This window comes from Megalobrama amblycephala, linkage group LG3 (genome assembly GCF_018812025.1).
Source record: "Megalobrama amblycephala isolate DHTTF-2021 linkage group LG3, ASM1881202v1, whole genome shotgun sequence".
Classification (NCBI taxonomy): domain Eukaryota; kingdom Metazoa; phylum Chordata; class Actinopteri; order Cypriniformes; family Xenocyprididae; genus Megalobrama; species Megalobrama amblycephala.
Genome location: NC_063046.1, coordinates 21209923 through 21282011, shown reverse-complemented (window position 1 = coordinate 21282011; position 72089 = coordinate 21209923). Strand labels below are relative to the sequence as shown.

General features: G+C 37.7%; 1 protein-coding gene and 1 long non-coding RNA gene across 3 annotated transcripts; one reads left to right on the top strand and one right to left on the bottom strand.

Annotated features, from left to right (window-relative positions):
* Window positions 1-36001: 36001 nt before the first annotated feature.
* LOC125264837 lies at window positions 36002-58870 on the bottom strand. Of its 2 annotated transcripts, XR_007184133.1 has the most exons (6): window positions 58611-58870; window positions 56920-57019; window positions 53557-53686; window positions 39197-39343; window positions 36468-37239; window positions 36002-36339 (listed from the first exon to the last, which is right to left on the bottom strand). It is a non-coding gene; the product is annotated as an uncharacterized LOC125264837 (long non-coding RNA). The 2 variants fall into 2 exon arrangements; XR_007184132.1 differs by lacking the exon at window positions 58611-58870 and having other exon boundaries at window positions 56920-58599.
* A 174-nt stretch (window positions 58871-59044) lies between these two features.
* Window positions 59045-62340, top strand: irx5a (iroquois homeobox 5a). The gene is made up of 3 exons (XM_048184623.1): window positions 59045-59595; window positions 60587-60992; window positions 61529-62340. The coding sequence occupies exons 1-3, from the start codon at window positions 59353-59355 to the stop codon at window positions 62218-62220; spliced, it is 1341 nt and encodes a 446-aa protein (XP_048040580.1). The 5' UTR covers window positions 59045-59352; the 3' UTR covers window positions 62221-62340.
* Window positions 62341-72089: the final 9749 nt, after the last annotated feature.

Genomic DNA, 72089 nt, shown 5'->3' with positions numbered 1-72089 from the left:
AAAAAGTTGTTACTGTCACTTTTGATAAATTTATTGCATACTTCAAAATCAGTGGCAAGCAGTGGTGTTCTGAAATGAAGAGGCAAAGTCCTCAGTTTTTTTTTTTTATGTTATTTTATATATATATATATATATATATATATATATATATATATATATATATATATAATATATATATGTGTGTGTGTGTGTGTGTGTGTGTGTGTGTGTGTGTGTGTGTGTGTGCATGTGTGTGTAAATATATATTTAAATATATATATATAATTTGATTAGATGTAACAAAGAGGTGTGATATCTAAGAGGCTGAGTTGTTTACTTACCGTTAATGCCATAATTGGTATTGTTCATTCAGACCGATTGCGAACGTGCACGAAAACATTTATTGCACAAACCGATCATATACAATCATAGTGTGATGGAGGCATTGCCTCCTCTCACGTGACATTATCCCATACATCTCAGTTACGCCCCACCAAACCCGCCACAAGCTTTAGGGTGTCTGTTAAAACTCAATGGGCTCAGGGGAGGCACAAGAGACTCCCGCTGTCGCTTTACTTGCGGGTGTCGCTGTTGGACAGTGTTACTTTAGAAAAACAAGTAATTTATACATTTTTAATGTCACATTTTGTCATATTTGCGTTGTTTTATTTTTGTAATATGGATCTAATATTTCGAGGAGGAAATTCATAATTATGAATTACTGCTTCATTAATTTAATTCATAAAAAAACCCATCTTGCTGACATGTTGTGTATACATAACAATGTGTAACTGAATATTTGAAGGACTACATTGAGGCCAATTGTAACTACCATGTATACATGCTAGCCGAAGATAAGCTACAATCAGTCTATTAGTCCAGCTTTTCAAACACTCAACCAGTCCATTTCAGAAAGTGTTTGAATGACATTAAAAAGGTAAGCTATTGTTTTAGTCTGAGTGATATTAAACTTTAAAAGTGCATGTAAATGTACTGACTGATGGAGTGGACTGACTTCATGAAATCACAAAGTCATTGCTCATACTTGTAGCCTACAACCAGGCAGAAATACTATTCTCTTTAGTTCTCCTTCTTTATGAACACAGTTGTAGTGAAAGATGAAAACACAAGTCATTCATACACATAGAGACACTTGTGCCAATTTAACAGTATTAACAGCCTATGAAATCCCATTTTATCCAGATTGAAGTAACTGTGTGTTGTTGTTGTTTATGTGTGTTTGCCCTCTTCCTGAGCATGTCTACTTGTATTAACACAGTTCTCCATCTGCATCTGGTCTTCTTCAGAGCATAGCTCTGCATTGGTCATCCAGCATTTACTGCACTCGCTCATATGAGTTATTAAGGCTAAGCCTTCAAAGTAAATGAGCAGTATTGTTATAAAAGGAAAAAATAAATAACAGCAGAGAGGGAGAGATATAGTGAGTGGGACAGAAAATGTCTGAGGAGTTAAAAGTAAAAATATATTTATTTTAGATCAGTTGGAATATGAATACATAAATAATTTTGTAAAATAATAAAATATATATTATTTGTGCATTAAAACAAAAATGTATCTCTCTTTGTCCTGCATCGTTTGCCTGCAACCCTGTAATTTGCTGATTTGCACGCATGTCAAAACCTAGACCATTGAGAATACTGAGAACAAAGAAACAGACAGAAAGAAAGACATTAGCAAAACCAGAGGAAAGGATGAAAGGAGAGAAATCCTATTTGAATGAGAATGCAGGCATTACCCTGTCTATTGTTTCAATGTGCAGATTTGTTTACAAAAATTTTAAGATGCTCATGACGTTCCCACACCCATATCGTCTCTTCTTCCTCTCCTTGTCAAGACGGTCTTGTGTGTGAGCGTGTTTGGTCTGTACTGACAGCAGCGTGTGTGCCATCCATCTTGTGGGCCACAGTCAGGGCAGTTGAACAGCTCTATCTGCTATAGGGGGGAGTTTAGGATAAGGGTGATTAGCTGCGGCTCACACATTCATCCAGCCCATTATCAACACCTCACTACTGCAATCCGTCTCTCTCTCTCTCTCTCTCTCTCTCTCTCTCTCAGCCCTGCAGCCCACGAATGCTTCCACCACTCCAGAGAGACAGAAAAAGACAGAAAGAGGTAATTAATGTATTAGCTTGAACCCACTGAGAGGTGGGTTCAATCTCAACTTTACAGAGGAAGAAAGGGGTCTCTCACACACACAACTCCTTCTGAATCTATGGGAAGCAGTCAAGCCTCTTGTGCTACTTGCTAGTGAGACAAACTGCTGCCAGGAGGGAGAGGCACATTTGGGCCCCTTGAATAGATTAACATTAGAAATTTTGTTAATAAATAGATTGTTATACTATGGCAAGAACTCATATGTACATACAGAGACAAAACCTGTGTACGTATTTGTCTTATGTTTGTGTGTGTGTCAGCATTTACAGAGTCTGGCTATCATGCATATGGAGGCATTTAGCCTTAGGCTACACAAACATATTGAAAACAAAAATAAACTAAAGACGTAACTGCTGTTTTGCTCCTTTTTCACATTAAAAACATGAAAACAGCAGTAAAAACCTGTCATTTAGTGTCACTGTGATTAACATACAGACAGATTAAAGATTGTACAGATTCATATACCTATTGAGTCCAAAAATTTTACAGTTATATATATATATATATTGCATACAATTATGACCTAAAATTGAATGAATTTTTCAACTAAACTGCGCAAAAAAATGTATCAAAATAAATGATTCACTTGTAATTTTTAATGTCATTTATTGCCACTGTGATTACAGTATCCTTTAAATAAAGCTAATTTAAAACCTTTACTGTACATTCATATTCTCAAGTATTTCAAATTACACAACCATTGTTTGACAACTATAAAACACCTCAACCAATCAAGAACTGAGTCTGTTAAAGGAAATGGCTTTTCCTCGCAAATGGCTCAGTATAGTCGACCTCTATTTCTGTATTCACGTGAGTCTGAAGGTGTCGTTAAAGTCTATAAAAGCTTTTCTTAAACCGTAGAAAGGCACGTAACCATGCATGGAGGTGAAAATGGCAGTCAGTTCTGTTTAACACTTCATTTGATGTCTGCGATGTACCATACTGCTGTACAATTTAGCCTTGTGAGTGCTATGATATTGCCACAAGCACATGAAGGAAAGTGAAAAAATGGACTATAATTATATAATTATTAGTATCAGCTGTTAGAAATTGTGCTACAATCTAGTTAATAATATTTTCCAATAAAGTTTGCACAACATAAAAATAATTAAATAATTTATGAATTTGAACATTCAAATGTTCAAACCAAAACACATGTTAATACCAGGTCATTTTTTAATGGGGTGTTGTAATAATTAGTATATGTTTTTTTATGTTCAAATAAGCTGATGTTTTGTTTATTAGGCCTTGATTGACTACACAAAACATTGTATCACCGAGTTCATAAAAAGAGAGGTCAAACACCTTGTGGTTGAGTAGAACGGAAGGAGCCTGAACTCAAGACGACAAGATAAGTGACAGAGTACAGAATGTCATTCTCTGATGCGGTAAAAGTGTGATAAAGAGAAAAAAGAATGGGATCTTTTCTGATAATCAATGAAGGAATCAGTTTCCAATTTTCCCTGACCTCTTTTCGTCCAGCTGGGACTCTTCTTCTTGCTATCCCTCCATCCAACTCATCCCTTCAGGGCCATGACTGTCCTCCCACAGGAAGGGTAGCTCTGATCCTCCCTTTCTCTCTTTTCTTTTTCAATCTCCCCATTTCCATCCATCACATATCCCGTGTTTACAACAATAAGAGCTAATACACACGGGAGACACACAGTTACACATACAGTGAGAAGCTTCACATCACTATTTTCCATGTGAAAAATTACCTCCAGTCATCAAATCTATATTTAACATCCAGTGTGGCTATTGTTTGGGGAGGTGAATGAGACTATCATCATTTAGTTGAATGGCGTAACTGTGTCGCCATGACAATGAGAGGAAGTCATTCGTCAGGAGGTTGGCGGACGATAGAATACAGTAATAAACATTAATACACTGATTTAGCAAGCATCTGGAAACAGCAGTCACCTTTTGGAAATAAAATAATAATAATAAATAGCAAAATAAACTGTTCATTTTAACTTATTTGAGGAAGAAGAACATGCCAGTGATAAATATGAAAACAAAAACTGACTGATCTTCTAATCATGTCCTTGTTGACCACTTCTCTTCCATGATACACGTTTCTGCCTCCTCCTCCTGCCCTAAAACCTAAAATAAGCTCGGAAAATGCAAAGCACTTTAATCATACTGTACAAGGCTGCTGGGTTAGCTTGATAAATGAAGCCATTGTCCCGTGATTATCGCAGTTATTCACAGCACACGCACAACAGGGGAATCTTGCATTTGTTGCATTACATGGAAGGAGTCGCTGCTGCGCTCCTCACATGTTTCTCTGTCACAGCAGATTATAGCACTGTGGTAGACAGTTATAAATATGAGGTAATCTGGCGTTCTGCGTTAGCTGCTATTATGCCATCATTATTTCAGTGGTGGCTGGAGCTCACACATGATTCATTGAAAGAATAGTGTAAAGAATTGCTCTCATTCTGTAAAGACATCCTTAAAGTATGAATTAATCACTCTCACACTGAGTGTGAAATTGGCCTGTATTGCACTGCACGAGTATTGACACTGAATGAGTTAGTACTGCTTTGGATGTTGTCTGTATTTAAGTGCACACATTTCTCTGGTATAAAAATAGCATCAGTCCAAAAAATTAACTCATTTAGACATCTTCATGTAGTTCCAAAACTGTATGACTTTTTTTTCTTCTGTGTAACACAAAAGAAAATATTTTTTAGGAGTTTTTTATGTTGTTTTGTACATAAAAAAAACATTCTTCAAAATCTTCTTTTGTGTTCCACGGAAGGAAAGTCACACAGAGATGAATCAACATAATGCAGAGCAAATTATTTTTACAAATTTATTTGTGGGATAACTACCCCTATAATTGTTTGCTTTTGTTCTATATACACTTAGCAACTCTCAATTCTTTATTGAAGGACGTTATCATTTAGGGTTCATTCCATGACCCCTGAGCAAGTCAAAGCAGCACTGTGTGAGTGATGAATGGCTCTGATGCTCATGTGGTGATGTCAGACACTGTGGTCCGGCTGTGTGGCATTAAGAGGTTTATTTTGTTATCACTGACATAGAGACATCTAGCTCTGAGCGTACACACAGACAACATCAAAATGTGTTGTCCTTACATAACGACTACACACAGTTGTTCACAATATTAAACAATACGGTGATGTTTTGTGAATATGAAGACTAAACATACTTCACATTACATCTCTGTACAGTTTACTGAGAGCTGCAGTAGATGAGATGCATGATATATCAGGCCGATATTAATGATTTATTGATTTATATATATATAGGGTGAATTCAGGATGATTTGAACACTTTTTCCCAGTCATCTCAATAGCAAAAAGTGTCCCAATCACCCTGAATTCACCTTTTATTTATATATACATTATATATATAAGGCCCTGTTTATACCTGTTATTAAAATATGTTTTGGTCGATCGGATCACAAGTGGACGTAGCTAAATACAGATGTAAACGGGGTCTAAAACACTTGGAGCTTTGACCACTTTGGAGCTTTGATCCACTTTGACCACTTCCAGAGGTAGTCAAAATTGCATTTGACCGGATTGCTTTTGTAGTGGAAACGCTCACATATATATATAGGGTGAATTCAGGTTGATTGGGACACTTTTTCCCAGTCATCTCAATGGCAAAAAGTGTCCCAATCACCCTGAATTCACCTTATATATATAGGGTGAATTCAGGATGATTGGGACACTTTTTCCCAGTCATCTCAATGGCAAAAAGTGTCCCAATCACCCTGAATTCACCTTTTTATATATATATATATATATATATATATATATATATATATATATATATATATATATATATATATATATATAGTACAGTCCAAAAGTTTGGAACCACTAAGATTTTTAATGTTTTTAAAAGAAGTTTCGTCTGCTCACCAAGGCTACTTTTATTTAATTAAAAATACAGTAAAAAACAGTAATATTGTGAAATATTATTACAATTTAAAATAACTGTTTTCTATTTGAATATATTTCACAAAGTAGTTTATTCCTGTGATGCAAAGCTGAATTTTCAGCATCATTACTCCAGTCTTCAGTGTCACATGATCCTTCAGAAATCATTCTAATATGCTGATCTGCTGCTCAAGAAACATTTAATGTGTACAATTGAACAAAATATTTGTGTACAATATTTTTTTTCAGGATTATTTGATGAATAGAAAGTTCAAAAGAACAGTATTTATCTGAAATCTAATCTTTTATAACATTATAAATGTCTTTACTGCCACTTTTGATTGATTTAATGCATCCTTGCTGAATAAAAGTATTCATTTCTTTAATTTCTTTTCAAAAAAATAAAAATAAAAATTTTTACTGACCCCAAACTTTTGAACGGTAGTGTATAATGCTACAGAAGCTTTGTATTTCAGATAAATGCTGTTCTTTTGAACTTTCTATTCATCAAGGAATCCTGAAAAAAAAAGTACACAACTGTTTTCAACATTGAAAATAATCATAAATGTTTATTGAGCCGCAAATCAGCATGTTAGAATGATTTCTGAAGGATCATGTGACACTGAAGACTGGAGTAACGATGCTGAAAATTCAGCTTTGCATCACAGGAATAAATTACTTTGTCAAATATATTTAAATAGTACACAGTTTTTTTAAATTGTAATAATATTTCACAATATTACTGTTTTTTACTGTATTTTTAATTAAATAAATGTAGCCTTGGTGAGCAGACGAAACTTCTTTTAAAAACATTAAAAATCTTAGTGGTTCCAAACTTTTGGACTGTACTGTATATATATATATATATATATATATATATATATATATATATATATATATATATATATATATATATATATATAAGGCCCTGTTTATATCTGTTATTAAGATACGTTTTGGTCAATCGGATCACAAGTGGACGTAGCTAAATACAGATGTAAACGGGGTCTAAAACACTTGGAGTTTTGACCACTTTGGAGCTTTGATCCACTTTGACCACTTCCAGAGGTAGTCAAAATTGCATTCGACCGGATTGCTTTTGTAGTGGAAACGCTCACATGGTCGAATGTGTTTGAACAACCACAAAACACTGCGTACTCTCCATCTAATGACCTAATGCGTGAACTTTGTTTTAAACTTTGTTGGCTGGAGACCAAAGTTTGGTTTGAAGACAAAAAAAAACGTACCAAGCACAATGTTCTCTCACCATTCCTGATTTCTAACACACACTCACAGCATTCGCCGGTCTTGCGGCTGTCAGAGCAGAAACTAAAGCTTTTTTTCGTTTCATGCTGAGTTTAATATCAGCGCATCCCCAAAATGAGCAACAATAAATAAACACAGTGGTTGCAGATGACACAAATCTGTTTGACAGTATTTTAAAACAGTTTACTTTCATAAAGACACAGCACATTATGCATATCAAGTCCTCCTTTACCAAACTAATGAAGCCTGGTAGTTTAGACTCTCTCTGCTCCTCCTGGGACCCTGAACTGAATATCCTGAACCCATTAAAAGTTCTCTATGGTGTGATCTGAGGGGATTTTCTAAAGCAGGTCTTTGAGAGGGACATTAAACAGTCTTTAACAGAGCTTTCATCTCTAAAGCGCTATCAGTAGGCGCAGAGCAGGCTGGCACTGCCTGGCATGCTATACTGGGTTACTGCCTTTATCAGTTCACTTTAATTAGGAAACAAGCTTCTGTTTCTGTATCTGCTTAACCAGCCATGTGCCACACATATAGAGAGTGTATACACACACACAAACACACACACACACACGTTTGTTTTTGTGAATTGTGGGGACATTCCATAGGCGTAATGGATTTTATACTGTACAGACCGTATTTTCTTTTGCCCTACACCTAAACCTACCCATCACAGGAAACTGTGCGCATTTTTACTTTCTCAAAAAAACTTATTCTGTATGATTTATAAGCCTTTTGAAAAATGGGGACATGGGGTAATGTCCTCATAAGTCACCCTCTCCTTGTAAACACACACACACACACACACACACACACACACACACACACACACACACACACACACACACACACACACACACTCAGATTAGCACATATGTAAGTACATGGACAAAGAGATTGATGGATACAGTCAAAATTAGACACCGACACACAAAACAAGTTCCATTTAAGTTGTGAATGCTTTTGTATTTTTGTCTCTCACTATCTTTATATCTCATTCATTGCACTTTCTCTCACTTTTTAAAACACTCACAGAATTATTATTTTTTTTTTTTTTTCGCATTTATGGCTTATATAAGCTATCATTTACAACATAAATACTCTTTAGGAGTTTCAGGAGCTGTGGGAGATCTGGAGCTCTAAAAGGGGGAGCTGAGAGGAACTGACCGACCTACGATCCCTGCTACACCCCTCAGGTAGGTGGGGATACTCCCTTTTTGTTAGGATGGATACAAATACCCTTTCTGAAATGGAAACACACATTGATAAGAATAGTAAGGGAAAGGTGTCTTTATAGAGCTTATCCCTTCAAAAACAACACTAAAGATAGATTTGACTGTGTGGAACGGCCTGTTTCCCAGCACAAGGTCGGAAAAGAGCTTGAACTTCAAATAGGAATAAAATGGCAAACAAAAGAAACATGCATAACTTTACGCAAACCAATGACATGTTCCGATGCCCTCTGTGCAACTTTCTCGGCATCAACGCGAAAGATCACGGAAAATGTGTCAACCGTGACGTGACGATTGTGGTTCGTGAGCGTGAACACACACACACCTACATCCTGACGTGCACAAATACCAATCGCTATATATATGCAACAATGATGTCAAACTGTGCTGCAAATACAAAGTGAGATGTTTGTGCCTTCCTCTCCACCCGGCCATTACACCGAATTATTTTCCTGCCTAAAGTTCCCTCACATCAAATTTCACAACCTGACATTGATAGCATACAGCCTCGTTCTCTCTTTTTCCCTGTTTCTCTCTTAAACTCCCAGAATATACACACTATGTGGACTCACGGGATCATCTACATTATCCAGGGCTTTAGTACACCAAACTCATTTGCACTTCTTATGTGCAGAAGGGTATAGGGCCTTCAGAGACCTGGAAACAGTTATTCTCACCAGCCTTCAAGGTTATATACGTCATTATGAGTGGTAGTAAAAAAAAGATTTTGTGTTCAACAGTAGGACACTGACATACCATGAAAGAAACCAGAAGAGGCCAAATGTCAGGACAAGGTTGGACTGAAACATATGAATGTATGACAGTTCATATGGTTTATCAATTACTCTGAAGTGGAGTGACACCAGGAAATGTTTTAAAAAGTCCAAACTCTGTCCAGGACTAAAGTTACCCATAATTATTAGGGGACGAGAGAAGTAACTGATGAAGTAACTGACTCATGACTTGAACCTTAATGTAACTCACACTCAATATTTCAGCTGAAGTAGAGTTTCAGACTAGTTACAGCAGAAATAAAAACAGCCTTTCTTTTTAACCTCGTGTCTGGTTATAAAACTGAGCTTAGCCGTAAATCAAACCCGTGTCCTCGGCAAAATATCTTGAGTTGCAAATTGTAAATAGTGCTTTGGAGACTTATATTTTTTGACAAGAGTACACAAAATAAATATCTAAATCATTTTACATTTTGGCACTTCTAATTCCCTAAAAAGGCAGAGGTCTATCACGCAGAATAGCAGCTCGCTGTAAATCTATCTGCCCTGACTGTGGCCAGCCGAGGGTCACTGAGGAGTCAGAGTTTTGAGGAGGTATAAAGCAGTTACTTTATGGCTATCCCAATTGTTGTGCATTAGAGTTATGTGCATTGTATTAGCTCTAATGAAGGGCGTAAATTCTCAGTTTTACGAGCAGACCTTTACGAGGAAGGGGAAATTGTAAAACACACGCTTTTTGCGTTACCAGTGTTTGTCACCCTGCCTTAGGAGTTCACGCTGCACACACGCTGTTTTCATTAACCTGTGGATGGCTCTGAGTCTGGGTAAGAGTCTAGTCCCTCATCTGGAAATCAGCATCTCGGTTGATAAGAGGCAACCCCTTTGTATGTTTCTACAACACACAGACTTAGAGATTGATTGGCGGCCCATTTTTTGGTTTGTAGATTATATATTTGCTGATAATCATTCTTCAGATGATAGCTACCTGATATCTTCCACTTAATAATCTCTCCTATCACAACACAGCAAATCAATGAAACAAATCTTGCAGTGTTGAATATCAACATTCGTCATTATAAACATTAATACATGAATGGAGAGCCCCATCCACTCACCTAAGTGCAAATGAACTCTGTCCTCCGTTCCTTAAAGGAAATATATGACCCTGTTTTGTTTTGAGATCCTTCAGTAATTTAAATCTTGTTAATATTTTGGCTAAATATGAAAGTGTGTTAGATTTCTATTGGAATAAATTTAAAAAGAATGCATTAAATTGAACAAAAGTGACAGTGACGACATTTATGTTACAAAAGATTTCTATTTAACAAATTCTGTTAATTGAACTTTCTATTCATCAAAGAAACCTGAAAAAATATCACCATTTCCACAAAAATGGCAACATTTATAATAAGAAGAAATGTTACTGAGCACCATATCAGCATATCAGAATGATTTCTAAATATATAAAATATATATTCAAATAGAAAACAGTTCTTTTAATTTGTAATAATATTTTACAATATTTTGATGAAATAAATGCAGCCTTCGTAAGCAAGACACTTCTTTCAAAAACGTTAAAAAATTGTAATTTTTCCAAACTTTTATACCATATATTTATTTTATGATAGCAATATGGTTTATTTCCTATTTGTAATAGCTGCTTTAAATATACTCTTTTCAAGTCTACCATAAAAATATACTTTCTTTCATACATGTCCCTCTTTCTCCATCTCGTCACAGTGTGGTGTGTCATATATAACCTCTCCAAGAGGTCAAACAGTTAAATGGTAAAAGCGTTTCTCTGGTTGAGCTCACAACCAAATGTGTCATTTCAGTTATATAATTTTGAATGTGACGCACATTGTATAATTACGCATAAGATCAACATATTTTTTTTGCAGGCGCCCTTTCTCTGTGGCTAGTTAAGAAAATGTAATGGAAGCGAGGAGAGTTTGGGTGGCTGGTGATTCTGAAGAATCCCCCCCCCCCCCTCCACACACACACACACACACACACAGAGAGAGAGAGCTTGACCCATCCCCTCCTTTTCCCACTCTGCCAAAAGTACAGATACTCTCCTCTTACAGACTGACAAATCAAGCAATTATGTGGGAGTTGATGATGTCATCATTTCTCTGGCCCTGTCTTCATTTATAAAGGTCTCGGCACATTTCACATTCACCCATTGCCCTAAATGAAAGAAAAAGATGGGGTTGAGAGGGAGAAAAAGAGAGAGAGAGCGACAGAGAATAAAGATTGAAATATCTCCTCAGGACATTCTGCTTACTATTTCAGAAGCTCTCTTATCTCTCTCCACTCAGCTCTGTTAATATAATGGTGAACAATATTTCATGAAGGGCAGCTGAATACTGCCACGCTGACACACACCATCTCTCTTTCTCCTCCCCGTGCCCTCATCTGTCTTTTCTACCCCTCTCCTTTTTTCCCCTTTCTGTAGGAAGCGAGGGACAAGGTTGGAAGAAAGGCTGATAAGCTCTCTTAGCGTCGCACCCCTCACCCCGCACATCGCCAGTTTCCCCTCGTTTGCAAATATTTTCATATCAATAATCGGGCAATTTCAGTACATGCTAATCCATCAAAGCGAGGCCACGGGTAATCCAGCGTGGCTCCAGGTGAACCGCTCTCTCAGGCAGACATCTGTTCCTCGGAGCGTCGCACAAAGGCCTTCTCTGTCAACCTTGATTGATCAGGGGAGGGTCTCGTAGCAGGAGGAGGCGCAGCGTGTATCAGAGATGCTCGACACCGGCACCTGAAGAGGTATTCTCTCTGGCGAAGAGCAGAAAGGCCTCCAATCAGTGTTAAACAGCTTTCAAAGCGCCGCACATATCAGGAAATGCTCGCTGCTCTCCTATAAGCGTGAGAACAAAAGACGCGAGGAATGAAAGCAAAGAAAATTCGGATCAGTATAATATCTATAAATGCTGACAGGGTGGATTTTGGATGCAGGATTTTAGATTACGGAGGTTTTAGAGCAGCCGACTTTGCAGAACAATGAGATTGTGTGTTTGATTTTAATTTCCCTATAATCTACTCAGCATGTAAAGGATATGCTTTCTCTCTCTCTCTCTCTCTCTCTCTCTCTCAGATCACAAACCTAGATGGAGAAAGAGAGCGAGGGGAAAGAGAAAAGGAGAGAAAACAAAATGAGCAAAGCAAAGCGGAACGAGGAATTGTGAAGTCTCATTAGTACCACATTTATCATCTTCTTTGTATGGTTTTAAACAGTGACTAGGTCAGATCTTTTCAGGCACCTCAAGGGAAATCAGCATTTGTCAGCTCTGTTCTACACACACTCTTAATTCATTCCACTAAAGAGGCTCGCCGGCCGCCCGTGGCACCGCTGATGATTTTACACTCATCCTGGTGAAACCTTGGCTGACTGTCGCTCTCAATTGGCTGTCTGAACACACACTTGTCCTTTTTAATCTCGAGCCGGGACTGTTCGCACAGAGCCCTACCTGGGGTTCTGCGCTGTCTAATGCAAATGATCTGTGTTGAGACAGCCATGCATGTGAGACATTGCAAATTATACTTCCTACGAACGGTAATTACAGCCAAGAGCCTCACTGACTCCCCGGTAGCGAGAACACGATGTGAACAAGACAGATATTATATATTATAAATGCTATTAATGTATCCTCATGCAAGGTCAACATAGGACAAGATGTTGGAGGATGAGAATATGTGTACGCTGCAGCAGGTGAATGCTAATGGCTTCTGCCTTGTGGTCACCTTCGCAAAGTTTTGCTAATTCGAGCATACAGAGCTGGGCTTTGTGGGTCATAATTCTTAGAGGAAAAACAACATCCTCCTCCTGATTTGTCTCCGTTTACGTACGGATCCCTCGTCACATCTCGTCTGCGTATCTCAGTCAAATGGCGCTGATCGTGCACCCTACCAGCCAAACCCGTCCCCACCTAGAAACTCTTTATGAGTGCGCGACACAGGGAGGGAATCAGACTCTACAAAGACGGAGATGACAAAAAGAAGAAAGAGGGAGCGATAAAGAGAGTGCACGACTCCGAGTGGTGATGTTGAGAGGAAGAAATGCCTCAGAAAATCTTTATTTCATGTGAGTTCAGACAGAATAGTGTGCCATATGTAAATAGTAGTTCAATAATGAATGCCCTATCGCTGCTTTTATTTGCTTTAAGCTTCGCGCACACACACAGACACAAATTAGAAAGCATTTAAAAGGAAATATTCAAAGGCTGGCAAAGCCAGAGGAATATCAGTTATTATTTTTGATGTTGCAATTTCTGTCACTTTGATGCAATCAGTGAGTAGCCTGGGCGCGTAGGGCTCTCAGGGGAAGAGGACTGTCAGAGTGAAGAAGCTGGTGGGAGGGTAATTATCACAGATCAAACCCCGCTAGTTAGCAGGCAGAAACAGGAGGCAAATGCCAAAAACCAGCCAATGTTTCACAAACGCTTGTTCAAGGATATCCTAATTGCTATAAGTGGTTCCTTCAGGACTGACACATCAAACGCAGCCAGCTGCGTGATGTCATCACTGTGTTGCCGCCGTGATGCTCCTCAGCAGGCAAATTAAGGGAAGAGGGCAAAGCGAAAGCACACAAGGACAGTTTCCTGCCATGTGACTTGTGCCTGCACACACACACACAAATGTCACACTGTTTTTAGCATCAGGCCATGCGTCGGGCCTAAACAGCTCTGCTCTGATGCTGTGAACTGTTATATAAGCACTTTATTTACTGCAAAATCTTTTTAAACTAAACAGTTTCATACAGACCTCACAGAATACGGAATGTATGATTCACTGTTGAAAACATCAGAGAACACTGTATGTTTCTTTCCGACAACAGTAAATATTTTTACTAAAACTTGTATATTCTGTCTTTATTTTGTGTCCATTAAGGGAAAAATCTATGAGAGACATACTGAAGTAATATCCAAAATGAAACTGTCTTTTCATTCTTTTCCGGGTTGGTTTTTAAAAGAAGTCTCTTATGCTCACCAAGGCTGCATTTATTGATCAAATTGGCAAAATAATACAGTAATATTGTTTTCTATTTTAATATATTTTAAAATGTAATTTATTCCTGTAATTTATTGAACTGAATTTTCAGCATCATTACTCCAATCTCCATGATCCTTCAGAAATGATATGCTGATTTGCTGCTCAAGAAACAGTTATTATTGTGAATATTGAAAACAGTTGTGCTGCTTAATATTTTATGGAAACCGTAATCCTTTTTTTAATGGATAGATAGTTTAAAAGTTGAAATAGTTGAAATTTTTGTAGCATTTTAAATGACTTTACTGTCACTTTTGATCAATTTAATGATTCATTTATGAATAAAAGTCATAATTTTAAAAATAAATAAATCTTAGTGACACCAAACTTTTGAAAGGTAGTGTATATGTCACTTAACTGAACATTTCCTGCAAAGAAAAATGAAACATTAGAACTTCAGCGGACAAAGAAGCCCCTTAAAAGTAAAACCTTAATAATTGCCTGGAAAATGTATTTTACTTTTGAAGGAGAGAAGCAAGAGAGTCGGTAAGAAAGAAAGTGAGAGCCAGAGACAGAGGGGATTACTGCACACAGACCACTGTGTCATCCTTTCATTCTTTTCCTCGCTTGGATAAAAGCAATTTTCATCAGAGATGAAATCCAGTGTGCAGCTTCATAAAATGTGAATTTGTCCTGTGTGTATGGCTGTATATCAGTATAAGTGAAGTAATAATCTGGTTCCTATCAGCTTTAAGTAATCACCCTTGTGGCGGTGTCTAACGACCGGAATCAGAGACTTTAATACCTCCCATAAGAGCAGATCTCTTTAAAAAAGTCAAATAAAAGCCAGTGTGTCAGTCTCCCTTAAAACCCGAAGATAAACTCAATTATTTTTCCCCTGCCTCAGCAAGAGGACACAACAGAGACCTTACTTAAAATTACTCGCTCACTCAGAGGGATTGTAAAAAAGAACAGTTTCTAGAAACACACTGTAAATGTGACGGAAGGCAAGAGAAAGAGACACTAACCGTCCGCATTGTCATAGCTAGGCTCGGCGTAATGAGAGCGACAGAGACACGAGTCACTTCGCATGATAGCGAGGTTTAAATCAGGCCAGGCATCAGGGCCGGGGCGGAGAGCTGGAGAGCCGGAGAGCTATAACAGCTGACAAACGAAGCCACTGACAGGGGTAATGGATGGCAGGCTGCGGCCTATCTATCCGTCGAGGCGGTGGTGAGGTGCGGAACTTCACGGGGACTCTCTGATGCACGAGAGAGCTCGTAAAGTAGCGCGGGGCACCTGACCTCTACAGCAGACAGCGGACTGGCAGGGCCTTTACGACCCGTGCTGGATTTAATGGCCAATAATGACTGGAATAACCGCTTAAACCTTAACGGACCCTGCACGGCTTTGAGCGGAGCAGGAGATGATATATTTGGCCTGCGGAATGACAGGGGCAATGTATCAAAGGGAAGGAAGGAACACCCTGGAATATATTTGTGCATGTGTGGGTATGTGTGCAGATGGAGGAGGAGCAGAGAAACATGGGATGAAGCTTGTACGACGGCAGCGTTTTCACACACGACAACGACACAGTGTCACTCTCATTCTAAGATAAAGTGAGAACAAAATGTGCCTGTTCAGAGCTACATAAATATGCAACATAATGCCTTGACACTTTGATACGCAGATTTATTTATTTTTCCCTCCCAGACTTTATTCTAATTTATAGCGCACCAGCATCCTTTGGCCTGAGATCATAACACCAATTCATTAACTATTGGCACCAAAGTGTATTCCGATTTTCAATAAACTCACTCGCTCTCTCTCTCTATTTGAGTGCCTGGCACGTTTTCAAGCAACATATGCTGCCATAATCTCTTAAAAAGCACCATCCAAGTCCAAATTTAATTATGTAATAGCAGGAACGCAGTCAGAGTGCAGACACAGCAGCTTAGCCAGGAAACAGCATTCTGTCGTACCGCCTCACCATTCTTCAGGCATCCACACTAAATTGTCAACCATAATAATGATGTTATAAACACAGCGATACGGAACATAAATAACATTTTTGGATGCTCCAAAATATAACAGAGATGACATTTCAGAAAGGAAAAAAGTACTGCTGTAGTAAACTTTTCTTAAAGAGATAGGCCCCGTTTACACTAGTGCGTTTTCGTTTTAAAGGGTTAGTTCACCCAAAAATTAAAATTCAGTCATTAATTACTCACCCTCATGTCGTTCCACACCCGTAAGACCTTCGTTCATCTTCAGAACACAAATTAAGATATTTTTGATAAAATCCAATTTTTCAGTGAGGCCTCCATTGACAGCAAGATCATTTCCTTTTTCAATACGCAGAAAAGTACTAAAGACATTTAAGACAGTTCATGTGAATACGGTGGTTCAACCTTAATATTATAAAGCACCGAGAATATTTTTGTGTGCCAAAAAAACTAAATAACGACTTTATTCAACAATATCTAGTGATTGCCGATTTCAAAACACTGCTTCATGAAGCTTTGAAGCTTAATTGAAGCTTCGGTACATCATAAGTGTTTCGAAATTTCAATAGTTCACGTGACTTTGGCAGTTTGATACGCACGCCGAACCACTGATTCAAGAAAAAAAAAAAGATTTGTAAAGCTTCAAAACTTTATGAAGCAGTGTTTTTAAATCGCCCATTACTAGATATTGTTGAATAAAGTCGTTATTTAGTTTTTTTGGCACACAAAAATATTCTCGGCACTTTATAATATTAAGGTTGAACAACTGTAGTCACATGAACTATGTCTTTATTAGCTTTCTGGGCATTGAAAAAGGAAATTATCTTGCTAGCAATGCAGGCCTCACTGAGCCACCAGATTTTATCAAAAATATCTTAATTTGTGTTCCGAAGATGAACAAAGGTCTTACAGGTGTGGAACCATATCAGGGTCAGTAATAAATGACATAATTTTCATGTTTGGGTGAACTAACCCTTTAAAAAGCATAACTTTTGCTGCGGTTACGCCTGTCGTTTACACTACCCCGGTATTTTCGACCCTTGAAAACTGAGACTTTTGAAAACGCTGCAGAGCGTTTTATTTTGAAAATGCCATTTTAAAAAGAAAACGAACTAATGTAAACGGGGCCTTAGTTCACCCAAAAATGGAAATTCAGTCATTAATTACTCACCCTCATGTCGTTCCACACCCGTAAGACCTTCATTCATCTTCAGAACACAAATTAAGATATTTTTGATAAAATCCAAATTTTCAGTGAGGCCTCCATTGACAGCAAGATCATTTCCTTTTTCAATGCCCAGAAAAGTACTAAAGACATTTAAGACAGTTCATTTGACTACAGTGGTTCAACCTTAATATTATAAAGCGCCGAGAATATTTTTGTGTGCCAAAAAAACAAAATAACGACTTTATTCAACAATATCTAGTGATGGGCGATTTCAAAACACTGCTTCATGAAGCTTTGAAGCTTTACGAATCTTTTGTTTTGAATCAGTGGTTCGGAGCGCCAAAGTCACGTGATTTCAGTAAACGAGGCTTCGGTACATCATAAGTGTTTCGAAATTTCAATGGTTCACGTGACTTTGGCAGTTTGATACGCACGCCGAACCACTGATTCGGAAAAAAAAAAAAGATTTGTAAAGCTTCAAAGCTTCATGAAACAGTGTTTTTAAATCGCCCATCACTAGATATTGTTGAATAAAGTCGTTATTTTGTTTTTTTGGCACACAAAAATATTCTCAGCACTTTATAATATTAAGGTTGAACCACTGTAGTCACATGAACTATGTCTTTATTAGCTTTCTGGGCATTGAAAAAGGAAATTATCTTGCTGGCAATGCAGGCCTCACTGAGCCACTGGATTTTATCAAAAATATCTTAATTTGTGTTCCGAAGATGAACGAAGGTCTTACAGGTGTGGAACGACATCAGGGTCAGTAATAAATGACATAATTTTCATTTTTGGGTGAACTAACCCTTTAAAAAGCATAACTTTTGCTGCGGTTACGCCTGTCGTTTACACTACCCCGGTATTTTCGACCCTTGAAAACTGAGACTTTTGAAAACGCTGCAAAGCGTTTTAGTTTGAAAATGCCATTTTAAAAAGAAAACGAACTAGTGTAAACGGGGCCATAGTTCACCCAAAAATGGAAATTCTGACATAATTTCCTCATCTTCATGTCATCCCAAAACTGAAGTTATTTTAAAGATTTTTTCAAAACAACCACTGGACCCTAAATTTCTTTGTGCAGACAAAAACAAAAAGCATTTGTCAAAAAATCGTCTTTTGTGTTTCAACTAATACAGGTTTGGAATGTGTATATGACAGAACAATCCCTTTAAGGTTCCATGGCAAAGTCTCTTCTCTTTTAGAGTCTAATATCATTAGAGTGACATATTTTCAGCATTTACGCCTCTAAGCCCAGGCTAAATCCCTAGCATGCAGTAGTGGTTTCCCACATTCTCTATTCTCTGGTTTTGAGGAATACTGATGTTTATGTGATGATTTAAGCCAGGACCATTGAGTGGTGGTCTAACCCCAGCCACACTGGCTCTGTGTTCAATGAAATTGCCATTATGTTTTGCATGCTTTTTATTACATTCACGTTTGATTTTATTCTGTACAGAGGCTCTGGTGTGATATGTCCATGTTGAGCGCTAGAGGAGAGATACATGAGATCGGTGCTGGGGGCACATCCGAATATATAGTGATATGGGGTCACCTTTTGATTTGAGTCTAAAAGGACATGAAACAGATAAATCCTATGAGCAAACTGTATTCCTTAAACATTTCCGAGGGTCCTGTTCACATGCCGCTGTTACACAGGGGAGTATGCGCTTGGCATGCCTGTGATAACATTCCCTCTGCACAATAGTGTAATCTCTGTGGCTCAGGTAGTGTGTGATCTGCACCCTGCTGTCGGTTTGTCCCGGCATTAAAAACACTCCCCATTCTTTGTGCTTTTACAATGAATTAAGCGGATTCCGACAGGGAATGCTTATCGGGAAAATTTTGCTTCACTTCCGAGATAAACAAATCAGACTAAATAAGTTCTGCGAGAGTTTCACTAACTCGTTCACGTCCTAATCTGTAGGACTGCTTAAGATTACACCTCCAGATCATTTTCCAACAAGAGAAAAGAGGGCAAAAGTTAAGCTTGTGTGAAAAGAGCATATTGTTGGAATAGGCATAGACTTCTCCATGAGAGGGCTTACTTTAGCTATTGTATTTATAGTAACAAATCAGTTACTTGTGTCACATGACTTTATTTATTTATTTATTTTATTTTTTAAGGAAGGGGGGGTGGGGGACTGTAGGGAGCATTGTTTGTAGATTAGAAAATCAGGTCACCGGTAAAAAATCATTTAATTTTTTAATCTGCACACGTTTGTTTTCGCCTGAAACTCAGAGAAGCTCCCAGGCAAAACATAAAAAGCATTCCTAAGCAGTGGAGTTGCTCTTATAGAAAATACCTCAAAGCGTTTAAGATAATACACAATCGTGGATTGAAGCTCAATCTCACTCCCTCTTCCTCTTCAGATAAGTGCTTCCATTGATGAGACCTGGCATCCTCCTCTTATCTCCAGAACACTTCACGGCAGGAACAGGGTGCTTGAATAAGTCTTGCAAGATTGTGACGGTAATATATCCGCTTAATCATGGCTCGCCAAAACTTCTACAACTTCCCATTTTGCCAATAATAATATAAGACTTATTTCATGCACATAAGCAAAATTATTTCCTAACTACATTAGGAAGAGGTTGTCTGCCCCCCTCTGCTAGCTCCTAACTTGGAAAGCTTGTTATGACTGTGTCATCTGTTCTCTATGGGCTATAAGAATGTGCCTCGGTTGTTAAATAATGTACTTATTTATATACAAATGTTATTAAAAATGATATTGTATCATATTTAGCAAGAAAATAATATTTCAAAAAGGAATTCTAAAATGTTTGTTCAGTTACAACCAATGCTGCTATTACTGTAAATATCATATCCGTTTGAGTCTGCTTAGTAAATCCCAACAGGCTTTTGTGACTCAAAAAGCTGGAGCTCCACAGCACTTTTCCTCCACACCACAAAGTGGCACTGTGCTGTACGCTCCAATACAATAATATCACTCAGAAAAGAAGCACCTCCTTTTTGCTCAGACTGTCCCTGTTAACACTGCCAGTACAAGCTGTGTGTTTATGTTTCAGTCTGCCATTCCACTCAGACTAAATCAAGCAATAGGATGTGATCTGCAGTCATTAAAATTAGCCGCTTGCAGGAGCCAATTCATTTGCATTCTGCAAGGCGCGTTTAAATAATTACTTAAATGGCAAATATATTTTTCAAATGTCTCCCGTCCGTGCTTTGCTCTGTAATGCTGATAGAGATTTGGTTGTTCTTTCACAGCGAGGCGCTTTCACCTAATGAAACTCGGGATCAATAGAACTGTTCTTTACTGTCATATATGCTGCACACACACAAGGGAAATAAGGCTCTATTTTTCATTTTCAAATGTATTATGGATGTCATTCTTTATTTAGTACTTTGTTCAATTCCAAACATGGTACTTTGGAGAGACATTTCCTTGGTCTGCATTGTCTACATAAGAAAATAAGATAAAGAAAAACAAAAAGGAAAATGAAGAAAAGAAAACACCAAGGGTAAGGCGGAGGGAAAGGAAGAAGGATACAGAATCAGTGAAATAAGCGTTTCACGTGAAACTCTAAGCTGCCCCCTGAAGGATTATTCAGAGTTTCTGTTAATCTTACATAATTAAAAAATGTACAGACATTTACATATTAATCTAGTCTCAGAACTGACATATTTCAAATCAAGTTCTCAGTCACAGAAAGAAAGAAAAGGTTGTGTGAATGAATAAAAAGGGGAGATAAGAGCTGAAAAGGAAGAGCAAGAAAGACAGAAAAGGAGAGATGAAGACAGAGCGAATGATGTCCTTCGTCTTCAGGTGGATGTCTTATCTCCACTAGAGGACCTTTCTTATGTAATCAGTGTTTTCATTCAGCAGCTGTTTCAGCTGATTGTGCGGGGGAAGAAAAAGCCATTTGGAGCGACGCTGCTCGGAGCAGCCCCTGTGAATGGATTCTCTCCACCGCCGAGAGCCCTAACAGGCCCAGAGCCCGTCGAAGGTCAGTTCTATTATTTGAGGAGGGAGAGGCTGCGTTATAACAGACAATGATAGGGCCTTAACCCTCATTTAGAGGTGCCGTTTCTCCACCTGACCCCCTTGCTAAAATGTTATTTTTCTCATGTTCTGAAATGTGATAGCACCACGGAGTAACAGTGCTCTATCATCAGAGTCTAATACTGCTCTGTGCTGTTCTAACAGCTTTTGACGTTGACGAGCTTCACCCTTAGACGTCCAGTTTATCTTCTCGGTTGACCGTGCCCGTTTCTACGCTCGCTGTTCAATCAAGATATACGTCGTTTATTATTCCTGTTGTCCAGGGGAGAGAATTTCAATGACATGTACAGCAAAATTGGTATTGTTAATTCAGTTCTAATAGAGTTGGCTGTGTTATGTATATAACAATTACATTTACAACAATTACATTCTTATTAAAATTCATAATCATATTATTAATAGACTTTGTCCAAGATAAGAAAAGAAAAAAGTCAGCTGGCACAAATATTGGTCATAAGTCATCATATCTTTTACTTAAAATGCACTGACACTTTTGTTTCAAATTTTGATAATTTGACTAAATCACAATCAATATCTGTCAAAAAGATTGTAACTTTAACTGTTCAAACGTAAAAATGCAACAGTAAAAACCTGGTAATCAGTTAACAGTATGGGGAAAAACTATAATACTGTATTTTACAGTAAAATACTGTTAAATGTACCATTTTATTAGCAGCATGGCCTTGCTTATTCAGCAGAAAAGGGCTGTTGGATTTACTAGTTTAAAATGTATTTTAAACCAGTAAATACATTGTAAATTTTATTTTTTTAAAGAATTATTCTGGCAACACAGCAGCCAGTTTTATTCTGTAAAAACAATGTATTATTATTATTATTATTATTATTATTATTACAGTGTATGCAGGATGTAATTTTGTTGTGCGAAAAAAAAATAAACCAGGAAACCCATATGAATGTGGTCAGTAAGTTTTTAAAAATCAAACAGAAGACAAATGAAGCAAATGAAGCTGGAACTCAAAGAAAACTTCATAACTTGACATTTTTAAGCACTATTAAATCAATATACTGTAGTTTAAAAAGGCACAAACGTTGTTCACAAAAGTATGGAACCAACATGAATACATGAACCACATTTTGAGCTATATTTTTAGAATATCTCTAATGTTTATAAGTCATTGGTCCACATACCTTCATCTTGAGTGACAGAATCATACAGTATGCAAGGGAGGAACAGAGAACAAAGGTGGAAAACCATCACCATTCTTGATGATTCATAAATATTAATATCAAATCAAGTGTTGTTCCCTTTAAATTTTGGTCTTGTTGTCATTTACTCCATCCACTCATTTTTTTTTCTTTTTTCAAACATGTCCTTTTCCAGAGGCTCAGTGCTCATTCATACACATAGATGGCTCCCCTCATACTGAGGTCAGAGGGCCAGAGATGATTAGGAGACAAAGGTGTTGAGGTGTCACCTTTAGGGCCAGACTACTGGGGGGCAATGGAGCACCTTTAAAAAGACTGCCCTCTCCCATCATTCAAAGCAGATGGGATTTCAGTGTTTGTGTGTCAGCTCTCATTTGGGGGACGCAGCCGCTGGCAGACCTCAGCAGTAAAACTTATTAGGTATGCAGTTGCAGCGTGGCCCAAACCACACTGGTTTAGCGAGGGAAACCGCTGATGCTCTAAACCACCGTCACTACAACACACACTCCAGCCAACACACACATAAACTAGACAAATAAGTAAACACATAAGAGTGAATACATCAACAGCTCCTGGCTATCATCTGATATAATGGAAGATTCTTGCAGCAGTCATTCAAATTGCATTCAGTCTCCCAATAATGCCCTCGGCACAGGAAGAAGGAAGTGATTGCAATTGGATTGCGCTCGTGCAAGAAAACAAAATCGGAATCAAGCCATCTTAGAGGCTTTTGTTTCAAATCAAATTTTCTACCACATCTTTAAAAACAAGGCATTTTTGACTTTTTTTTTAAACATCAGAGTTCAAAGCAACTAAAAGTCAAAAATATTAAAATGAAGGTAACAGGGTTTAAAAAATGGCATTTAACACTCTACTGTTACACTGTTCACAGATACTAGCAGAATGTCACACACACAGTCATGTGTAAATCCTATAATCTTATTAAAGGTCAATTGTGTTGAAATAAAGCATATTGGTATAAGGTTCACAAGGCATTGATTTCTGCCACTTCTACATTTTATTCTTGTTAATGTTAGAAATCCATGTTAATACAGTATGTTAATGAACATCAGTGTCAATGAACATATCATATGTAAATAACTTTATTCTATAATAATAATAATAATAATAATAATTAAAGATTAAAGTGAGAATAATCAGCAAGCCCCACCTGAACATCTGATGAATATGTCACACTTTACTGGAAATACTTCAGGATTTTCAAAGTCGTCATCTGATTGGTTGAATTCTGCAGGATATATTATCTGGTAGATGTGTGTGTCACATTCTTTAACCGTCCACCTGGAAACAAAGATGCCGTGACACCAAATGCTCTCATGGAACAAGAAATGCGTTGTGTTTTCAACTGTGACAATTTCAACTGTAAATTTTGCAGCATAGACTCTTTAAAATATGTCCAAGAGTTTTACACACCAGTCTGTTATCGTAGGGATATCAAAGTTACATTTCCCAACCCCTAAACATAACGCGGAACAAAACGAACTGTGATTGGTTGCTTTACATGTCAGTCAGATGGCCTCTGGGTGGTCCTTGTCCAGTAAAATATGCTATGAGGTCCAGACCTGGAGTGCCGACCATTTTTTTCCGTCGTTAAACTAGCAAAAGTGGATTCGGGCACACCCTAAGTGCACCTGCGCCATGCGCTTCAGACCATGCGCTTAGATTGTTAAAATAGGGCCCTAGATGGCTGTCAGAGAAATGGAAGGAGAAAGAGACAGAGAAACATAAAATAAAGGAAAAAAAACAAGCTCACAAACCAGCAAATTAGAGAGAAGAATATTGTGGTGAATTTGGATCTGAAAGAGAAAGGCCACAGTAAACATCCATAAACGTCCATGAACATTCAAAACACCAAAATAAAAACAATAGGCAGGATTTCTGGAACACTGCTCCTACAAAAAACATCTCATTATAACAAGGGGATGATTGTGGCATTGTGGCACACTGTCTGTGTGTGTGTGTGTGTGTCTGAACCAGTGTGCTGTACATCTATTTTCTTTGATATTAACTTTGATAATACACATTTGATAATTACAGCTCCTCTGTTGAACAGAGATTATAGACCTGCTTGCGTTGATTTGCTTTCACACAATACAGGAAGGAAGAGAGGAAGAAATTAAGAATCTGGACAAACATGGATACCATTTAAAACAAGCATAACATTTATGAATAAAACAAAGAGACAACTGAACTGTATGAATTTGTATTTTCCTGGCATTTTCATAGTTCATAAATGTTTTGACTCATGCTGTATTTTTGTTCTTTTATGTATTATTATGTGTACAGTAATTCCCAGCCACTCAGACTGAATGTGAGTTTAGACAAGATCATATATCACAGAGACTGAATGAAGGAGCTACACAAAGGTCTAGTCTTCATTGCATTCTTTTTTCTGTCTCTCTCTCTATCCCTGATAAACATCTGAGGTTAAGCTGAGAAAGGTATAGCATCACTGAACCTGCACTAAGCAGTGCAGAGTTGTTTGAGAAGGAGGAGTTCTTTACACAAAGTGCAGAAAGCAGAACTAAGGCACAGTCTCCATCTAATTAATCCAAACACAATCTCTCTCAATAACTGGGTAAACACTGCATTATGTGATTGTTCTATTCTACTGTACTGTCTAATTTTGACATGGAATGAAAATGCTAAACCATATTAATACCAAGTACCCCTTTATCGACACCAAACAAGAAATGTGTTCATTTTACCTCATAGAAAATGGATATCATATTGCATCATCATATATTGTTGAAGCCACTTTTAAAGTTAAACTTTTAAACATCAATACCAGGTAAAAACTTACAAGTACATAATGATCAACAATTTGGGTTGGAACACAGAAGGGACAAAGCATGATCTTTAGAATAATTGCTTTAGATATGAAGGGTCTGTGAAATGAAAAATATCTAAAAAAACCATATGAGGCCTATGAGAGACTGACATCATCAACTGCATTTCCAGTGTGTACTGAGACCCAAACAAAAGAACTGAAACTGTAAGAAGACATGCACAAGCAGACATCTCTGTTAAAGAACATGTATGATGTTTGTTTACTACCATTCAAAAGTTCAGAGTCAGTAAAAAGAAACTAATACTTGTATTTAGCATAGACATATTAAATTGATCAAAAGTGACAGTTAAGACTTTTTACATCATTACAAATATAAATTTTTACATCATTACAGATATAAACTTGCAATTTTGAGATATAAACTCGCAATTTTGTGAAAAAAAACGTCAGATTTCTGAGATATAAACTCGAAATTTTGAGAAGTCTTATTACAGATATAAACTTGCAATTTTGAGAAAAAAAGTCAGATTTCTGAGATATAATCTCATAATTGTAAGAAAAAAAGTCAGAATTGTGAGATAAAAAGTCGCAATTACCTCTTTTATTTTTCATTCCATGGCAGAAACAAGCTTCCATACTAAAACAAAAAGTAATAAATAAAAATGAATGAAAACAAAACAAAAATAATACAAATAACAAACCACACAATAAAATTGCTAAAACGTTAACCAAAATTAAAGTGAAAATTTAATTCAAAATATTAACAAAAACACTGCTGCATCCAACATGAAGACCTATAGTGGGTCTAAAGTCTTGTTTGATGACAAAAAATTAAAACATGGAGAGTGGAATTGAACTTAGATTTGAAAAGGCAATCAATTTAAGGGTAAAAACAGATTAAAGAAAGACAAGCACATTAGTGAAAGAAGGTGATTGTGTGGATTTGAACTGGCACCTTTTATATTTTGTATTTTTTTAATATATATTTTGAAATTATATTTCAAATGAATGCAGTTCTTTTGAACTTTCTATTTATCAAAAAGCCCTGGAAAAAAAATGTATCATGATTTCCACAAAATTATTGAGCAACACAACTGTTTTCAACTGTGATATGAAATGTTTCTTAAGCAGTAATACTAGAATGGTTTTTGAAGGATCATGTGACACTGAAGACTGGAGTAATGATGCTGAAAATACAGCTTTATCATCACAGGAATAAATTAAATTTTAAAGTACATTAAAATAGAAAACTCTTAAGTTGTATTAAAAAAAAAGACATCAAACATTTGAACAGTAGTGTATTAAGGCACGAAAATGTTAATGAAATGTTAATGCTATTTTATTATTACAAAAATGGCTAATTAAACTTATGTATTTATATATAAAATAAAGAGGTAAGCTGTCATATTAGTCATGTTTGTTTATCATCAGATGGTTCATGTTGTCAGCCATGTCATTCAAAATTTCCTCTACATAAACATGGATTTGTAATGGATGAAGCTGCTTTAAAAAGTTTGAGAGAGAAAAAAGGATAAAAAATGAATGATATTGCATATTAACATTAAAAGGATCTAAAGGCACATACACACAGCTCTCTAAATTTCACTCTCCCTCTGTTATGAATAAATAAGAAGGAAATGATATTTCCCTATTAAGTTCATTTGCCTTTTTTTCTCCTTTGAATAATGAATATCTAATGGAATAGCCAAGAGAATTATAATTCGGCCTATTAATTCAACATATTTTTTTAAGGATTACATTAAATTTCTCAATTGTTCTTGCATATAATATTTAAATCAATCAGGGAGCTGTGGATAGAGAACAAAGCATTGTCAGTTCAAAGAGACAGACTCTCCTCTAAATGCTTTGAGCTCTGCATGGATGTCTAATCACAATAAATTAATAACAATGATACAAACATCAGCTCAGTTTAAGTACTTAGACAAAAGCATTCCACTACATCAATAGCTGATCTGTAAGCCCGAGAGCCGCCCGGAGAAAGCAGGGAACCATCTTTGGTGAGCGTGATCTTTTTTTTCCCTTTGAATTCTTTAACATGCCCAGAATATATGCCACATAACACACACTTACAGACACAAAACACACACACACACACACACACACACACACACACACGCACGCATAGATAAGGGGTGGAATATATGAGCACTGGTTTGAATAAGTTCACAGCATTTTTGTTTTGGTGTCCTACAAAATTACCATATGAGAGTCTATTTACTCCCTGACAAAATTTCAATGTGTTTCTATGAAAGTTCAGTCCATCCTTACGATGGTACAAAATGAAAAGCCTGCCTTACTTGTTGCACGCAATTAAGCCCGTGTGAGAGACAGCGAGGGCAGTTTAACATTTCATACAGGCTGTAATTATGCTTTAACTATTAGAAAGTGCCGTCCCCTAGGAGCCAATTACTTGAAAAGCTCTCATCACACGCAGGATATATACAAACAAATCTTTCAAGCACAAAGACAGTCTTTAAACATTAAAAGGGATGAATTCAGGAAGCCATACCAATCAGTTTGATGTAGCTAATTACTAAATAAGAGAGCAGCAGAGCAACCATATTAGATAATTATGACACAGACACACATCTCAAACAGAGAGAGAGAGAGAGAGAGAGAGAGAGAGAGGCTGGTGTAGGAAGAATTGGGTGATATAAGAAGTGAGATTAATCAGTAGTTTAAAGGCAATACAAGCTGCAGGGCTCAGAACCTTTTATAAAGTGCCTATCAATGGAATTATGGCTTTTACCCTTCAAGATCTGGTGTCTCAGAGACCCCAAGGTTCTTTAAATAGCTGAAAGAAATGATTCTACACAAATTTCAAACAACACTTATGTTGACTTGACAAAGCCAACATACTGAAATGCTATTTAAGCTGCTTCTTCTGAGCCAAAATTTAAACAGTATCTCTAGAGCTTTCAAGCTACAACCACCAAACTTGGGTCAGACTGTTCTGATTTTTGTACGATTTTTGTTAAACGGACAATCAATTCTGCGAAACGTTTCTTAGACTTTCATTGAGGGCGTCAAAACTTTTGTGGTATAAGACTCATAGAGTGTGTATGCTGTCTATCACTAGCAAAACTTAATGGGTATCCTAGGACAACATGCTAAAACATGATAATTCATGCTAGCAAAGTGTTGAACATACTAATTCATGTTAGCAATTTGCTAAAACATGCTAGCAACATGCTAATTCAAGCTAGCAAAGTGTTAAAACATGCTAGCAACATGTTCATTCAAGCTAGCAAAGTGTTAAAACATGCTAGCAACATGTTAATTAATGCTAATAAAGTGTTAAAACATGCTATTTCATGCTAGCAATGTGCTAAATCATGTTAGTAATATGTTAATTCGTGCAACCAATGTGTTAAAACATGTTAGAAATATGTTAAATCATGCTAGCAATGTGCTAAAACATGCTAGCAATGTGCTAAAAAATGCTAGCAACATGCTAATTCAAGCTAGCCAAGTGTTAAAACATGCTAGCAAAATGTTAATTAATGCTAATAAAGTGTTAAAACATGCTATGTCATGCTAGCAATGTGCTAAAACAAGCTAGCAACATGCTAATTCATGCTAGCAATGTGTTAAAACATGCAAGCAACATGCTAATTCAAGCTATCAAAGTGTTAAAGCATGCTAGCAACATGTTAATTAATGCTAATGAAGTGTTAAAACATGCTATTTCATGCTAACAATGTGCTAAAACAAGCTAGCAAACATGCTAATTCATGCTAGCAATGTGCTAAATCATGTTAGTAATATGTTAATTCGTGCAACCAATGTGCTAAAACATGTTAGTAATATGTTAAATCATGCTAGCAACATGCTAAAACATGCTATTAAGATTTTTTTTTTTTTTTTTTTTTTTTTTTACTTTCTCTGAGTAACACCTTCAATCTTCAAGCTGTTCAAAGTTATTTTAAACTTTCAGACCTGGCTTTGTCAAGCCAACATCAAAGTTTGTCATCAAACTTTACTTGTCTAGTTCATAAATGTCATCCATGAAAAATGTTACATTATTTATTTTTTTAAATCTCAGAGACCCCACATTGTGTATGGTCTAACCCCCGGTTTCACAGACAAGGCTTAAGTCTAGTCCCAGACTAAAATGCATGTTAGAGCTGTTTGAACTGAAAGCAACTTGCACTGACATATCTTAAAATATGTCTGTGCCATTATTTTGTCTCACAATACACACCAGTAATATTTTTTTTTTTCTAAAGCATGTTTATAAAAGAGTAAACTATAAACTATAAAGGCATACTTCTGGCTTTATAGTAAATTCTGTCCAGGCCTATATGTATCAATACTATTTTTATTACACATTTTTACAATTTGTCTTTGCTGGATAACAATCAGCTTATGCCTACTTTGCAATGCAACAGATGGTTAAAGCTTTAATAATATCTGCCTACTGCATTTTGATTAAGTCAGAATTAATAGGCTAATTTAAAATGACCATTATTTTTTTATACATATGCCACTAGGGTCACAGAGACCTTAAACATAAAGTCAATCATAGAACATTAGAGTTGAATCATCACTCAGCTCTGCCTACATACATTACTGATTACACTTGTTCTGTTGCCTGAGAATATCTCCTCTAATTAATAGTGTGATTTACTTTAATTCACTCTTGCATATTGTCTAAGCTGCTGATAAGTGTTCAAGTGTGCCTATATCCCTTTTTGCAAAAACATACATTTATTTATTTATTTATTTATTCATTCATTCATTCATTCAACCCCCCCCCCCCCCCCCCCCCTCCCTCCTCCCTCCTCCCTCACCTCCCCTCCCTAAGTGAATGCATGAAGGAATGAATGAATGTAGTGATGAATCCTTGTGGTTCACGTTCTATAGTAGTGGTTCTCAATCAGGTTCTGAAGCAAAATCACAAATAAAATGAATCAAAACATGAAATTTATATAACACAACATTGGGCAAAAAATTTTAATTCTTGAAATTGTTTTGGCTCTTGAATTTCAGTGGTTAGAATTCAGCCAATAATTCACAAAACTATGCACACTTTATTTATGATGATATTTTCTTTTGCTTTTCATAGTTTTGTTGATGTTTTTGATGTCTGAGAACAACCGGCCTACAGCATAGCCTGTGTAGATGCAGCACACGCCTCTTAACTGTCCGCTGCCTTTCTATTCAGTGTTTGGAAACTGTAATTACAGATGTGTATTTTATCAAACGTCACCACAGAGAGTGTGATATTCCAGAGTGAGGCTGCGCATTCCGTTATGTGTTTGTGTGGCATTCCCGTCTGCAAGAGTCTGAATGAGACAGGCAAAAACAAAGGCGCCCAAATCCCATTTGGTTTGGAGGCAGCGCATATGGAAACGAACCAACTCTACTGCTAATACAGCTAATAGGATGTTCCACTCTAAATAGGAGCTCATGGTAATACCAGCATTTTCATTCAGGCTGGAAATTGTAGTTTTAAATTACAGTTTAATGCTTCAGATTTTTATTAAAAAAAAAGGCATCACGGCAACACAAAAATTACCAGTGCTGCTGAACAGTGTCCCTGCTTCCTATTGTTAGCCAATTACTGTGCAATCTCTTTCTTCTGACTGAATAGCTCACTGTTAGCAAATAATGAAAAGGCAATTATGGCAAAGCTGTGTTCACATTACGCTCTTCATTTTGCGTGCTGGCGTAATTATTGTCAATCCTAGAGGCTTACTGTTGCATGCAAGAGGCAGCAGGGAAGAAAATGAACTGGGCTGGTGCATGGAAAATTAGAAATGTCACAGTTACCTTTTATATCAAGTGCTACTAGACCTCTGCACATAAACATATGGAACCTTAGTGCACGTTCACATCACACACACTCACATAACAGAGAGAGAGAGAGAGAGAGATGGAAGAAGATGTGTGTGCTATTTTTTATACGCTATGTACATGCAAACACACATATATTTACATTTATGTGCATATTTTGAGTCGTCTTAGAAGTGTCTATGCATGTCGATGTGATGTGTTTTATAATACGTCTATAAAACCAAAAACTGCAAGTAGAGTCATGTGTGTCTGCATATGTACATACTGTACATGTATATTTCTGTCTGCAGTAAAACGTATGAACACGTTTGATCCATATGGAGAGCAAAAAAGGAGATCTGAGTAAGGATAAAGAAAAAAACACATGCACAAGTATAGGCAGAATATCACCAACACTATTAAAAATAAAAGTTCTTCATTAGTATTATTTTTTTCCATGGAAAATTCCCATTGCAAGGTTCTTTAGACTACTAAAATGTTCTTCACACTAAGAAAACCATCCCAGGCTCATCAGAAAACAATGGTTCTACTAACCTTTATGATATATGAACCTTTATGATAACCTATATGAAAAATGAAAAATTGCTGTTAATTTACTCACCCTTGGGCCATCCAAGATGCAGGTGTGTTTTTTTCATCAGTAGAACAGTAAAGAAGTTTTTTTTTAGGTGAAACCATGGTCCTTGGTGATTCATAAAATGCAAGTCAATGGCTACCGTCACTTTGGGAGTCAAAGAAAAAAAAAACATATACAGGCAAAACAAAATTAATTAACATTATTACCTGTAATCCAAAGCCTCGGCAAACGGTCCTGATATGCTTATGTGTATGTATATGTTTTTTTGTTTTTTTTTTAGATTCTCAAAGTGACGGTAGCCATTGAATTGCAATATATGAATCACCAAGAACCAGTTTCAACAAAAAAAAATTTACATTTCTACTGAAGAAAAAACATTGTGGATCTACCACACCTACATTGTTGATGGCCTGAGGGTGAGTAAATTTAACAGCAATTTTTTTGGGTGAACAAAACATTTTTGGGTGAACTATCCCTTTAATTGTTCTACTGCTAAAGGTTCTCAATGGAACCAAAAACAGTTCTCTGTGAAACCCCCTTTTGGTTAGATAGTTCACCCAAAATGAAAAATGGCATCATTTACTCACCCTTACGTTGTTCCAAATGATTTTTTTCTTTGGAACATAAAAGAAGATATTGTGAAGAATGTTTCATTGTTTTTGTCCAAGTCAATGGTCCACTGCTGTTTTGTATCCCAACATTCTTCAAAATATCTTTTTTTGTGTGTTCCACAGAAGACAGAAAGTCAAACAAAATCAGTAAACGATGAGAGAATTTTCATTTTAGGGTGAATTTCCCCTTTAAGGCTCTTTGGTAAGAAGCGAAGATACAAGACACACAGGAAGCATCAGCAGTCTCTCAGAGGAGCACATCTGGTTTTGGGGGTTGGATTTCTTTTGTCAATATTCCTGCATGCATCTTTGACAAATCAAAGTGAATAAACAATGTTGTGATTCGGATCCTTGTGAGAAAGAAGGCAGGAGCGCCAACACAATTCAGACAGAAAAAAAATGTCTCAAGGTCAGACTTTAAACACTTAAACGACACCATTGCCAACACCGCTCCAAATTCAATTTGACATCCTCCTACCTGCCAAGCACGATTAGAATTTTTTTTTTTTTGTTGAAAGTTTCCTTTTTCTTTCTTTTTTTTTCCTCTTTTGCATGAGCCTCGCTGCTGTGCTTTTTGTGTTTAACAAGGTTCTTTAAAGACCATGTGAGGGAAAAATGTATTTCTTAAGAGAAGCATGATGCGCTCTCTCTTACTCGCTTACGCACACACAAACTGCCAATTCCAGCCCTCAAATGCGTACAGAAGGCTGTCAGAGTCATACTAACATCGCTCACATAATAGCATCGTCTGGGAGTCTCGACACCAAAGCCGCGCAGGAAACATCACACTGGCTCCTGAGAAAAATAGCGCTTTTAACTTTCAAAACTCCTTAAGTTCTGAAAGCGCAGTGCTGGTTTAAGCTGTCTCTCTGTGAGTGAGTGAGAGAGAAAGACAGACAGAGAGAAGAGAGAGAGAGAGAGAGACAGAGAGAGGGAAGAAGAAAAAAAATAATGACAAAACAAGGCAATCATTACAGTCTACTTGTGTGTCACTCTTCCAAACAAGCGAGCAGATGCGTTTGACGTCAGACGACTGCCTGGAATTGTACTTTTGTTTTGAAGCCTCATGGCTGTGAGGTGAACTTACCCAGCTAGCAATCAAAAGCAAAGATGCTAATTTACCTCTCTGCTTGATACAGCCTGTTTGTGAGCTCCCAAAGCAAAATGTTTTGATTTTGTCACAAAGACACACAGTGAGCGAGACAGTCAGGGCATCAATCACAGACAATTTGAGCATGTTACTCTTTCTTTATCTTTTGCCCCTCTATGTTAGTCTTTTTAGCATTCATGACATGACACACAGACAGAAACAACAGGGTACACACTGCACCCGAATCACAGCTTCCCTCGTGAAAAGGATAACTGATGGAGGTGAAGGGACAACCTATATTGTGATATTCTTTTGTCATAACTGGAGCAATTCGACAGATTTTTTTTTTGTTTGTTTGTTTATTAAAAGGCATTTTTATCATAACAAAATGCATTACTTCAAAAAGTTTAATAGAAAATGTATTTCTCATTGCCATTTTACTTAAATTGAGCATCAATGCCCATCTGCATTTAAATTAATCAATGTGAATTTACAATCATTTACATTACAACAGGTGGAATGTATGTCAACATGTTTGCATAAAATGTACAACTACCAAACAGATAAATAAATACCAGTCTGCAAGAGGGCCAAACACACTGACATACTGTGTCTATATGTCCTGTAGGATATTCAGATTCTGCACCAGGCATCAGGTATCCTGACTTGAAAGGATGTAGACAGCAGCAGTAGCACCGTTATCTAGATGGAAGTAGTTTTATCGTTAACAGTCTATAAAACTATAAAGCAGTCAAGCCTTGTATAAGCAGGTGATCTGAATTACCTTTTATCAGAATCTGCTGAAAGACAGCCGACATAAAAAACAAATAGAATTATCAAGATAACGTATCAGAGTTTATTATCATTGTAGCGCTGAGTGTAATGAGACAGAGGTGGACATGCTCTCTGTGATTTCCATAGCTCTTCAGTCTGACGAATGCTCAAATTCATGTACACGGACAGATTATGTTTGCATTTCAAAGAAATATATCATAGTCAAGGATGGGAAAAGTAGTATAAATAAACATCTTGGAAACATTTTTGCATTGCTACACACACACACACTCAATTTCATGAACAGAAACTATACTTAACCAGACTATTAAATATTTTAGGTAATATAATGAAATAAGATGAGTAATAGAATATGTTTATATTACATTTCTATTTTTATCATTAGTTCAGACAGGAAACACGCAGGTTCACTTTCATCTGGAAAACACAGGATTTTCCACCCACATTTTCCTATCTGTCCATCCTCAGCTACGACAATCCGGAATTCATTTACAGCAATACTACTGATTTTTTTTTTTTTTTTTTTTTGAGCAATATCATTACATAGTGCCAGCACTGTACTTCAAATGGAGTGGTAGAGAAGCAGAGAGGTGATGGTTTGGGCTACAGGGAGGCTGAAGCCAAGCCAAAGACAACACAGCACAGTCCCTACAGCAGCAGGACATTTCCTCCCACAGACCTCTGATCTGAGATCAGGTCTAATCACACCTTTAAACATGAGACAGAGCCGCTCAACGGCATCCATGCATTAACCACCAGGGGGGACAGAAAGGCAAACATTCATGAAACTAATGGTCAGAGAGAGTGATTCTGAATGTGTGTGCGCACATAAATGCGTCGTAAGCAGGATTTCAGGGTGCGCTTTGCAATATCCGGGACTGGTAATTAAGCTTACAGCAATCTAACATATTGTAAACAGACACACATAAAAAAGTAACCTACTACAAGCACCAAAATACATGTCCACTGATTCACATGCAAACTGGACTGGACAGATTGTAAGAGCAGGAGGGGGTAACTGTAGTAAAGAGTGCCGCACTAATTGGTTTGGGTTAATTGGTATTTTTACTGCAATCACAGGGGAGAGGGACACCAGGCTTAAACATTAAATACACATCCACATCACACACACACACACACACACACACACACACACACACACACACACACGCACAAATATTAAAGTTTATAAAACAGCTAAAGGTCATTAAAGCTGACCTATTAGATCTAATGGTTAGAAAAATTAAACTATCACTGCTATTTTACTAACAAGCGCTATATATAAATATATATTTTTTTAAATTATATCAATAATATGTATTATTATTATTATAAAACATTAATTGCTAGCGTCAATTAACAAAAAATAACACTTATTAATATTATATCAATGATAATAATAAAAGAATTAATAGCAACAATTAATGAATTAAAACAACAACAACAACAACAGAAATTAAGATAATTTTTAATAAAACATGAATTCACTGCAACAATCAATTAAAATAATAAAAAATAATTACCTATTCATATTATTCATTTTCTAATTTTTAAATTATTATTATTAATACTCTATTATTATTATTATTATTATTATTATTATTATTATTAATTTTATAACTTGATTATTAATTTTCTAAAAGGAAAAAATCAGAAATACATAAAAATAAAAAAATAAAAATAAATAAAATAAGAACAACCACAACAACAAAGGCATAGAAACAGAGATCCAGCTCAGATTTGGCTTTCATAGTTAACTCATCTGACCGTAGTCATCCTCATTTTCATCCTAGTAAATCTCTTCAGTCAGTTTTCCAAGAAAAGCGCAGCTCTCCTTTCTAAAAATACAGCACAGGGCACGTGGAGCGTTAGCAGCATCTCTGTGATGTTAAGAAATGTTAAGTTGAGTTTCAACACTGTGGGACACAGAGGAAGTGCCACCTGTTCTCCAGATATGACGGATTTGTTGACTGTTTAAAAAAAAGGGGGTGGAAAGAATGAAAGGGTTTACTGTCTTCCTGTGGCACAACTTCAGAAGACTGAATTCTATTTTTAGCTTCTAATGTAGAGCTGCCTGGACTCATCTAAAAATCCCCACCATTGAGTTACCAGATGTCTCCTAACCGATAAAGGAGACGCCCTGGAAGGGTCCGGTGTGATGTCATCATACCAGGTATCAACAGGTGATTGGTGGGAAAAAAAAGAAAAGAAAAAAAAATCAACTCGCTGAGGAATCGAATAAGGCAAACGCAATTAATTAGAAATAAAAATGAAATGAACATTTACCTCACATCTCTCCATTTACATCTAAGTGACTTACAATAAAGTGCACAAATTAGTTATTCTTTTCTTGTTTATCGCTCTTCGGTGTGGGTCCAGACTAGCCCTTCATGCTTCTAACAAAGCATGTTTAATTCATTATTAATTGATAGGGGCTTGTATATTCATGAGTGTGTAGTCTTGCCATCATTGTAAAACGTGTCAGCTCTCAAGGAGGTCCGCTTTGAGCCCGCTCAGCTTGTGTGTGTGTTTGTGCATGCGAGTGTTTTGATGTGTAGGTCATTACGCTTTCACTAGCCCTTTGTTTGGCTGTGTGAAAAATCGTTTAGAAAGGGCAGTCTGGATTGAGACGCCATGTTTATGTTGCAATCAGATCTGAGTGATGAGACACAGGAGGGAGGCTAGCTGTGTGTGCTATTTATTCACTGTTTCCCTCACTCTCTATTCCCAAGAGCCCTCAAACAAACAGCACACACACACACACACACACACACACACACACACACACACGTAGATACTTTGGTAGTCCAATACAAAACATCCCAATATAGATATGCCCATTAGTGGTCCATGTCTATGTGAGAATTGCTCTGAAACAGAAATAGAAAACATCATTACAGACTGCTGCAGGAGTGCTGAAACACAAGAGTAACATGACAATCCCCATAAAAAGAGCTAAATAATTATGTCAAATAAATAACTAACTATATCAGTAATGTCAAAAATTTTACATTTAATTTCAAATTTGCTAAAAAAAAAAAATTACATTTATTTAAAAAACAATTTTGAACCCCAAAAAGCAGTTTTAATAGGCAAATATATATTTCATAGCAGGAAATAGATGACACATAAACACACACACACACACACACACACACACACACATAAAACAAGAGTGTAACTGGAGGGGTGTCAGTCTTTCTCTCTCTCTAGTTAGGGGTCTGCTCTCTATCCCAGTCAAAGTAGTGAACTTGGCACAACCATAAATTTGGACGCCCCCTTCATCAGAGCGGCCACTGGACCCTGCCATAACTCATTTGCACTTGCACACACACACACTTACACACCAGGAACCACTGGGTCCAACCATAACTCACATACACTCTCAGAGGTCTTTAGATCCCTCTCAGAGGTCATAAACCACATTCTCTCTCACACACACAGAGGTATGTGGGGGTCCTAGTTTGAGGTCAGGTGATGGAGCTCTCAGGGTGATATACTGACACCCAGTCTCTCTAACTGGGGTAATGAGTCACAGAGTACGAAACACAGTCCAACTTGTTATTTTTTTCATTTTGACAAGAAAAACTGCTCTCAGACATCAGGTGATATTTATGTGTATCAGCAGTCAAACAGAGGTTATGGATACAGAACACAAACGCTCTTTGACGCTGCGTAGGCAGAGTGCAAAAGCCACAGTATGAAGTGCACATTGTTTCTTTCATCTAACATGTCAAATATTTCTAACTTTGTCTTCAAGTGGATAAGGGAAAATTACCTCTACCTGAATATGTCTCCAAAGAACAAATAAAAAAAAAAAATAATAAAAAAATAAACATTTTATTTAAATGATGATTATAATAGTATATAATTAATAATAATATAAATATTTACAAACTAAATCCAGAAGAACTGTGGCCGTCTCCAAGACGCTTGAAGAAACCTGCCTGCAAAGATACAGTACTGTGAAGAGTTTTAGGCACTTTTGTAAAAATGCTGTAAAGTGAGGATGCTCTCAAAAATACTGTCATAAATAGATTTTATTTATCAATTAACTTCTATGAACTAAATCAAATCAATATTTGGTGTGTCCACCCTTTACATTTAAAACAGATCTTGTCCAGGTACACTAATGCATTGTTTATCAGGTAGCTTTGCAGGCAGGTTCTTCAAGCGTCTTGGAGACATGGCCACAGTTCTTCTGGATTTGGTTTGTCTCAGTTTCATCTGTTTCTTCATGTAATCGCAGACGGATTTGATGATGGCGAGATCAGATCTGTTGTCAGACTTATTGTGCATTCAAAAATCTCGCTGGATTGTTAAAATTAATGGCAAAATTAATATTTGGAAATGGATATTTCCTACTGACACACTACAGCAAAAAATATAAATAACTGGCTTAAAACCTTTTTTGGGGGTGAAAATACTGACGTGCCTAAGACTTTTGCACAGTACTGTATATATAGATAAACAAAATAAATTCAGATGCATTTAAATAAGTCTTATCTAACACTATATTACATCTACATATATTTTGCACACCTTTGTATATGTGTGTGGTGTTAAATCTGGTCATGCTATCAGCATCACTGTACATTCTATCTGCAGCCAATTACAGTGTGCTGCAGATTCTGTCTATACGCGTGTGTGCGTTTGTGCGTGTGTATTTGCACAGAAGTACTGAACAGGTGGAGCAGGTGATGGAAACTGAAGGAATGTATTTAACAGCAGTACAGCTGAGTAAACATGCGGGTTCATGGGTAATGGAGTCTATATCACACACATAAACACCTTCATGCAAGCGCACACAAACATGCAAACTCTTACTGGGTAATGGAGTCCATCAAACTCGCTCTTCTCTTGGCTCACACATATAGTCTGAAAATTAAATGCTCATCTAGGGCTCCCAAGTGCACCTCCACAAGCTTGAATCTGAGTCTTGGTGTTAAATAGCTCTGGCAATCGGTGTGTTCTCTACAGGTGAGGAAGAAAGAGAAAGAGAGAGACAATGAGTCCATTTACACAGTAATAAAAATGCATACTAATAGAAAATCATTGTGTTTACATGCAGAGCTCCAGAGAAAAGCGTTATTCTACACAGATCCTGCAGGCCATCTGACTGTGAGGTGTATATTGATCACAATCACATGCATCTGTCACCAATCAAAGTGATTCAGAGCTTCATTATAATATCAATCATCAGAATGGATGAAGATCCTATGATATATGGTCTATAAAGACTTGCAACTTGCAAATACGCATTTATTAATGTAACATTAATGTATTTAAAGGCCATTTTGAATGTTTTAAATATAACATTGACATCATTTCATCTGTTAATTCATTATTAAAAGACAAAAAAAATGCAAATATAAGCATTCAATGAATTCAGTGGCTTCATGACAAAGCTAAGCAATAAGAATTGCAGGGTCACTCCAGTAATTGTACACATAGCTATGTAAAAGCCATCATCCATGCATACATATTTCATGAATGCCTCCCCAAAAAAACATGTTAAAATGGTAAGAGTGTGTCAGAGAAAAGAGCCCAAACATCCAAATACGTACACAAGAATGTGGACAGTATAGGTCACACACAAGGAGACGTGGGTCACGCTCAAATTGTCCATCAGTCAGACAGGCAGAACTGATTTAGATGCTAAATAATGGTTTAGATATTCAAAAATTCCATATATATGCGAAAGGCTCCAGTGCACACCGAAGCGGACCCATCAAAGAGCCCCTCGCCACCACTTCAAGAACTGGCCTCGAAGAGCGTCTTTGTGTCTGTTACATTTTCCCAAACCCACAGCCAGTGTGATCTGCTATTAAGTGAACAAATAACATTTACATTATTTTATTTATATTTATATTATTAAATGATGCTGTCTTAACAAAAAGAGGAAAAGTCAAGTAAATAATTCACATGGAAAATTCACATTGAAATTCAAATGGAAAATTACCAGGACACATATTTGAGAGTATGTTCAGCTGCACTCAAAAACCAAAAAGAAATCCAGAGAAACAGCCCAATAAACTAATCAAGAGGTGCGTTTTTGAAGATGAACAAGTCAAACTGCAAGGTTAAAGACACGAGGGCCGCAATTCCCAAAATACCACAAATCTGTGTCTGTAGTGCATTACAAAATGCAACAGCAATGCAAGCAGATTCCTTTTTCCGAGAACATTGATTTGTATCAACATACAACTGTGGTTCCACTCAAAAATATAAATAGATTATAATGAAAAGATTATTTTATAGAACTAAATCAAAAGGACAGGAAGTCCATGTTTTGAGGCAGAGAGAGAAAGAATCTGCACATGGACTTTTTAAATCAAACCCATGTCCTCTCACAGGCCTCCACTGCAGGTCTGCACAAGCAGGATAAAAGGAAGCAGATGATATGCGTCACACCCTGCGAGCACAAATCAGATTTTTGGATGGGCTGGTCAGGGGTTTTTAAAATGGCTGACTTGCTTTTCCAATCACCGTTTATTAAATATAATCTCAAACACAAAAAATTTGAAGCTTCTGATGCCTTATATGCGTATGTAGTGATATGATATAAATACCTGATTTAAATTCTGTGTAAATTATATTAAATCCATTGAATTTGAAAATGCCCAAAATGGAAGGTTAAAAATCTGTAAAGATTTAGATAATATTATTATTTTTTTTAAATGTAGTAAAAAAAAAAAAAAAACTTTAGTCTCTGTCAGTCTTTAGCTGGTAAAAAAAAAAACATTTCTATTTTTCTTTATAGAACAAGTCTATAGTCTCTGTCAGTCTTTTATTTATATTGAGATCACATGTCTGGAACCTTACTAATCTTCAAAGAAAATAATAAATAATAAAAAAAGAAAGAAAGAAAAATAATAAAAAATATAAAATAAAATATAAAATAAGTTAAAATAAAATAAAATTTCAATACTTCTTTCTAGAACAAGTCTATAGTCTCTGTCAGTCTTATATATATACCACACATCTGGTACCTTACTAATCTTCAAAGAGAATAGAAATCTTCAGACAATCTGGTGAGAGATATTTGTATGGAAAAGCAAGGTGAATCAACTAGATATACAGCAGAGTGACAGAACAGTTCGTCTGATTGAGTGAGCAGTAATGTTGACGGACAACCAAAATCTTGTGATCTGACCCCAAAGACAAAGGTTTAATAATAAATATAGCAGTGTCTGGATTAAAAAGACACCACTCTGCATTTTTAATGTAAATGTGTGTCTGCATGCTGTTAAATATGAATGATCCCTGTCTCACCTCAGGGTGAATGTGCGAGGAATGAGGAGCGATAGTCTGCGCTTGTGTGTGCACGCAAAGAATGAGCAGTTTCGATCAGCCACTATTTAGTATGAGGGTCTCCAAAGTTCACATGTAAGGAATGTCTTGGCTACATCACAAGGGTCCTAACTAAAAGCACCCCTAAACTTCTCCAACACTCCTTACACTGTCTCCCACTTTAAAGGAACCCCTCTTACTCTGATCCTACCAGGCTATTAGAAGGGCAACGGGGATTTTAAATCACCCACAGTGAGAGACAGAAAAAGAGAAAGATGGTCGACTGTTCCTCTGCTTTATTTACGCCCTGTTGCAGCCACTGGTTGGCAGGTACTGTTGGTGTGTGTGTGTTGTGAGTAGGGCACTGGGGCAGGGCTGAAAGGGTTTGGAAGGGTAATGCTAGGACTATCACATTAACCTGACTGGAGCTCCTCTAATAGGCACCGCAGCTTAAATTGATATATCAATTTACTCCCCTCCTGCAGGACTTCAAAGGCCTGCAGTCTTGTTCCCTTAGCCTTTACCCGCCCCACATCAATCTGCCTGTCTACACCGCTTGAGCCTCGCACCAACCCACAGCACACTGCACAGCCAATCACATGACCTGCTCAGACAAGAACAGTTCAAACTGGCCAATCTGATGACAGAAAATCTGCATTTCAAACGCAGATCAGGGGCACATTCAAGCTCAAATCGGTGCGCAACGTTTTGCTACGGTTTCCTGGTTGAACGACATGTTTCCTGGAAACGGTGTGCAACGGGTTTGAGATACGTTTTCTCTTGTTTGGCATCAACATGTAAACCACGCGGTATTAACAGCTCGTAAATGTAATTAACATCAAAATAAATTCACAAGAGCAAGTATGTTGTTTGCACATGTTTATTTACATGAATGGCAAAATAACTTTAATAAGAGCACAAGTATAGATTTGGAACTTCTTTATGTCTGTCTAAATATCATTATAGTAATTGCAATGTCTTCTGGTCCATATCCTTTCCTTAGGAAGGTGTGCTAGACATTGATTAATGTAACATAAACATACTATACTTATATATTTTGCTATTGTATTGTGGAGTGATACTTTCATAAATATATTATTATATTATATATATTATATTAAATATTACAGTAAAATTATTTATGTATAATATCCATAAGTTATTTTTGAATGTGGTAAAAAAAAAAAAAAAACAACTACATACTTAAGTTTTTGTGACCATTTAAGTCACAAATACTAAGAAATGTGAATTATTTGAAACTACATAAAAACAAACAGAATTCCCCCAAAATGTTGTTCCAACTATTCAGACACAGTTGTCAAAAGAAAGAAATTGAAATTCAAATTGAACAATACTGCTAAAACATTAAAGGTTTGTGAGTTAATATGACGGTGAATATTAAGAAGTATCACGCTGGATGGCACGACTGACCAATCAGAATTGAGTACTCTAGAAAACCGTGTAACAAGTAAACATACTGAATCTCAATTATCTGCGTAATCATGCAGCCTAATAAAACACATTACCAATTAGATGCCGCAGAGCTCATGTGCTTTTATTCAAGACCCGTAAACAGGAACAAAAAGGCTGTACATTTGTTTTGACATGCACCTGTGAGCTGTATTTGTGTTAGCAAGACATTTACAACAGCTGAGATAGAAGCAGATCTTCACAGTTAGCTCCAGACTCTGTTCTTTTACACAGAATCAAACAACTCGTCTTCCCAGCACAAGCCCTAGAGGGCCATGATGTCATATCCAGTGTAACACCTTGCGGATGACTGACACATGTTTCCCATGGAGAGACAGACACACAAACACGCAAATGCACACACGTACGCACACAAATTGAAAGAGTCTTTGTTTTGTCTGACATCTCCCACCTTATGCTAACCTGTTTTGTCAAAACAATTCCCACAGAAATTAGATGACACAGATTCGGGAAGATAAGAGCCTAAATCTGCCAGAACCAAACCAACAGTGACAAACAACACCTGCTTGCAGCTTTCACACAATGCTTTTAGTGCACATATCGATTTACATACAGAAACACTGAGTGACTGATTTGGACAAAACAACAACAGTTATCAATAAACTGTTTTTCTTAAATGAGCAGTGATAAGAATAAAGCGCTGATATGAGTTACTGTTAATCACAGTGATATATCAAACAAATGCTTAAATTTTCCAAGAATCTTTGAGTTTAATTCTAAAACAGAGAGATCATCCTGTGTCGATATGCTAGACTGACTAAGACTGAGTACTCCAACAACAGGCTGAAAATGACATCTGAAATGTTAGGCTGGATAAAGGAGAGAAAGGAGTGTGTTGTCAGGTGATGTTCTTTCTCAAACCCACCTGATCAGAGAGTTTAGACAGAGGGGGAAAAATACAACAAAAATTCCAGGAAGAAAGGGAAGCACTAAAGAGGTTGAAAGAGATTGAGTTGAGAGGATGTGGAAAAAGAGAGAGAGAGGGTCACAAAGTAGACAGCAGCCATGAATACAGAGCAGCTGAGATGTGAGAGAATTTTACAGCAGCTATTGTCTGTCACTCACCCTGTAGATTTGTGATCACAATTTTTCCCCATCAAGTGTTTCACTTTCACCTGAAGTAACTACCCAGCACAAAAATGCTTTTTAGCCATCCTCTTCTCACTTGGTCTAGCAGCGACACTCAAACGCACAATCTTTTTAACACAGAGACAGCAGATACACATCCCCATCCCCCTGCAGTCCTCGCTGCCAGGCCATGCCCTTGCCAAACAGTGACAAGTGTTCACTATTACGTCCATCTAGGGATAAGTCGCAATAAATAAAAAGAAAAGGAAAATGAAACATGCAAGAATCCCCGCCCAGTCGTCAGACTGAGAAGAAAATATATCCACATAAACAAAAACAGCTCTGATAAACATTTTATTAAGATGTTGGAAAAGATATAAAGTTGAGAGCTTCAGAGTAACAAAAGAAAATACCAGTGGGTGTATAGACTTCAGGGTGACCCACAGCGCAAAATGCAAACAAAAATAGTCAAAACTCACGAGATCAAAGAAAAAATTCCAATTAATTAACCTAACTACAAAAACAGAGTGAATGTTATCACACAAGAGAAAAGGGCAGGTCACCCCTACAAAGAACACCAACACTGCTTAAAATATATAACAACCGTATGAAAATAACATAGTTGGTCTGGCGGCTGGTGGGGAGACAGGGGAAGGGCGACCGGCCCGGAGAAGAGTGGAGGAGATGGTTTTAAACCTGCCACAATCAGTGGCATCCAATCCAATGAAGACAGGCGGATCCATCAATCAGCTGATTAAAGGATCCTACTCAGGACATACAGCGGGGGAGAAATAAAAAAAAAAAACAGACGCACACACTTGATTCAAAACATGAACATAACATTATGACCACTGACAGGTTAAGTGAATAACACTGATTATCTCTTCATCATGGCACCTGTTAGTGGGTGGCATATATTAGGCAGCAAGTGAACATTTTGTCCTCAAAGTTGATGTGTTAGAAGCAGGAAAAATGGGCAAGTGTAAGGATTTGAGAGAGGGCAAAATTGTGATGTCTAGACAACTGGGTCAGAGCATCTCCAAAACTGCAACTCTTGTGGGGTGTTCCCGGTCTGCAGTGTCAGTATCTACCAAAAGTGGTCCAAGGAAGGAACAGTAGTGACCCAGCGACAGGGTCATGGACGGCCAAGGCTCATTGATGCACGTGGGGAGCGAAGGCTGGCCCATGTGGTCCGATCCAACAGACGAGCTACTGTAGCTCATATTGCTCAAGAAGTTAATGCTTGTTCTGATAGAAAGGTGTCAGAATACACAGTGCATCGCAGTTTGTTGCGTATGGGGCTGCATAGCCGCAGACCAGTCAGGATGCCCATGCTGACCCCTGTCCACCGCCGAAATCACCAACAGTGGGCACATGAGCATCAGAACTATCAGAGTATCAGAAGGTGGCCTGGTCTGATGAATCACGTTTTCTTTTACATCACGTGGATGGCCGGGTGTGTCGCTTACCTGGGAAACACATGGCACCAGGATGCACTATGATGCACTAAGTGTGATGCTTTGGGCAATGTTCTGCTGGGAAACCTTGGGTCCTGCCATCCATGTGGATGTTACTTTGACACGTACCACCTACCTAAGCATTGTTGCAGACCATGTACACCCTTTAATGGAAATGGTATTCCATGGTGGCTGTGGCCTCTTTCAGCAGGATAATGCGCCCTGCCACAAAGCCAAAATGGTTCAGGAATGGATTGAGGAGCACATCAATGAATTTGAGGTGTTGACTTGGCCTCCAAATTCCCCAGATCTCAATCCAATCGAGCATCTGTCGGATGTGCTGAACAAACAAGTCCGATCCATGGAGGCCCCACCTCGCAACTTACAATACTTAAAGGATCTGCTGCTAACATCTTGGTGCCAGATACCTCAGCACACCATCAGTGGAGTCCATGCCTCGATGGGTCAGGGCTGTTTTGGCAGCAAAAGTGGGACCAACACAATATTAGGAAGGTAGTCATAATGTTATGCCTGATCGAAGTAAACAAACACACACAAAAAAACACACATCCGTAGCATCGCACTACAATCAAACAATTCCTTTTCTTATTTGTTGCTTGAAAGAGCTGTTGTTTAGGTGTATCTGAGATGTAACTTTAACTGTTTTCACGCATGTTATATCTGTTCAGTGTTGTTGACCTTTGCATTCAATGCCTTGATCCGCATGAATGTGTGGGACAGAGGCAAAATATCCATCCAACTGTTCGATCAGTGTGAGCAGGTCAAGAGTTAACAAACGCACAACCACATACACACCCATGCAAACACACTCTCTGTCCGGAACAAAATTAGCTAAGTGCTAAAACAGCTGTGCTTGGTCATTTATTCAGCAAACACACACAAAATAACCTCACTTTACTGTAAACGATCAAGACCACCCAAGCCAGCCACAGGTTTACAACAGATTTAGACCAGATGAGAAACGGTAAACTCATTTGACTGCTTCTTTCTTTATTCTGTATGGCAAGAGTGATCGAAAATAATATAAAATAATGTCACTAAACATCTATATTTTAATTCCATATCCTGGAACATGAGTTTATCACCGGATTACAGTGAAAATCATCAATTTTTCAGTTTTTCGAGTTTGTCATACTGTCCGATGCAGACTAAGCCATTCAAACAAAACCTATTCTTGGTTATATCAGCTTTTATGTCAAGGAGAAAAAATATTTTACTGTATACTGAAAAACAGAATAAACAAAATATCTACCGTTTTATGCTATATTTGCAATATATTTTTTTTAATAAATTGAAAATATATATTATAAAATAAATTCAGAATACATTATTATTTTTAAATCTGTATATTTATTGTCGTATAAATGTATTTAAATTTATTGTATACAATTTATTTATTAATTCTAGAGCTGGTATTACTATGTTGCTCTTCTATTAAAACATGACATCCATTTTCATTCAACCAGGGTGTTGCAAAAAATACAATAATGAATTGTTTGTTTGACTGAAGCTGTCAGTACTCTGGTCTATTGCATTTGTTCAGTGCATTTGAAAATGATGGTCCAGCACTTGCATTGTCTTGAACGACTCCAGCCAAAAGGCAACATGCTCTGGATCTTCTTTTCTTCTTCATTCCATTCTGTCTTTTTTTCCATTTAGTTTATCATTTGTTGGTGAAGAGCAGAAAGAAGGAATGGCACGGTCACTGATTCACCACAATAGGTGCCCGTGGGGGTTGACAGGAGGCACAGTTTGTGGGTGAGGTGTCGAGGCTGGGACAGCTCCAACTCTGTGTCTTTAAAACCATCACTGTTGTGCTACACTAGGCTACGGGCCAGTGAGTAATCTTCACACAACAAATGTCACAAAGAATTCTGGGTAGCGCACACAAAAAGAGCAAGTCTGTGAAGAGAGGAGAGAGAGGACGTGAGACAATGATGAATGATTGGCAAGGTCCTGTTTGTCTCTCGCTCTCGATCTCTTAATTTTTGGCACCAGTCTTGTAAAGTTTTTCGTTGACACTATTGCATGACAAACTGACAGTAACATTATATCATTTAATGATGTGCGCTTTACAGAACAAGAGTCGCAGCTCAGAGGTCTACTTTCCTTCTCTTTCTCTTTCTCTCTCTCTCCGTCTCTCTTTCTCACGGTGCTCCTCTGTCGGTTGGAAGCCCAGAGCAGGGCTGCTGCGGTGAAGCTCCCGTTACACTCTGCCTCAGCCTCTCTGTCATCTCTGCTAAGCCCAATGCACCCTGGGAAATTAAATAACCCCTTGTCTCAGTTTCTCCCATTGCCCCAATTAGCATATTTTCTGTACAATGGGCATGGTGTCTAGGATGTAAAAGGACAGTCATTTAACTATTTCTCCATTAAAGGGATAGTTCGTAAAGATTTTCATTATTTACTCACCCTCGTGTCATTCTACGACTTTCTTTCTTCTGCTGAAAGAAGAAATATCAAATTGATATTTTAAAAAATGTCTCAGTGTTTGTTTTATTTCTTCAATACAATCTGTCAAGATAGCCATCAAAATGCTTTGGCTATCAACATTCATATCAATAAGATATCGTTTATGTTCCACAGAAGAAAGAAAGTCATAGGTTTGGAACGGCATAAGGGGGAGTAAATAGTGACACTGTTTACTTCTGGGTGAAATATCCCTTATAGGCATATAGACATCTCAATTATATAATCGTGATCTGTTTTATTGCCATATTTATTCCATATTTTATTTCCTATATTATTATTATTACTATTAAATACAACAACAAAGCACATGTTGACAGATTTTTTCCTTTAACTTCCTGCTCAAGGAAGGGACAGAGTTATTTCATGGTCTTCACTGCTTAGGCATCTTTACAGGGAAAGGGGGGAAAAAAACCTGTATAAAAGTTATTGTGGAAACATTTTTTTTTTTTTAATTAATATTTATTATTTTCAGAACCAAACCATTTCTTTTGACAAATACTTTCTGAAAGAATACTCACAGACTACAAAAATATTATATGCATAACTGGTCAGGGCTCAAGCTAGCAATAGTCGGCATGGGAGTCGGGCGCTCTAACGAGAAGGTTAAAGACCTCAACCCCAGTGTCAGACGCCAGCATGCCTATTGAGGCCAGGGGAGAGAGGTTTACCTGCACAGCTATATCACATACCAGCATTTTACAGTGAAACTACAGACTCTGTAGGAATCATTTTAAGGTATCACAGGTACATTACTTACACAAATGCATTACAACAATATCAGTGAAAATATTATTCCTAGATAGCAGACACAGTTAAAAAATAGTTAAAAAAACAAAACAAATAATTGACCCCAAATTGTATTTGCTATGCATATTATTTATGCTTAGTAATGTACTGTGTAATTCTTGCTTCGCCTGTATTGAAATCAACTGAAAGAGAGTCTTTGCATGCTGATTGTTATTTGCAAAACACTGAATTGCTGTTTTTGTAGATTCTAATTGTCCAATTGTAGAAAAAAAGCTATGTTTTGACAAAAGTGAGTTTAGCCTAACAAAAAGGAATAGCAATTGTTTGTATGAGCACTTTCTGTACTGCCAAACACAAGTGATAGAGAAAGAGAGAAATGACTATTAAACACAAGGGGAACATTTAATTGATGGTGAAAATTATGGTTTAACAAGGGAACTTAAAAGAGCAGACTTATTCTTTCACACGTCCTGTATGTAATCCACACACACACACACACACACACACAGGCAGTAGCAGGCAGGCATTTAGACAGCATGGTATAAGAGCTCAGTTGGACTGCCACACTCAGTCCAAACCAAATGAGACCATGCTGCTTCAAACTAGCCCAGCAGTCTCCAAGGACTCCACACTGATTCTCCACAGCAGATCATTAAAGTCTTGTATTCTCCCTTCTCTCTTTCTCTTCACACTCCCTCTTGCCTCCTCTCCCTCCCAACCATCTCCGTACTGAAAAAAAAAAGTAGTCTAAATAAAGTTAAAGTCTGAATAAACAAAGGATTTTCTCCTATGTTATCCACATCCTTCATCCTTTCCTCCTCTTCTATGGGCCAGTTTCCATGAGATGAGCGTGGAATCTCATTGGCTCATTCCAAGCTTGTTGCAGTGTTAGCTGGTTCTCAGTTTAATTGGAAACTTAAATACTTTGGGTAATGTGTGACCCATGGGAGCCCTTGCTGCCATTTCACAGACACACATACACACAGAGAGAGAGAGAGAGAGAGAGAGAGCAGACAGGGTGTCTCTCTCCTTTGCAGAGAAACTCTCAACACCCCCACCCTCTCAAACTACAGCTGTCCTCAACTACAGCCCAGGCCCTTCATTATCAAAATAGAAATTTGTGTCCTAAGTGCAGCAACATTGCTAATGCTAAATATCCAACTCCCCCAGGAGCTAATTATGCCTGAGTACTGGCAACATGGATTCCATTTTTTCACCTCCAATAACAACTGTAAAAGCAATTTGAGCATTTTTCAATTAATTAAACACATAGTCTTCCAGTAACCTCTTGTCATTTTGCCCTCCAGGACCAAAGCTAATTTGTGTAAAATAAAATGAGAGAGCATGTGAGAGAGAGGGAGAAAGCAGCGGATGGGTGTTTTTAGTCATTTTTGCCACTTAACGAATTAAAAGGAGTAGACTGTTAATATTTCATAATAAGGACAGGCATGTCGCTTTGACAGCAATCTGACGCAGGGTTTAAACATGTTAAAAATGTTAATGAGTATAGGGTGGTCTAGATCTATTCACAGGCAATTTGATTCCTTTTAGTTGTATTTAGATATTCATTTCCAGCTTTTTTAATACTTAGATTACCGTTGCCATCATCTATTGATAAAAACACTAATAATTTAATAACGCAGTTAAATGTAATCAGGAGATCTCAAAATAAATATAATAAATACACAGTGTACATTGTGTTGTGATGACTAAATTCCCATGTAGCATTTATTTTAATTAAATTATTTTATTTTATTTTTAATTATTAAATAGTACAGAATTTTAATATTTAACGATTATCAGAAATAACACAAAAATAAATATCGGCTTATTGATTTTGTCCATAATTTCAGTGTATATCCCTAAAATCAGCCTTAATGTGTTTGACTTTTGAAAAATGTACAAAGAAAAATGTCAAAGAATAATAATGTGTGAGGGGAATATGTGTGGGTGCATGAATCATATCAAATATTTTCTGTCACAGCTGATGAGTGGTGCACATAAAAACTGCATTCACCTAGACACTGATACAACACACACACACACACACACACACACACACGCACACATCCAGAATCCTGCCAAACATTCTCATTATAGTCTCTTAGAGGCTTCTGTCAGCGAGTCAGATCAGAGAGAGTGCGTGAAATCTCGCTAATGGGCATTACAGCATTATGGGCTTTCCCTCGTCCTCTCTCTAGCTCTGTCTCCCTCCCACTCCCTCTCTCTCTCCACCAGGACCTGTGTGAGAGAAAGAAAAACACACACAAAAGGAACACACAGAAGGAAAGGTAAGGAAAACGAGCATTCGGTGAATATTTACAACAGGAAATTTGGCCTATGAAAACACAAGATGTTTCATGTGGAAAACCATCCCTCCCAACCACCTCAATCTTTCTCTCTTGCTCGCAGCACCAGTCAGCGAGGTGACTCCTGGTGCTGTCTAGCTTCACTTTCAAAGCGCTTTTTAAATGGGCTCCCTCAAGGACGGAAGCACAGCCTTCACCTCCATGCACCTCTACTGTCTCCCGCATGGACGGCCCTCTTAACTTTCCCTCCTTACCCCTCACTCAAAATATTCAGACGAAGCCTCTGTTTTTCAACAGATTCTCCTAGCGTTGGCAAATATACCTGCGTGGTGAGTGCGCCATGTTAAGCTATGAGAACCGAGGCTTCTGCTAGTCATTACACGGTGTGCTGCTCACACACTGATGTTGTCTGAAGAGCATCTCATCTGCATAGAGACACACTTCATGGGTTACACTGTCTGCACACACACTGCTCCTTTGCCTTCATTAACAGGCTACAGGGAAACAAATATGTCTGAGACGACGAGCATGTTTTGATAGTGGGTTGCTGTGCTTAATTATTATAATACTAAAAAAAACAGTACTGCTCATTGAAATGAAAAATTAATTGAGTAGTAAAACACTGATACCCTTCAATCATAAAAAAAAAAGATTCTGAAATTCTTATTCGTCAGCTCAATCATAAAATTGAGATGCCTATACTTTAAAAGATATTTCACCCCCCCAAAAAAAGAAAAATCAGTCATTATTTAACATGTCTCAGTATCTTTTATTTGTCCATACAATAAGAACAATGGATCCTATAGACTTTCATTCTATGGATTAAAAAAAAATAAAAAATCTTCAAAATATATATATTTTTTTGTGTTCCGCAGAAGAAAGAAAGTCATACTGGTTTGGAATGACATGGGAGTGAATAAAGGCCATTTCACACCAAGGATGATAACTTTAACAATAACTATATTAGCAGACAATATTGTTCTGTTTATTCTGAGCACATTGCTGTTATGTCGTCTAGCGCTTTAAATGCTCAAGCTCTTTAAAACAGGATGGATTCTCATTGGCTATCAATGTTTTTATCGTTCTTATTCCAGTGATATTGTTTCTCTGTGCCGTTATCGTTATAGTTATGGTGTGGACTGCTATTCTTTTATATTTAGAACTGTTTTTAGAACTATATCTTTATCGTTGTTGCTATAGTTATTGTTCTTGGTGTAAACGGGCCTTACACAAAGACAGAATTGTCCTTTCCGGGTGAACTACTGTATCTCCTTAAGTAGAGTCTAATATGAGTAACAGTGGAGGTCTGGTGACATCTTCCTGGTTTTGTAGTGATGGGACTTGAGAGTGAGATGAGCAGCTCTTTGATCTCACTGCTATATTTTTATTGCGAGGGTGGAACCACATTTCTCTGGGCTACAGATGCTTATGGGAAATGAAAGGTGAGCACACCCGTAGATACCAGTGTGTCACACTAAAATACATCCTCCCTGAGGGAGAAGAGAGGGAAGGAAGAGGGTTATGCAAAAAGATCATCAGCAAATAATGCCTGGGCCCCAAGCAACAAAAGTCAAATTCTTGAATGCTACGATTGGGAAATAGACGCACACAAACACATTGGTGAAGTACCTCAGAGGCATATAGACAGATGCCTAGAGCAAAATGCGCTCAATCACCTGGCCAGGTGTGGGGAAATTTAAATCTCTTTTAACACATATGATTTCTATACAATTACCATTCAAGGAATATAGCCTCAATAAACCATTAAACTTCAAAATAACCAACAACTCCATTAGAATGTATGTTAGTACTGCGACTGGTTGGCATTCTCCTGAGCTTGCCTGATATATTACGAGAGGCCATATCATGTGCAATCACAACATAACAAACAGCTAATTTGGATCTGGCACCTCAGTGATCTCATCCTAATGAGGAGCAAATGGGGAATGAGGTCTCGCTCGCATTGTTGTTGCCGCGCATTACACCTGACACCCAAAACGCAGAGGCTCGATCGGGTAGCTGTTCGAACGTATCAAAGGTAGTGGAGAGAAACCCAACACCTCTGCTGCGAGAAAGAGATGGAGAGAAAATGTAAGAGGGCAAGTACGGTATGCAGAGAGGCAGGCAGAGAAAGCCATCTACATTTCAAATGCACAGGATGTTTTCCGTTGGATGTTTATGAAACATGGCTGCTGGGATTGAGCAACTGTAAAAGGATATGGCATCAAAGAGCTGCTCAGAGAAAACAAAACAACAACACGCCGCTGCTCACGGAAGAGGAGAGCAGAACACAACTCCTAAGAATTATGCAGCAGCTTCAGCTGATTACCTGCAACCGGGGGCCTCTAAACGACTCGCTCGAACCTCAAGCCCGGGAATGAACTGTCTGGATGGACATGGGCGTGGCACAACCCTGACCAATGGGACAGCAGGAGAGCTTCTCTTAAAAAGAGAATGATCTGTGGATGAAAGAGTGTACCAAATTATGTGATTATAGCAAAACAAGGATGCTACAGCAGTGGCATAAAGCAGTTTGGGACTTTATGTAAAAACACTCCAGGTAAACATTTCTAAAATATTTTTTACCGTTGATTTTCAACAACTTGACCTTCCATTATTAAAGTTTATGGTACATTTAGTTCGAGTAAAACAACATACAAATTAAAGTAGCATTTTTGCCAACATCTTACAGTACCGGAATTAATAAAAAAGGCAAAGAGGGTTAGAGAAAAAGAAGTTTAATTACATTTACTGTAATCCTCTGGAGGTCATTTTAGCATGGCACTGACACTGCAACTGCAGTCAGATATAAAACAACTGTGGCTGCTTGTTTTCTCACACCAATTAAAGGGCATTTTAACAGATCAGGGTCTGCTAAGAGTTTAAGTCTCAGTGAGGCATTTAAGAAAGCCTTGTAAAAATGTTTATATGATGTACATATGTGTATATATTCTATAAATATAGAACAAGATACTTTGTTCTACAGCAGTTGATTAACTGTCTGTAAACCTCTAGTGTGGAGTAATCTAAGAATCTTAGATATAAAAAACAACCTGTAGAATTCATCCTAAGCAGAAATGACATATATTTAAACCATACTTAAAATCAAATAAATCATCTAACATTATTAAAGTTTGTCAATGTAAAGACTCTAAATTATGCATAAATCCATATCAAGATCTGCCAAGGATGCTTCTACTAATATCAGATTTAGAAGTTGACAAGTTTAATTCTGTCATTGCACACAAAGCTAATAAAATTCTGCTTAAAAACTGTTGTGGAGATTTACCAATCATTTTAGTTCTGTTTCAATGGCTGCAATACCAGTCCTTGAGTAAAACAGCTGCTGTCTAACTCTTTGTATATCCATAACTTTAAAAAAAGTCTATTAAAATATGCACATGAAGGCTCTTTCATTCATTCACAAAATATGTTGTCAGATGAGCTTTTAGTAACAATGTTTTCCTGCAGCTATTTGATCATGTGTTTACATGCATGCACATACAGGCTGCTGGTGTCTGATTTAATATTATAAGACAGCAAATAAGCCCTACAAGACACAGGCATCTGCAGTAGTACTGAGAGTGCATTGTATCGTTGTGTGCTGATAAGAGATGCGTCGGCAAAACCCTGAAAAGCTTGTTTTCCCAACACTCAATCCTCATTAGGCTCAATCAATACTCCTTTAGTCCCTCAGCTTACTGACTCATTTCAAAATAACATTACAGGTCATTTGTCTCATCGTTGACTCGACTGCATTATGGTGCTTTCTCGCTCCAGAGCAAAGAACGACGCAGAGAAGAGAGAGAATGTTGGATACTGAGATTCCGACGTTGTGGATACAACTTTAAATATTTTTTGGTGAGAAGTCATTGAAAAATCAATGTCTGTTTCCTACAATCCATTTCAACCAAATCAATCATAATCTAGCCGGCTAGCAGGGAAAAGAGAGAGAGACGGGGGAGGGAGATGAGAGAGAGAGACATAAAGAACGAGAGAGAAAAATGCACACAATCTTTGTCTGAAATCTCTCAATTCTAAATCCATTCTCATAAAAAGCTCATCATCACATCGTTTAGCCTGGCTAACGGCCTGTCAGTCACCAGGGGCCTGTGAGGAAGACTACCGGGAATATGGAGCCACAGCCGGGGGACTCAGGGACCCAGTCTATCTCTGCCATATGAAGACTTTAAAATTGACTGGGGTGGTAAAGGCTATCATGATGAGAATCAGCAAGTCGATTAAATCTGCTAGAACTCCCTCATGGTATTTTCACACCTGTTCCAAGAGGGCAGAAGAAATACCAGAGTAATCATGTTTAAAATAAATGAGCTCCTGCATCAACAATCTAGGTGGTTTCAATAAAAGGTCTTCAGCAAACCTATAGAGTACTGACAGATTTAGATTGCTCTTTCAAGGGATCAGCGTTGCCCATTTTTATTTTGTGCCCTGCTTGCATAGATATTTGGATCATGGTTAGAAGCACTCCATTACAAGCAACATTATGAGTGAACACCTGCACGCCATAGTTGACACGTAGTTTTGGTAAGAATTAAGTTGTTTCAAAGCATCAAAAAAGCACAAACTTAGTAAAATAAATTAAAAATTAATGATGAATAAAATAGTTATTTTATTATTTCAAATTTACACTGAGGTGTAAAGTGTATCATACTACTCGCATAATGTGTAATAGGGGATTTAATAAATAGAATATCAATATAAACGTTTATTTTGTTGTTTATTGCAATAATAATAATAATATGCATTATGATTATTATGTTGCATTGCTGCTTGGGGGATAGGGTTTACTTGTGCACATGTGTTTAATCATTTCATGAAAATGGCAAGGTCAAAAATAAATCACATCCATTATTCGCTACGGATCTCCCCAAAGCATTAGCAGCGGACTGTTTAGAATTTCAATTGGCTTCCAAGTGGCAAAACCCCTTAGCTAATACATCAAAGAATATTTGGCGTCAACTAATCGGTTTAGGGCAGATTTGAAGTGGCTAAAATCCGTTTGAGGGGGACAGAGAGAGAGGTACACGTTACCGGCTGCCCATTGCTGTCGGGAGAGACACGCCTAACCTTGTGCCTCGAGGAAACCTGTCACGCACTTCGCGTTAACTAACTTTGTTTAACCAGCCCATTCTGCGCGCGAACGCGAGAAGCAATTAGTCTGCTACAATAGATAATGCTTTCTAATAATAGTTTCTAAATCCAAATTAAATTATGTCGTTTCCCCCAGGCATTTTGGTGGAAAAGCACCACTTGAAATACCTCACCCCTACCCCATACTTTTTTTTTTTTTTTTTTTTTTTTGGTCGTCTCTGTTATATTTCGTTTGACATATTGCATTATTGTGCAAAGATTCAGACTCTTGCATATCTGCACGCCTCGTCATATTACAAACATTCATAATTAGAAACATAAGCGTCCGTCATAAAACAAGCAGAACTGATACATCAGTGAGAGCACATATCCTAACATAAGCCTACACCTCCCCTTGCCGTCCAGTCTGGGAGTTCACGGGAGCATATTGGGAATAAGACACGAACTATTTCAATAGTATAAGACCCCCTTTGCTAAAACATCATGTTCAAAAGTGCTGTTGTCCGTCAACTCACACGACTGCTTTGATAAGGCTTAATTTATAGATAATGTCATTTAAGTTGAATAAGCAGTTTCCTACCTTTCTGCCAGCGCGTGAAGAATGTGACTGCTGCCTTTCTCTTTCCATGCTTTCTTTCATTCACCCCTCCACTATGGCTAAACAGACTGCTTATCGAATCCTATTGGTGAAGAGGAACTCATTACTGCCGATAATACTCTATCAATGAATATTGACGTCATTTAAATGCTACTCCTGGGTATCCTTGGAAACCGATATGCTATTTAAATGTGACTGTGCAAATGGCCACTTCCACTGTTTCAGAAAAAAGAAAGTAAGAAAAAAGCGGGGTGGTTAATGAGGTTAGGGATTTTATATGGCATAGCCTATGCATTATTTTCTTTTATATGTAATCGATTCAAAATGTAAAATGACAATGAAAACGTGTATGGCTATTTATTTATTTTTTTCCTTGTGAATTGAAATAAGTGGGCTACTCATATGTCATTCTCGTTCAGTTTCCTCTACTGTATTTCGTTTATTTATATAGGCTACACTCACGGGTGGTGCAGAATTAATAAAAACGTCTTCACTATCACAGTCGACAATTTCGCATGTCTTCAGTTTGTTTTGCTTTGAACTTAGCATTGGTCCACTGAGTTTGAGCGTCATCATTCTTTACTCTTGAGAGTGCAGTAACACGTGACCTCATGCCCACACTCTGTAGCAGCGCCTACAGCGATCCCTTTCGGCTCAGAGAGACTTTAACAAGTGAGCCAGTTCACTGACTCCTGCGTAAAGTTCCTCAGCCACCACTTATGTTTTTGTTTGTTTAGTTTTTGCTTTTTTATTAATCATCAACATCGGACGCAGGCCTATTTATCAGTTCACCTGCAGTTTGTAATATGCGTAAAGGACATTTTGTAGATTTAGCCTAGTAGGCTAAATCTACTCTTCGGCCACTTTCACCATTTTAAATTATTTGTTTGTGTGTATGTGCACTTAAATTATGAAATTAAATTATGATAAACATTGCATTACATTAATCTTACTTTTAGGCTAATGATTGTTGTGATGATATGTACAGTAAATAAAAATAAAATCAGTTTTATCTTAAATGCATTTAGGTATATTTACCTAAATTAAATGTTTATGATATATATCCATTGTTAGGCTAGACACACACAATATCTGCAAGCAAATAGAACAAAAAACATGAGGATATCCTCCGCCGCAGAGGAATATATCTGTTTGAATCAAAGGGCTTAGAGCCCCTGGTCGTGGTGGATTTGCCGTGGTTCATATGGTCTTAATCTGTCTGCGCTTGGGGCTTTGGTGTAAAGGAGAAGAAGATCTGGTTTGTTCCGGGATCTAAGGCGAAAACTGTCTAGCGGACAAATCAGTTAACACCTGTCAAAAGTTACTTCTTCACTTTCTTACCACTGAGATTTGATCTAAGCGCGCACTCACTCACTTTCGCCGCATTGTTTCTGTAAAATTGAAGAAAAAACAGGTTTGCGAAAACGATTGTGTTTAATTTTTTAAGCCGTAAATTTATACAATGAGGTAATATTATTACCTCCCCCAAACGCAAGTCAGTTTGAATGCAACGTCAAAACGGGTCCGTGTTCAGCTGACTTAAGGCACGATGACGACGGATCACCGACTGTCGCACATTTTTGGGAGAAAAAAAAATAAAATACATTTCTACAAGCTTAAAATGAACGCCGAGAACACACAAACCAAGGAGGATAAAGAACTGCAAACAGTACTTGTAGCGTCCTGTCGTATTAGCAAGCCGTCCCATGAAGATAACAGTCCATTTGTTATTAATCGTGTGTGAAAATGAAGGCTTCGTGTATTTAGAAAATGAGGAAAGTTGAAGTTGATGTACTGGCTCGCATGAGACCGCCATCCTGGGGCTGGAGCTGCTCAGTCTAAGGCAATGAGGCTTGTTAGAGACAAAAATAGGGGGATAGCGGGGGAGATTGTTAGTGAGTGCCAGGGTACGAGTGTAGAGAGAGAGAGAGAGAGAGAGAGAGAGAGAGAGAGAGAGAGAGAGAGAGAGAGAGAGAGAATCGATTCAGGCTGGGCTGCTGTAACCCAGCTCCAGTTTGCCTTGCCTTCGATGACTACACCCCGAGAGGAGGAGCGAGAGGCTCATAGTAGGCGTCAGAATCCTCAATTTCCAACTTAGCATCCTGGCAGGACACTCTCCGAAGCAAAGCCCCATCCGAGAGCAAAAAACTTGTCCCGCGCGCTCGGCATGAGAGTCACAGCGCGCGCAGAGGGTGAGAGAGCGCCTCGAAAATCCGCGTGTGAGTCTGACAACGACTGATTAACGAGTGTGAAGTCTATGCATTCGTCGTCCTCTTTAATTTCCATCACTGCTATCAACGTGAGGAGGACGGGACGGAGGTCTGTTTACTCGGAACTCTATGAGCGAGCGCGGAGAGCGCGTGAGAGTTTGAGGGAGAAGAACTCAAGTGAGAAGCTTATATTTGGATCTTCACCATGGCGTACCCTCAGGGCTACTTGTATCAGCCATCCGCCTCTTTGGCACTCTATTCGTGTCCTGCCTACAGTACAAGCGTGATATCGGGACCCCGGACAGAGGAGCTAGGGAGATCTTCCTCTGGCTCAGCTTTCGCTCCCTATGCCGGATCTACAGCGTTCACCAGCGCCTCGCCAGGCTACAATTCCCATCTCCCGTACAGTGCTGATGCGGCCGCCGCCGCCACTTTCACTTCTTATGTGGTGAGTGCGCTATATTCACGGTCCTGTTTATTTTCCTACTTCTGGAAAGTTGGGCGGGTAAATTGTTATGCTTCGTAGTAATGCACATTCTGTTGCAAGAACGAGACACACTGTAATCATTTGCGCAAGATCTGCGGTTTTAACAATCAAATATGCATTCGCGGAATTTGGTTGGGTTTCGTGACACTTTAAATAATACATATTGCAGCACAACATTTTAAAACAACCAGAAATTGTTCTAAAAATAAACATCACAACAAATAGACTTTGATATTTTCTCTACACGGTAAATGAATCAGTTAATTTCGAATCCAATAAATGCAAACAGAAAAAAAAAAAAAAACAAACAAACAAAAAAAAACATACAAACATAATTTCACGTTTTTAATGAATATATATATTTGTGTTTATTTATGGCAACACGATTTCCTCGGTTCCGAGTAATATTTTTGATATCAAAAGGAATAAATTATCAGTTGCTCCCCAATTGTCTTAACAGTGTATTTAGTCAAATAGGCTCAAAGGAAACATGTTTTACCGGCTATTTAAATGTGAATTACGTGCACGTAGGCCAGCGCTGGTCAATGCTTGTAGCTACAACACTGTCAGATGACCCAACATAAAGCTGCAACTTCTAATTAGCTGGCTAATCTGAACATAAACATTGTCAAAAGTCAGTATCACTGTCAAATAAAGATTTATGAACGCTAACAAAGAGGGAGGATTTTGGAGAGAACGTTGTGAAATTGCATCTCACAATCATTCTTGCTGGAAAAAATTAAACGATAGAATCGGTGGCCCTGCGGCCTTGCGCTTTACTATTTTGATTAATTAGATTTAAAGTGTGTACCTGTCATGTGGCTTGCATGTGTGTGCGTAGTGTTTGTTTATGGTGTGTTTGCGTAAGTGATCTGTAACCGATCCTACATTGTGCGCAGCTGTCCATAAAGTGATATTTTGCTAATAAAACAATTGGTTTGGCTCCTTGCAGAGTTCCCCGTATGACCACACGACAGGCATGGCCGGATCTATAGGGTATCATCCTTACGCTGCTCCCTTGGGCTCGTACCCGTATGGAGACCCAGCTTACCGCAAGAATGCTACCCGGGACGCCACAGCCACTTTGAAAGCTTGGCTTAACGAGCACCGGAAAAACCCGTACCCCACCAAAGGCGAGAAGATCATGCTGGCCATAATCACTAAAATGACCCTCACTCAAGTGTCCACCTGGTTCGCCAACGCCAGAAGGAGGCTAAAGAAGGAGAACAAGATGACCTGGACCCCACGGAACCGGAGCGAGGACGAGGAAGAGGACGAAAACATTGATTTAGAGAAAAACGACGACGACGAGCCAAACAAGCCCACGGACAAGGGAGACTCCACAGACACAGAGGCAGGTCTGTGGAAAAATCATCAATTTTTCATCGCAGTCGTTTCCACTCCGGGCGCAAAATTGATTGCTGGTTAATGGTGGTATATTATTTATAATGGGAGAATTGCTTTAAATAATAATCACCTTGAACTCCTCTAATTTGACTTCTTATGGACTGAGAATTGCTCGTGACGTATGGTGTTTTGCACTTCATTTATCTCGAGCTGCATAATAAGGACACAGCTGGCGCACGGCATCTCATTTATAGCTATAATAACACAAGCCTCTTTATAATAATAATAATAATAATAATAATTTCTTAATTAATAATAATAATAATTATTATTATTATATAAATGTCAGATATTAAGCAACTTTGCACGGAAATAGGTAAATGAACTGAATGATTTTTTTTTTTTTTTTTTTTTACTGTAAAACCAGGCATATACAACAGTTTAAAATGTGCATGTTATATCTGTCTCATCTTAAAAAACTGTACATCATGTCATTGTCTACCGGTCTTGCTTAATCAAATCTATTTATTTATTTTTTTGCTTTCAGATCATAAACTTATCAACCCAGGGGAGATACCATGCGACAGATTTAAAGACGAGACTCATGCTAAAGATCTTGATCCACCTTTGACAGACTCGGAATTAAAAGACACAGAGGAGCGGACGGATTTGCTCGCCGAGCAAGCGAAACCCACCACCTCCTCTCCCCCAGTCCTACAGAGAGGGAATGATCTCATTACGCAAGAAAAGCCCTCAGAACCGGGCCACGCCGCAAGCACGGGGAACAGCAACGTAACGTCTGTTATTCATTCTCCCCCTTCGGCGCCCAAACCCAAACTCTGGTCTCTGGCCGAGATCGCCACGTCTTCGGACAGGTGCAAAGGGAGCAGTGAGGCACCACAGGCCGCGGGGCTGGGTCAAAGCACAGTCATAGCCAGCGCTGCCTCGCCGAGCCGTTCCTCCCCTCAGTGCCCTCTCCCTAATAACACGGTCCTTTCTCGGCCTATTTACTACACGTCCCCTTTTTATCCGGGCTACACGAACTATAGCACTTTCGGACACCTCCACAGCAGCCACGGCACCAACACCAGCTCAACGGCACATTTCAATGGATTAAGCCAGACTGTTTTAAACAGAGCCGAGGCTCTGGTAAGAGAGAGCAAAGTAAGAAGCCAAACACAGGTAGATCTTTGTAAAGACTCACCTTATGAGCTAAAGAAAGGTATGTCAAACATTTAATACCGGATTCATCGCCAATCACACGGACATTTATTTATTATTTGTGGTTGTTTAAAGAAGAAGCAAAAGAAGACGAATTCTGATTAAAAAAGAAATAAAAATAAAAAAATCCGAGGACAATTATTTTCTGAGTAAATGCTTATCCTCAAAATCTTAGTTTCTGAATTGTTAATCAAGAGGATGTAACTTCTAAGAATTGTCTTAAACGCTGCAGCCGCCTGAGTCTATTTGTATTAAAGACTAATATGTATATTTAATGTAGCATTTTGTATTTAAAATGGACAATACACTATCTTTGAAGTAAATTATGGAAAAGAAAATGTGTGCAGCGACTGATTTGGGAATTTGCATGCATGTGAATGAGAATTTGATAGCTGCACAATTTAAAGCGATATTATTTTGCTTGAAGATAAATTACATCATGACAAGGACAAGTATCATTGCTAGACGCTGAAATGCCTTGGAGTAAAAGCAGCGTGATAATACTTGGAATTAGCAGGTATATATAGCCTACTGTTTAAGGATTTACCTCTAAAAACAAGCAGAGGCGGTGAAACTCAGGCGGTTTGGGAAGAGCCATATGAAGACGAGGCTTTATTTGTCGGTTCGATGCTGTTAAGTTTTTTTTTTTTTTTTTTTTTTTTTTTTTTCGGAAGTTTTTTTTTTCCCCGATAGCCTTCTGTCGGGGCAATGCTCGTCTCTCTTTCGCAAACAGAGAGATGGCTCGACGGATGAATATTGATATGACAACACCGGCAAAAGTGTCGAGCAGTCATTTAACCCAATTACATTCCAACCGCGTCGTGTTATATGCAAAGCAATCAGGTGGCGAACTCCAGTAATGAGTTCGATTTTATGCCAAATTTAGACCTCATTACTATTTCCTAGGCGTGGCAAAGTGGTTAGAGGCGCGCGGCGATGCGGAGTTGGTCTGGGAGCATACTGCTCTGTTATATCATTAAATGGTAGGATAGGCTTAATAGTGCTTTGGATTATAGACGCTGATGGCTTTCAAGAGTGTAGCCAAGGTGCCGTGACAAGCAAATGTCCCCCTGGCATGGCCTGTCCCTTAGTACTGTCCTGCACCTCTACCCTCACCCGCAGGTAGGTGTCACACTTGCTCTTAATTTCGAGGCCTTACTCTTTAGGAGTCAGAGAGTGAACCTTCTTCAAGAGGTGCTGGTAACCAGGGAGAGTAACAGATTATAGCTGAGATGTATTAAAAAATGTGTTTAAGCAATTACTGAAAGAATTATGAAGGAACAAAATGTTGCGCAGAGATTATAATTAAGAATAAGAATAAATTAAGACTTCAATTGTTTTAGTTACACATTTTAAGCAATTTCAGTCTCCAAATTACAAAACAACAAATCTCATTTATTATATACAATTAAATGGAACATAATCACAAATCAAAAGGACAAAATCATAGTATATTTTGACTATAATAATTTATATTTGTTGATCGTTCGTTATACATTATATGTAGCTACAAATCAGTTGTATAATTCAACATGGTTCCAGGAAATATCATATGACTATTATAAAATGTTAATACAATTAATATAATTGACATTCAATATCGAAGTATGGTCTATTTAAAACAGACACGGACAAATGTCATTTTTTTACCACATCCGCTATATAGCACTAATATTTTGAATTATAATCATTGAATTATAATCTGAAATGTGTAATAATAATAATAATAATAGAAGGAGGACGGGAAGCGACTTGATTCAGTCGGAGGTCGTGTCATTAATCTCTATAGTTTACTTTGCGCACTCCAGTTGAAAAGTCCCCTGGGTTTCATTTAATTCCCCTGGCTCTAATGTCCTTCCCCGGCAGCAGAGGGGGTGAGGGGGGCAGCTATATTTAATCTCTCGGAGTGGGATGGAGCTGCCACTGCACCACATCAGCCGGCTAAATAGCATAATTATGTTTTTCTTTGCTGATCCCTCTAGGAGTTGAAGTATTCGATGCAATGCTCCGTGTGTGCATAAGCCCTTCTAAAAGTGTAAAAAGCAGCCATTTATATTCTTGAAGACAGATGGTTGCATTTTTCCTCCCGAATTAATATAATCAACATTCATTCGTCTGATTTGTCACTTTTTTTTTCTTTTTTTCTTTTTTTTACAAAATATACTCTCTTCTAATGCTGACAATCCAGGCTTACATATTGAAATATCGATAATAATTTACGATCTCATTTTATGCATGATGAAAATCAATTGGATATTTCAACGGGTGGACAGGGATTGACTAAAAGCTGATTTCAACGCCTATAGACACAACAGAGAAAGCATTTTAAACACACTAAAAATGCCTAATGTATTCTATAAAGGTCGTGTGAACTTCATCCAACTAAAATGTACTTTAAGAGGCTATAATGCAAAAACAAAATCTATATTTAACACGTCACTTAGCCTAAATCAGTGATTGTTTAGTTTTATTTGCTGTGTTATATGATGATAACGAAAGACATGGGATTATCATTATTTTAGGCTATATAGCCTATATATTGCCATTTCGTTTATGTAGCCTACATTTTAAACACAGGCGTCAATTATCTTCAGGTTAACACAATATGATACGATCTATTAAAGCAGTAAACTTTCGGACTCGGGTCGGCCGGTTCGTGCTTTTGTGAGAATGACCGCGCAAACTCCGTAATGATCCTACACGACTTTTTCCCCGCGTCTCTCTGTCTCTCTTTCTCTTTCTCTCTCTCTCTCTCTCTCTCTCTCTCTCTTCCAGTTGAATGGGTCTCAGACTCATTGTTCGGAAGAGATCCACAGTCACAGTGTGTGCATGTCAAGTGAGAGCAAGACAGTTCCCACGTGTAAAAAAAAAAAAAAAAAAAAAAAAAAAGAAGAGAGAGACTGAGACAAATCTAACTGATAGGCTAAATAAATAAAGTACATATTGAAATAAGATTTCAAAATGTAAATTCGGAGGGTAGCCTATAGCTTGAAAAAAAAGCTAAGTGAATATAAATGTCTTTATCCACGAATTGTGAAATAAACTCTGGGAAGAAAAAAAAAAGGTTATACATCTGTATTAATTTCAGCGTCTTTTTTTGAACAATGGTCTAAATCGAACCATAGTAAGGGAAAACGAAATTATAACAAATTACTGAAACGATATTGTATAAAAAGCGTTTATTCCCATGCTTTCAAAATATATTGAAAAAAGCGAGTCTCGACAGGCTTTATGTAACTAGCCTATTTGCTTTCATTAGAAACGTGACATCAGCTTATTCACGCAGCAGGAAAACAAACAAACAAACAAAAACTCTTATTCTCAGAGAAACTGGACCAACAAAAGTTAGAATAAATGGAGAAAGACAGACAAAAACAAACCAGCGCAAACTGATGACTTTTGTGCACAGAAATATGAATTACATGAATTAAGAAATATAATGGGTAGCCTATTGGAAATAATTTAATTAAACTGAACATACACACACATATTACAAACACACACACACACACACATATATATATATATATATATATATATATATATATATATATATATATATAAAATCCAAATGTAGAGATCTGACCGCATTTTGAATAGTCTAAAATCTATTTTTACTTTTCTAAACATCACACAAAATGTTAGTAAAATTGCAAAGAAAAAATGAGAATTGATCCTCTAAAATTCAGTGTATAAATATCCTCTGGTGATATTTCCTAAACGTGTTTGAATGTATCATTCAACAATAGCCTTTCCACGCTCAATAAGCCCACAAAACCCAAGCAAAAAAATTACATTTCATTGAACACGATTATGTTGCACTCCTGCTTAATACATTATTTAAAACCAAAAATTTGATCTTAAAACATTTACGCGCAAAATTACACCTGTCACGTAATCGAGCGGAGAGCGACGGGGCCTCTCCATAACAGGTAAAGTCTACGGCGTAATCAGAACCTGTTGATAAAAATAATCGCTAAATCACCGTTAAAATGTACTGGACCAAGTGTTCCAAAACGGATTTCTGTGTAATATCGACGGTCCACCTGATAACAGTCAACGACTACTTGATCCCTCCACACTGACACGACTCCAGCTGAACAGAATCAAATTCAGCTCGAATGCGTAAAAGGACACCCTTTTATTTGACCTGCTTATAATACACATTTTCATGCGTTGGGACATCTGCGCGAGGCAGCAGAGCAAGTGTGGCCAAATTCAGAACTTTTTTTCCCCCCTTTCTCTTTCTCCCCTTGAAGTGAACAATATGTCGGTTGATTAGCGCTAGTTAGTTTATAAAAACGGTGAGAGAAAAAGACGGGAACTGCTTGACGGGACCTCGGTCGGGGGGGGGAGGAAAGCATTTTGAGAAAAGATAAAAAGCAGGGGAAGAATACGGAAGAATAATCGCAAAAGTTGTAGAGTGAATAATATTCTCAAAACATCATCCTCACCCCCAAACCTTCAATAAAGAAAGTGAATTGGAGTGGTCTATTCAGCACGGCATGCTGGGAATACCTCCTCCCTTTTATTTAATCATCCAATCCCACTGAGGAACCTCTTAATTAATTATGGGTGCTAAAAATTCACACCAGCTGTTTCTCTAGTACTCTCTCTTCACTCCGGGGCGAAGAGTGTGACGCGGCCATGGGGCGTAATTTTCACAAATTAGCCTATTTTCTCCCCCAAAAATCGAGCTCCTGTCAGGGCTGCTCTGACGTATTTCATTTCGCGGGCTCTAACCGCTCATAGACGAAGGGGGAAGGAGAAGTAAAGGGCGGCTTTTCGGCAAAGTCACGGCCCATTCGACACTTATAAATCGTTTGTGTTAAAGGAACATTTTAGATAGGCAGACGTACATTGTAAGTTGAGCCAGATGAAGTGACAAGCTGTGATTTACTGCTATTTACCCCCACTTTAGCCTAGACTTCACCCACTGTTTTCCTATTGCCCGCGTGCGGCTCTCTGGGGAGAGATTACACGTGTCATTTTCAGCTTTCTGATGTTTTAAGTGAAACCTCCATACATAGTTTTTTTCCTAAAGAAGGAAAACATTAACGAAGAATGATGACCCGAGCGCGTTTTGACAAAATAGCTATTATGCAAAGAATAAAACAATAGTAAATTAATTCGAACAGTAGGACATCAAAAGCTTTATTAGGTATGAAAGTTAAACCACAGTCATATTTTCATCTGTAAATTGTTAAAGATAAAATTTCTCTAAATCAAATTAAGTGAGAGCATAATTGTGTTTCTTTGTGGATTTGTTTAAATAAAAACAAGCTTTAATTTAAAAACACTTTAATAACTCATAATATTGGTTAGCCTATATATAAAAATTACACGGCACCAGATCAAGTTCAAGACCAAACTGATCTCCCATTCCCAACTCAGCTACTAGGGGTTGCCTTTCCTTCAACTGTCCAAATTATTAGATTATTCACTAAATGAACTACAAAAGCAATCAGAATCACAAAAACAAGAACATATTTAACAACATTCATAAAATATTTCTAAAAGATCCATTCATTTCATTTTCTGTGAAATGGCATTATTTGAAAGTTAATAATATTATATTCGCTTTTACAGTAATTGTTTAATTACGTTTTCTCTGTTTACACCGTCACTAGCTACAATTAATGATAGGCAAATGCAGGATACTATGAAATAGCAGCCCAATTGAAAGGCAAACCTGCACAAGGGTGGAAAAGTTTCGTTTTAATGAATATATAAATGCTTTTTTCACTGCAAGGAAAAAATACAGGGACAGTTTTCAACACATTAGGCTCAAGTCCTAAGAGTCCCACAGCACCACTTTGCCTAGATAAGCGGCTAGTATTATTACATTCTTAATGGTTCAGATTAAGATTGATGAACTGTTTTCTTTTGGGCACTACACAGGGTCCACGAGAAGGAGGGGAGAGGAGAGGGGGATGTAGGAAAGAGTGGATGAAGGGAGGTCTACAAGCTGCCTGTTTATTTTCATTTGGCCTTTTAAATGATCCCTTTCTTCTAGACATCTGTTCCACATTATGACACTGATATTTAGCCTAATGGCCGTTCTGATGCGCTGCACTGTGAGATAGCAGGAGTGAGCGGCCATTATCTGCAGCCCACCTGGGGAAGAAAGCCAAGCCTGATGATGGAAGTTATGCAGGAGAATGAGGGGCAATCATCTAATTTTTTCCTGACTTTTTTTTTTGGAGGAAGCTGACCAGTTTTTCACAGAGAAATTTCCCCCTCTCAGGCTGATGGATGCAAATGTAAGCTCTGTAATTGGATCAGTTCCCCAGATACAGATAAATGGCTGCTGCTTTACTGGGGTTATTTTGAGCTATGTGAAGACAGCAGTGTGTCTCTATGTGTGTGTGTGTATGTGTGCGCATGTTTAGGCAATATTAATGAGGAGGAGTTGAGACACGCTTTACTCAGTCACAACACTGTGTGCCTGGACCTACTGTACACATTCACACACTAAATGAGGAGAAGGCACTGCCCTGTGACTGTTTTCTTTCAGGCACTTCACAGGGTGTTGAACTCCCACACACACGCCAATTAAGCAAAGGCACTTGCTGATAATGTACAACCAGCAATTAACATATGTTAGACCACAATTACATTCAAGAAACAATAACACATTTTCATGAAATTATTTTCTTTAAATGGATACTTCACCCAAAAATGAAAGTCCAAACCTATATGACTTTCTTCTGCGAAAAGAAATCACGTTTTGAATTTTTAAATGACCATTTTAATTTCTGGGTGAACTACTTTTGGGTGAACCCTTTAAAATATTAGATCTTTCTGTCTCTTTATATATATATATATATATATATATATATATATATATATATATATATATATATATATAGTCTTTCATTTGTTTGCTAAGCACCTTCTAAACCAAGTAATCTGGTTGCGTGCCAGCGGAGAGAGTGTTGGCTAGCTCTCTGATTAGCAGTGTGCTTTACAGCCAAGCAGAATAGGTAATCTCATCAGCGAGGCTTTTTCAACTGATAAACGGCAACTGTGGCCTTCCTTCAACCTCCCGTGCTGGGTCTCGTCTGCCTGGACCCCCCCAGACAGGATCCTGCCAAATACATTAATACCTGTTACACTGCAGGAAAGGGGGCAAGTCTCAGCCCAGGCTCAAATAATCGATTGACCTCATTTTCAGTGAAGGCGCCATTTCCAGTCTGAGAAGTAATTCTCTGGCTGAGAATGCCAGAGCCATCTGGGCAAGATAGGTGTAGCATGGCATGATTTCACCTGCCTGCCAAACACAGAGCAAAGGGGCCACAGTACAACATTGTGCTACAGAACACAAGAGATTTCAACACAAGCTCATTTCAGTCTGATTACCATTCAGGTGAGCCCTGGCGGTCACAAAACAAAACCAGTGCTCTTAAAGTGCATTTTCTTTTAATGTGGATTCACATACAGTATTGAGTACCTGGATTTGACTTGCCATTAAATGGATAGTTCATCCAAAAATTTAAATTGTCGTGATTTTTTTTTCAAAAACGCCTTTTAAAAAAAGTCAGCGGGTCTAACTGAATTTCATTGTATGAATATTCTAAATATCTTATTTTATGTCTCACAGAGGAAAAGACACATACAGGTTTGAAACGACAAGAGGGAGAGTAAATGACAGAATTTACAATTTTTTTTTGGTGAATAATCCCTTTAAAGAATAAAGAAAAACAACAGTATGTTTGCAAGTAGCTATTACTGAAAACATCTCAGTGTTTTTGTGTGTGTTGCTGTTGCTCACCCTTAGAGCGGCACTTCAGAATTTGTATGGATCTGATTTATTAGCTTGTCAGGGGAAGCATTGTTGGAGAAGGCAATCAAAAAGCACTTACCTAGCTCCAACTAAAATGAACACTTTTTCACTAGCTAATTTCTGCTACTCCCATGAAGGGGTTGGCAACTTGTTTGATGAGGCATAAAATGATGATAAATGAATTTATTGCTCCACTGATCATCAAACAGTGGTAGTTATACTTCTTTTCTGATAATGCATTGCACAGATCTGTCGTCATTCTTGGATGGGCAGTGGGACTAGTTTTTACCCCCCTTAACCTATCTGACCCCAGGTCAGTATGCATGGAACTGAGCCTGCGCCAGTGGAGACGCAAGACAAAGGACAGTTTAATAGGAGGTTAAACTGGAAACAGGAGTGAACTCCTTGCTTTGAGGGACACATGCTCTCAACTTTCAGTCTCTGATCAGTGTGTGGGAAAAGACAGAAGTAATCAGATATCCACCCCTCTCTTTCTTTTTCTTTCTCTCACTTCTCTTCACCCTCACTCTTTATTCTGCCAACCATCTCCAAAAAAAAAAAAAAAAAAGGCCAAATGACACCACAAAATTGAACAAAACAAAACCCCAAAACAAACATAACAAAACGTTGTGAAATTAATATTGATTTTATAAGAAATATTCTATTTGTCTATTCACTCAAGCAACCATTCTGAATCCCAACAATGATTAATGACTTTCGGGGGGTATGTAATCGGTCGCCATGGGGTCAAAAGCATTTGTGCATATTCCTAAATAATCCCTTCACCCTTCCTGTCCCTCCCGATCACCTCTTGCACAATTCAGAGCCTGTGTTATACTGTGTTATATTGTTATTCATAATAATAATAATAATAAATACTTTTCCAGAAAAAAAGGAAAATTTGACAATAAGTCAAAATTTCTATTCTTTAAAGTTTTTTTATGTAGAAAAAAAAAAAGAAAAAAAAAAAAAAATCACATATTTTCTTTCTGCCAAGGCAAAGTAAGAATGAATTGGCACATATTTCTCCCTACCGGTCCTCTGGCTCCCCCTTATTTTTTGTCTCTTATTCTTTCTCTCCCTCTGTTTCTACAAATAAAACTAATTAGATTGGTGCTGCATCAAACAGCAATAAACAGCAAATGTAATTATAGAAGCCATTGTATGCAATATGTAATTTGCATGGGTGTAAAATATGATACTGAATAAAGGTCAATAACAAAAGAGTCACAGGAAGCAAGTCACAGATTTTGACGTGTGCTATTTTCCACAATGTGTGTCATTGATCTGTCAAACTGGCAACTACAATGTGATGGTTTTACTGAACAATCATGATGGAAACAATTTCAGCCTTGAACTAATAGGAAGAAGCTCCTCTGTAAATCTAATCTACATTGACCTGACTTCACAGACTGTTGCATTCAATGTTAAATGTTAGCACTTACAGCAGTTCAAATATGAATTTGCTCCAGAGTCTGGGCCTTTTATTCTGACATGTGCTACAAGAGAAAGACGGACAGAAGATTGTGATCATGATAACCTCATTCACAGTGATGGTGGATATAAAATGCATTTGTCAAGAATGAGAGAGGTGGAGAAAGAGAAAGTTAGGAAAGAAGAAAGGGAAAACATTAAGATTTACTAAGCACAGACTGATATTGCTTTCATTCTTTCACTTTTATTCACATAGTGACAGAAACCTAATCAGGGGAATCAATTTAAATAAATTGTTAATAAACATCCTAATATGACTAAAGGAGGGTGGCTATTAAAGATTGAATCGTCAGACTGAGACATAGCGTTAAAAATGATATTTTTAAGCAAGCGTTATGCTTGACAATCCATTTCAATTTTCCAAACAGTGAGAATATGAGCGGCGTTATTTAATGCTGTGCGTCTCTTCTGCTAGAGATCACAGCAACTTCTAATACAATACAGCTCTCATACAAGGGTCCAATTCTGATGTGATATTAAAATTCATAATTTTGCAGCCTATAAATTGTAGCGTTATTGTGAATATACAATATTTGAGTCTATAATTATAAAGCATAATCACTATTCAATTCTGTTATAATTTAGATTACATTAAAACCACAAACAT

Bases quoted from the DNA above. Each gene is read 5' to 3' on its own strand.
- irx5a (XM_048184623.1), top strand. From the start codon at position 59,353: ATGGCGTACCCTCAGGGCTACTTGTATCAGCCATCCGCCTCTTTGGCA. The intron at 59,596-60,586 runs GTGAGTGCGCTA...GGCTCCTTGCAG, and splicing joins CCACTTTCACTTCTTATGTG to AGTTCCCCGTATGACCACAC. The intron at 60,993-61,528 runs GTCTGTGGAAAA...TTTTGCTTTCAG, and splicing joins CTCCACAGACACAGAGGCAG to ATCATAAACTTATCAACCCA.